At 42.5% G+C, this 72,089-nt stretch overlaps 1 protein-coding gene across 1 annotated transcript; it reads left to right on the top strand.

Annotated features, from left to right (window-relative positions):
• The first annotated feature begins 50,627 nt into the window (after positions 1-50,627).
• LOC126108338 (uncharacterized) lies at positions 50,628-64,704 on the top strand. Its single transcript, XM_049913554.1, has 2 exons — positions 50,628-51,190; positions 64,674-64,704. The coding sequence occupies exons 1-2, from the start codon at positions 50,628-50,630 to the stop codon at positions 64,702-64,704; spliced, it is 594 nt and encodes a 197-aa protein (XP_049769511.1).
• Positions 64,705-72,089: the final 7,385 nt, after the last annotated feature.

Raw genomic sequence — 72,089 nt, 5'->3', positions numbered from 1 at the left:
GAGCCCTGATTGCCTTGCTGTTAATGGCTGAAGCTGCTTCCTTTTCCGTGGTGAAACGCGTGTGGGATACAGTTAAAAAGAGATGAGAAATTGGCTGTTCTCCATGATCTTCATAAATTTACAGAAACAATCGGCTTCTAAGTTTTCCAAGGGACTCTATTAGATACATACAGTTCAGTTTCAAAGTCACACTCCTTGTCCATGTCTGTCGGCATGGTAGCTCAGTGTGTTGCCGGCACGGTAACTCTGCGTGTTCAGTCAAAGGGTTAGTTGCCCCCTGTAATAAAAAAACTGAGTCAATGGATCAACGACAAACTGAAACGGGTGTCTTGCGACGTACGCCCCGAGCAGATACGACGGACAAAATGAGATTAAAAAAAAAAGTGTCTTCGGTCAGCGTTGTTTCTGCCGTCTGTAATAAAATTAACTGAGTGAGTGGACAAACGATGAACTTGAACAAGAGCCGTGGAACGTCCGCCACCAACGAATACAACAATCAAAATGAGATAAAAAATATCAGTAATCTAGCAGATTAGCAATATGAGCTGCTCGGGGGAACAAAATGGTAAGCGCCAAAATCACAGTTTCTAGATACAGCGCATCGAAAGTTTCAATTGATCTGCAAATCTGAATAATTTTTTTTGAACAGTCCTTCTATTCTGTAGTGATTCTAACATCTATCTTCTACTATACAGACATAAATGAAATTCAGAACTGACCAAAACAAATGAAATATACCAAAATTATTACATTACCATACACCATTAACAACACATAGTCATAGAACATTACAAATTAAATTTTACAGTAAGTCTTCAACACTTTACGGAAACTGCAAAATCATGCATCACTCTCATTACTAATGTCTTTTTTATTCGAAACTGTTAGCTTTAGTGACAGGATAAATCCATGGTGGACAGGAGGTATGTAATTTAGGAGCGACAGGACGTCAGCAACTTTCTTCTTTTCAATAACCCTTTGCCCATTGTATTTAAGTCGAAGCATAGGAACTGATCCTTGTCTTCCACGTTTCCTGAAGCTTATTTCATGCCAAATGACATGACAAAATGTCTCGCTGATGAATAAAGATGATGGATATTCGGAGGTCAGCTTCCACCAACATACTTTTCTTAGGTTGACATCTCGACTATCAACAGTCTTCTTTCTGAAGACAAACGCTTCTTTAGAGTATCGTATTTGATAGAGATCCTCTCTTTTCATATTATATACAAGCAATGGATTCTTCTTAGCCGACTTCTTGATGATCTCGCACCACTGATCTGGACTGTACACATCTCGTACTGGTCGGCGAACGTAATTTTCAATTCTCGCTAAATCAGTATCGGACGGCAACATTGTGTGCCCACTCACGGGCAAGTGGTGTTCAATCACACGAAATCTAGCAGTTGAAATCAGATATTTCCAAAACAGTACCATGTTCGAGTTCTTATTTTGGCCACAGCAGCACCTTTTCCGAGACGAGGTCTTTGTCTGTTCCTGAATGGTTTCTGCAGGAGCGATACACTCCTCGTTGTTTTGGGAAATATGATCTGATTCGCTATTAACCTTTATAACGACGAAAACTACTATTACCGTTACCATTATTATTATTGTTATTATTATTATTATTATTACACTCCTGGAAATTGAAATAAGAACACTGTGAATTCATTGTCCCAGGAAGGGGAAACTTTATTGACACATTCCTGGGGTCAGATACATCACATGGTCACACCGACAGAACCACAGGCACATAGACACAGGCAACAGAGCATGCACAATGTCGGCACTAGTACAGTGTATATCCACCTTTCGCAGCAATGCAGGCTGCTATTCTCCCATGGAGATGATCGTAGAGATGCTGGATGTAGTTCTGTGGAACGGCTTGCCATGCCATTTCCACCTGGCGCCTCAGTTGGACCAGCGTTCGTGCTGGACGTGCGGACCGCGTGAGACGACGCTTCATCCAGTCCCAAACATGCTCAATGGGGGACAGATCCGGAGATCTTGCTGGCCAGGGTAGTTGACTTACACCTTCTAGAGCACGTTGGGTGGCACGGGATACATGCGGACGTGCATTGCCCTGTTGGAACAGCAAGTTCCCTTGCCGGTCTAGGAATGGTAGAACGATGGGTTCGATGACGGTTTGGATGTACCGTGCACTATTCAGTGTCCCCTCGACGATCACCAGTGGTGTACGGCCAGTGTAGGAGATCGCTCCCCACACCATGATGCCGGGTGTTGGCCCTGTGAGCCTCGGTCGTATGCAGTCCTGATTGTGGCGCTCACCTGCACGGCGCCAAACACGCATACGACCATCATTGGCACCGAGGCAGAAGCGACTCTCATCGCTGAAGATGACACGTCTCCATTCGTCCCTCCATTCACGCCTGTCGCGACACCACTGGAGGCGGGCTGCACGATGTTGGGGCGTGAGCGGAAGACGGCCTATCGGTGTGCGGGACCGTAGCCCAGCTTCCTGGAGACGGTTGCGAATGGTCCTCGCCGATACCCCAGGAGCAACAGTGTCCCTAATTTGCTGGGAAGTGGCGGTGCGGTCCCCTACGGCACTGCGTAGGATCCTACGGTCTTGGCGTGCATCCGTGCGTCGCTGCGGTCCGGTCCCAGGTTGACGGGCACGTGCACCTTCCGCCGACCACTGGCGACAACATCGATGTACTGTGGAGACCTCACGCCCCACGTGTTGAGCAATTCGGCGGTACGTCCACCCGGCCTCCCGCATGCCCACTATACGCCCTCGCTCAAAGTCCGTCAACTGCACATACGGTTCACGTCCACGCTGTCGCGGCATGCTACCAGTGTTAAAGACTGCGATGGAGCACCGTATGCCACGGCAAACTGGCTGACACTGACGGCGGCGGTGCACAAATGCTGCGCAGCTAGCGCCATTCGACGGCCAACACCGCGGTTCCTGGTGTGTCCGCTGTGCCGTGCGTGTGATCATTGCTTGTACAGCCCTCTCGCAGTGTCCGGAGCAAGTATGGTGGGTCTGACACACCGGTGTCAATGTGTTCTTTTTTCCATTTCCAGGAGTGTATTACACGTAGCAATATAAATGAAAAATGCGCATTTACACACCACTTGGCGAAAAAAATGTAGCCATTCTAAAATAACCTCAAAATTAACGTACTTCAGGAACATAATGGTATGTACATGCACTACCCATTATAGTCGTGAAATGTACTAAAGACAGTATATTTACAAAATAACATACCTCTGAGTCATCTGAATCGTTAGGAATGTATTCTGGATCCCTCTCAAAGATATTAGTATAATTCGAAGTATATTTCTCGTATTCTGCCATGTTCACTGTTGCCATAATCTCGGAGATGTTTTTACTTACCGCCATTCTCTCCGTCACTTACCATTATGTTTCCGCAACAGACGGACAGTGGCGCTTACCATTAAGCTCGGGCCTGACATCAGTTGAGTGAATTTGGAACTACTAGTTAAGTTTACTGCATTGTGCATCCCACAGGTGGTGTCATTAGCCATCTACCGCAAAATACACAGCGATGGCGCTTGCCACTGTGTTCCCCCGAGCAGCTCATTCTCTGTATATCATGGTCCACGGGTTCATGCGTTCATGCCTCGTCCAAGTTACTTTTTTTTCTCGTTCAATCTGAAATAGCTACATCTCGTAATTGTAAAATTCATCATCATTTTTTCTGAATAATTCACGCCTTATTCTTTCTAATTACATTATTACACACGAAATTCCTGCTTTCATTTCAAAAACAAATTATTAATTATCGATATTCTATGAAACATTGTTAATAAATGTTAATAACTCACAACAATGTAATTTTTAAGGCAAAAATGAAATGCCAAATACTCTTTATTTGGACTATCCGCATTGTTTTATACCACAGATGTAGATAAGTATCGTAGGAACAAGGAAAACAATCATTTTCACAGCATCGAGCACACCATACAAATGCTGCCTTTTAACATTTTCCACTGTGCCATTACAGTATGAACCCAACAGAACTGATCTGGAGCCAAGTTAAGGGATTTGTCCCGAGAAATAACAAAACACTGTTAAGCTGCCACACGTACTGGAACTAACAAATGCAGCTTTTTCACATGTCAGTGCCGAACGCTGGAGGGATCCAGGACGGCAGAAAAGAAGAGGAGAAATGCGGCGCCTGGTTGGCTTCGTGGATATCAGGGTGTATACGACCCGGGACAACCGGGAAATCTGGGAAAAACCCGGGAATTTTTTCATCCGGGAGAAAACCGGGAAAAACCCGGGAATTTTTCGGAATTCGGGGAATTTTTCATTGTTTTAGCTTTCAGTTAAATTTTTGTAATTTTGACTGCAGAATTGATTCTCTAGCAAAGAATGTTATTGTATCCTGCTACTGGAGAATGATACTGCAGCAATAAAATATAAACGAGAGGGAAAAAAATAAAACTTATGTGGCAAAGGAAATGTGCAATTTACAACAACAAACAACCGTGCACGCACAAGCGTCTGCAAATAGCAAAAATATGTCAAAGGACGTAGGGCAAAGACTGTAATTCTTCGTAACAATAAACTGCTTGCCATGAGCATGACGTCACAACAGTTCACATTAGGTTCGTTTGACCAATTGCAAGCGATCTGTTGCGCATGCGCATTTGACTCGCGTATAAGCAGTGCCTTCTCCCGCTACTTGAAGTTTGGCTGTTAGCTGTATCGGTAGTAGCAGCAAGCAGCCAGATGAAAACGAGAAAAATTTTTCTCGCGCGCCCTAGCTGCCAGATTCACGCTTGCACAGAGTTGTCTGAGTTGTAGTGGGGAGGGGGTTAACCTCCACATGACCCGTGTTTACGTAAAGAGAATTCGCTGCTTCTCTTCGTGTACTGCTCCCACGTCAAATGAAAACAAAACAGATTTCTGTGGCTGGGAGCTATCAAGTGAATTAAAATACATTCACATAATTACGGAGGGCAAAAATATATTATTAATTTCAGTTTTCTGATTTTATTTTATTTCCAAGTTAGTAGCGGTCAAGCATTAATCGCCTTGCAGAACAGTGAAGTTATTTTTGCAAGTTTGCTAAAGAAATTTGGCTTTATTAATCTTTCAGCCGAGGCAATCAGTTTACAGTATTGGCTACTTCCAACTGTTCGCTGAATTTCAAGTGCACGTTATCATCTTCTGCCATATATGGCATTATGCCATAATAAAGAACCAGAAATGAGATCGTAGAGTACTGGCACTCCAAGAAAATTTACATCCCTAAAACCACACTGGAAAGCTTAGAATCAGATGGGACCTACTTCATTGTGAATCTGGAAAAAGCCAATTTGCACATCAAGCCGAATTATGCATTTTAGTATGGTTTACGAAATTCCGATGCTCTTGGAGTATCCTCTGATGGACTGTTTCTTTTATGGTGTAATGTAAGCTCTCTTAGTGCTTTATACACACGAACATACGGGCTTCCTACACCACTGCAGTTGCACACGCACAATTATGCCTGTTTTCTGGTGCTCACTGGCAACTGGTAAATCGAACCTATTTCTAACAGTCTCCGAACAGTATTGCGAATGGTGGTTAGAAAAGCGTTACTTTCAAAGTAAATTTCTTTTTACGCAAGATGAATTATGTTACGTGTGAGAAAGTGGGATGGGTATCTAAATCACAGAGCGTTCGAAACAGAACAGTTTGACGACCAGCCACTTACAAGAATTTCGAGCTGAGACATTTATGTCATAATTTTAAATTTACTGGCACATTTGTGTGATGTATTAAAGTATAACACACTCATAAAAATATCAACATTACATGTGAAAGCTTAGCTTCTGTTGTAGCGTGTTAATCTTAGACTAACATTATTTGTGAAAGCTTAGCTTTTCTAGTAGATATACGGTGCGGCATACATCAATGTAAACCGTTAACATTTCCTCTTGCGTGTTCGCGCTATGTGACCAGTGATCTTGCTATTGGCTGACTATAACACGTGTCCTATGTTCTGAATAACCGCTGTCATCGGCTGACGAGATCTCGTGGCTTGAGATATGACTCGCTTACAAAAGGACAGACATCGCAACCTCGGTTTCAACGCTCCGCAAACTAACGCGCTGTGTTTGGTGCAATTCGAATTTATACTTTTGTAATACGAAAATATGCAGCGTATATGTTGCTGCAAATCAAAGGTCTTTCCAAAATTTCTCTCCCTTGTTTTTTTAGTTAAAGGTCTCTCCGAAACCTTCTTTGCCCCGTCTTTTCTTTTTTTCCGGGAAGTTCTATGCGATTGTATAAAACGTTAACCATTCAAAGGATTCATACGTTTTACAGTTCCGAGGGAAAATCTACGGAAAACCTACTGTCACTTAGCACATAAAAAGTGAATTTTCGCCCGGGAAAAATCATATTTTTTAAACGGGGGTATCCGGGAGAAATCCGGGAATAAGCGGGAATTTTTTTTCCTTGTCCCCGTATACACCCTGTGGATTCTGTTGTTGATCGACTCGTTGTCAAAGTAGTGAATTTCTCGGATACGGGTGAAGAAGGAGCTAAGAGTTTACCTGACGACTGACTGCAATCAAAATGGCTCTGAGCACTATGGGACTTAACAGCTGTGGTCATCAGTCCCATAAACTGCAATCGATACCTTCATTAGCTTCAGTATTCAACATTACGGTGAAATCCCTGCAGTGCGCTTTTCCATCACACACAGAAGTGGGATATTTCCTGCCTCTAGCATAGCCATGGGGTCGCTCTCTTGCTGACTGCACTCATTTTGTTTTTACCATTGACGACACGACTGCTGTTTTACGTTTGTTAGCCTTTTCCCTTTTATCGTTTTGACTTTCATGAGATGTCAACCTGTCTGAATGGACCACATTTGAAACAAGGGACTGATGACCTTGCTGTTTGGTCCCTTCAACCCTAATCAACCAATAACCATCCAGTCAGATATCCAGTACAGATGATGATGTGAGTGGAGACAGTAATTCAGTCAGCACAGTACTGTGCTCACACACAATGCTGGGTCTTACAATAACATTCTTGTCTCTGTTCGGCCATCACCCAGATTATGTGCCATGGTTTCCTTTCTACAAAACACACAGGTATGGTGTGCTCCGGTTACCTCACTGTACTGGATGCTGGAGGGGCAGGTGTCAAATGTCTACCCTTCTGCCACGGCTGTAATTCTCTCCGGCCACTCCAGTGAATCGCACCAGTTTCCTTGCACTAGGGTGTGGCAGATTACATTTCCTATCTGTCTAATTTTGTCTCTAGCATGTTCCACACTGTCAGTATTGGTGTGACGCTTAGAGCCAAGTATTATTTGTTACCCTCTGTCTCTCAGATTCAAGTGCTTCATATTAAAACTTCCTTTTCTTTTTAGAGTTTATTGAATGTGTTAACTGGTAACTCAACAATTTATTAACATTGTTTGTGAAACAATATTGCCTATCCTGTGTAATCCATTTCTTCTTCTATCGGTAGCCTGTACTGGAATCTTCTGTCTGTTTTGTCCAGCTTAATTTAACATGAAAATTGATGTTTGAGGAAGAAGAACATCACCTCTGCTATCAAGAGACATTACATACATATATGGTTCTGTCTGCTTTAGTCAGAAGCAAATTTTGAAACAACTCTTCGTAAGTTTTACAGTATAGCTGTTGTAATTCCTGGCCATCTCCTTCATTCTCTCAGGCATCAAAAAATACTGCATGTTAGTTATCCACTGTTAATCTAAATGGCAGTTTATCAAACAACTCCTGTGTGTCTGTGACAAGCTTCATGTGTTTTTCATTGTTCGAGGGTCGTTCAATAAGTAATGCCTTAAATTTTAAAAAATGCCGTTAATATACATAGACAGAAGTCCTTGTTGGTGCCTCCTATTTCATGTTTTTTGTGTGCCATTGCAGTTTCAAACTGTTTTGGCAGATGGCAGATCAGTAGTACAGCGTCAAAATGGCATCTACATATGAGTTCCATTACAAGCAGCATGCTGTTATTGAGTTTTTGTGCACAAGAAGAGAAACCTTGGTGAACATCCATAAACGTTTGTGTGCAGTGCGTGGCAATGCTGCAGTTGATAGCACAGTTGGGCAACGGGTGAAGAAAGTTGCACTCCCAGGAAATGCAGAAACAAGCTCCACGATCAGCCACACTTAGAATGTCCTGCCGCAGCCACTGCTCCAGACATGCTGAATCGTGTGGATGCCATTATTCGTGCTGACCGGTGCATCAAAAATTGACAATTGGCTCTACAGTTGTCGGTCAGCATTGGAAGTGCGTCTGCAATGATCAGGGATCTCGGCTATTCAGATAGCGGTGCTCCCGATGGCTTCAATTAACGCTCACAGCGGGCTACACGATTCAAAGAAGCGCCATTTCATCTGAACTATTAGAGTGTTTTGAGACAGACGGAGACGCCTTTCTCTCACAGATTGTTACGGGGGACGAAAGCTGGGAGCACCACTTTGTGGCAGAAACAAAAAGGCAGTCCATGCAGTGGCGTTGCCCTCATTCGTGACAAAAGAAGACATTAGAGACGAACCCCTCTGCCGGAAAAGTCACGGTGAAAGTCTTCTGGGATTGTGATGGCATCATTTCTGTGGCTTTGATGTCAACAGGGTCAACCATCAGTTGAGGGCCATATGAGAAGACTCGAACACGAGAACCGTTACCGACGTGTTCAATCGGACAAGAATCCAGCAGAAATCTTGCTCTATTACGATAATGCATGGCCACACACAAGTCCGAGAGCCTGGGAACGCATTGCCTCATCCACGCTACAGTCTAGACCTGGCACCCTCGGACTTCCATCTCTTTGGGCCGCTTAAAGAGTTTCTACGGGAACACAACGTTGAAGAGGACGAGTGTGTCAGTCTTACAGTGGACACGAGCAAGACGTGACGATGTATGTCACCAAATTCTGACTCTTTACAATAAATACATTAAGAGGAAAAAAGTGGGGCATTACTTAATGAACAACCCTCGTAAGTTGATAACTGAACTTGACCGATTGTTTTCACTATGTCTCCCCCCTCCCCTCCTCTCTGTTAGTGGTATTCAGCTTCCATACATTATGTTCCAAATAACCTCACAAGCGAGTCACAGCTAGCTGACTTCAACTGCTTCCAAAACTCTGCCCGGCAGTTGTGCTGTCAGTGCAGCACAGTCGCTGTCCCCTACGTTCGGGCTGTGGTTTGCGCCCCACTCTGAACAGTCGCCCCCTGTTTGCAGCGCGGGCCGTGGCTCCAGCAGTCCCAGCACCGCCACTCGGCCGCTCGGCGACCCCGGACGCTCTCCTGCCGCAGCTGCCCGCCACACTCCGCCGCCACCAGACGACGCGGCCGTCTCTCGCCTGCGGTGAGTGCTGCCGACTTGTACACTCAGTGCCGCGTCAACCAAATGTTACACTAAAAACATCTAATTTAAGCTTTTTTGAAATTTTCGATGTAGCTTAGCTTACAGTTGTCAGGAAAAATTATTTCTTCGTTTTTTATGTGTATTTAATGTAACTGCTGCTCTTGATGGTGTTTTTGTATCTTAGAAATTAGTTCCGAAGGAAGTGGGTTCGGAGCCACAGTGTCAGTGCATTGCTATTTAACGAAACCTACATGTCACGTGAATGAGTATACAACTGTGTGGAAGTTCTCACAGGGAACCTCTTGAGTGCGAGATCACAAATTCAGTCCTCAGTGAGGCTCATCAGATAGTATGAATAGTTGTGATGGGGAAAAATATTAGCTGCTAATGTTTCACCATCCGAAGGTGAACACTGTCGTGGACCTTAAACCGTGAAACTGGTCTTCCTTCGAGGTGCACGTGCAGATAATGCGATAATACGTTTTATAGGCATGGAGCAAACAAAACATTTAGAGGCTGAATCTTCCAATGATACAAATCACAATGTCGCACTCCTTTCAGGAGGGATAGTTTGCTCTGAGGGAGTATGATTTTTTATATGCAGACCAAGAACGATCAAAAGAAACTTGCTTTAACCAGCAATTGGTGAGAAGCAGTGCTCATACTACAGCTGTAGTTCTCTTACGCCTATTTTCCTGCTCTCGTTTGCTTTGAGGTAACTACTGTCTACTGCCCTTTGAACATGGCGCACACGAGAAAGAATCGTAGGGGGCAGAGCACCTCCAACTTGTTGCAGCACAATAAATAGATTTCCAACCAATTTTCCGACCAGATTAACACTCGACATAATTGTCTACTGCTGCGTTAAGGCACTGATATTACCAGAGTGAGATTTTCACTCTGCAGAAGAGTGTGGTGAATTTGGAAGGTAGGAGACGAGGTCGAGGTACTGGCGGAAGTAAAGCTGTGAGGACGGGGTGCGAGTCGTGTTTGGGTAGCTCATGGTAGAGCACTTCTCAGTGAAACGAAAAGTTCCCAACCTAGTCTCGGTCCGGCACGCAGTTTTAATCTGCACTGGTAGTAGTTAATCTTGATATACATCTCGTGGAACTTACAATTCCCTCTTAACCCCTCTTTTATCCACTTTATCTTCAGATCACGGGTGGTTGATGTTAAAAACAAATTCCTTACTGACTGATGGGACGAGTTTGTCTCACCTACAAACCTGCAGTTCACTGTGCATTGTCGAGTCAATGCTTTATTTGAAATTTCGTTGCCTGATTTCTTTCAGTTTCATAGCACTGTTTCCAACTATGCCAGTAGTATAGGTGTTGGTATGGGACACCACATGTTTTTGACTAGAAAATATTTAAAGTTTTTTTCTGAAAAAATGTTTCCACGAAGGTTTTTTCTGGACAGTGTTTCCACGAAGGTTTTTTCTGGACAGTGTTTCCACGAAGGTTTTTTCTGGACAGTGTTTCCACGAAGGTTTTTTCTGGAAAAGTGTTTCCACGAAGGTTTTTTCTGGAAAAGTGTTTCCACGAAGGTTTTTTCTGGAAAAGTGTTTCCACGAAGGTTTTTTCTGGAAAAGTGTTTCCACGAAGGTTTTTTCTGGAAAAGTGTTTCCACGAAGGTTTTTTCTGGAAAAGTGTTTCCACGAAGGTTTTTTCTGGAAAAGTGTTTCCACGAAGGTTTTTTCTGGAAAAGTGTTTCCACGAAGGTTTTTTCTGGAAAAGTGTTTCCACGAAGGTTTTTTCTGGAAAAGTGTTTCCACGAAGGTTTTTTCTGGAAATGTGTTTCCACGAAGGTTTTTTCTGAAAGTGTTTCCACGAACGTTTTTTCTGAAAGTGTTTCCACGAAGGTTTTTTCTGAAAGTGTTTCCACGAAGGTTTTTTCTGAAAAAGTGTTTCCACGAAGGTTTTTTCTGAAAAAGTGTTTCCACGAAGGTTTTTTCTGAAAAAGTGTTTCCACGAAGGTTTTTACTGAAAAAGTGTTTCCACGAAGGTTTTTACTGAAAGTGTTTCCACGAAGGTTTTTTCTGAAAGTGTTTCCACGAAGGTTTTTTCTGAAAGTGTTTCCACGAAGGTTTTTTCTGAAAGTGTTTCCACGAAGGTTTTTTCTGAAAAAGTGTTTCCACGAAGGTTTTTTCTGAAAGTGTTTCCACGAAGGTTTTTTCTGAAAAAGTGTTTCCACGAAGGTTTTTTCTGAAGTTGTTTCCACGAAGGTTTTTTTCTGAAGAAATATTTCCACGAAGGTTTTTTTCTGAAGAAATATTTCCACGAAGGTTTTTTTCTGAAGAAATATTTCCACGAAGGTTTTTTTCTGAAGAAATATTTCCACGAAGGTTTTTTTCTGAAGAAATATTTCCACGAAGGTTTTTTCTGAAGAAATATTTCCACGAAGGTTTTTTTCTGAAGAAATATTTCCACATATATTTTGTAAAAATATTTTTGTCTTATAAAATTTCCACTTTAATTATCTGTTAAATATTTCCAATTTCCTTTTTAAAAAGTCGCTATTTGTCTTAAAGAAAACTATCGAAAAGACTATTTTCATCATTTCCACATGTTTTCCACGTAAAAATATTAACATAGTTTCCGCATAAAAATTTTCCGCATTTAGACGAAAAGACGGCAGTCACCTGTCTGCAACGACATTTTGCATCCACCTTTTTGTGGCCACTTTCTTGAGATTTCCAGGCAGCGCTCAGTCGTCGCTCGGCATGCACTTTTTCGTGGTCGCTGTTTAGCTACCACTTTCTTGCGAGCGCATTTTTGCAATGACTTTCTGCAACGACGCGAAAATTTTAGAGGGTGTCCACCCTTTAAAATCGGACAGTTGTGATGTGCTTACAAGTCGCCTCAATTATTTACTGGTTGAGAGGTGTCTCTTCAGTTATCTCTATTTTATCATCCAGCAACAATCCGTAGCAACAATCTGTACCAACAATCAGTATCATCAATGCATTCTGTAATCTCGCGGAAAGCATAGCTGTATTCTATTTATACAAGTGGATTTTATTTCATTATTAATTGATAACACCCAGGGAAGTGTATCGATTATTCTGTATTCTCTTCTAAAGGCATAAGCTTATCGTAGTGACAGTTAAATTCCTTATCTATAGCTGTACGTACAAAGTTCTTTGTTTTCTTGTGTGTGGTTATCATATCGTTGGTTATTATGACTTTGTCTTGTGAACCATGTACCAGCTCGGCAATGTTTCCATATTCAAAACCTTTAGCACTGCAGCAGTTAAGAGTGAAGCCTTGTAATTTTGGTAGTCTGTTTACCTCTGTACGTTTGTATGCACAACTTTTTGGTCCTGTTCCTGTCCATTTAATACTGTAATCATCTTTACCAAACTCGTCAGTCGATTCACAAAGTGTGCAACCTGTTTCTACAGTATCTCGTACCATCGTCTATATAAACAAGTGTCGGTATCGTAGGACACAATTTTATCACCTAATCTATCGAGCATATCGTACGGCCTCATTCTAGTGTCGGAAGTGGTGAAGGTGGACATAAATAGTTTGGTACTTGTACGATCTTAGACATTGTACTGGTATATAACTTGGATTACACAGGTCTGATTTCAGGAAAATTAGTGAAAAAATTCCATCAGGTACCGTTGTTTCAGAAACAGCTTCTCTAGTTTTAGCTTTTTTCGATATTTCAGCACTCTAGTGAGTTTGAATTTTGGTTTTTAGGGTCTCCGTAAACTGTTATTTAGCCATTTTTATACTAGATGTATGCAAAATAAAAGAGTAATCAGGAGAAACCAGCAGTATTTTCATGTCAGTGCCTGTCTGCTTCGCTGCCCCTTCCCCCGCCATCACCGAGCAGTGAGCTTCTGCTGTTGTCCTCCAGTTCACAGTACCTCTTCACTCTGTGCTGTTCACCTTATGTTGTTCTTGTTGCTTTAAACTAGTGACTGTTTCCTTGTGTCGTGAAGTTGTTCTATGGACAGTGGCTACCAGAGGATATATAAATTCGCCACATTGCTTGTGCTACATTTGTGGCAACTATACCGTTAAAAAGCAACAAAGAAACATTTCCGATTATGTTAAAGTGGTATATTTCGCCTATTTTGGTATAAAGTTAGGTGATCAAGATAAGCCTTTGGCCCCACACACAGTTCGTTCAGTGTGTGTTGAAGAACTGAGGCAATGGTTTCAATGTAAAAAGCAGTCCGTACATTGTGGAATACCAATGGTTTGGAGGAGCCCAAAAATCATAGTGAAGACTGCTATTTTTGTTCTTGCAGTGCAAGAAGACAGAGATTGCTACGATTCTGGCACAACCGATCCCATTCCGTTCTCACAAACTGAACTGAACGATTTAGACCTAGGCCTTTCTAAAGAATCGGCAGACGTTTTAGGATCTAGATTGAAAGAATAAACATCTATTGGCACCAGGTAGATCCTTTTCTTGGTATCGATTGAGGAAAAGGAGTTTGTATCTTTCTTCCCTCAAGGTGACATGGTGTTTTGCAGTGATGTTCCCCCCTGGACTTATGGCACGTTTCAAAATAGAATATGCTCCTGATGAGTGGAGACTTTTTATTGATTCTTCAAAACAAAAAAAGCCTTAAAGCAGTACTTCAACAACACAACGGCAATAAGTACGCTTCTATACCAGTTGGACACTCGGTTTACTTAAAACAATGTTACGCAGGCCTTGAACTGGCCTTAAGCAAACACTGCTATTCAGACCACAAATGGACTTTACGTGCTGATTTAAAAGTGATTTCAATGCCGTTTGGTCAACAAAGGGCTACACAAAATTCCCTTGCTTTCTCTGTGAATGGGAAAGTAGAGATAGAAAGCAACACTACATCAAAAAATGTTGGCCCTTCAGAAAAACCTTACAGGTAAGGGTTAAGAACGCTGATAGGAAAAGCGTTGTGGATCCCAAAAAGGTGTTACTTCCACCACTTCACATTAAGTTGGGACTGATGAAACAATTTAAGGCATTGCCAAAAGAAGGGGAATGCTTCAGATAGCTTTGTGGAGTGTTTCCTGGTTCATCCGAGGCAAAGCTAAAGGAAGGAATATGTCGGACCAGACATTAGGAAACTAATGACAGATCCCAAGTTTGTGGACAAAATGGAAACATAAGAAAAGACGGCATGGACATCTTTTAAATTAGGTGTTACAGGTTTCCTAGGAAACATGAGAGATCCAAACTACAAGACAATTGTCGCAGACATGCTTGACAACTTCAAGAAGCTGGGCTGTAACGTGAGCATTAAAGTTCATTTCCTCCACTCGCGTCTTGACTACTTCCCTGTAAACCTTGGTGATGTAAGCGAAGAGCTGGGTGAAAGATTCCACCAAGACATCCAAGAAATGGAAAAAATAGATCAAGGAAGATTGAACGTCAACATGATAGCGGACTACTACTGGATGATAAGTGGTGATCCTCAACGAGCCGACAGCTGGAGAAGCAGTAAGAGGAACTTTGACAGAAAGCGAAAGCGTTATTATAATGACTTGTGAGATGAAAGAGAAGTGGAAGTGTGCGGGAAATCTAGTTTAAAACTTACTTATAAATAAAATAAAATTTTATTGTTACTATACCCAAAAATACTCCTTTTTACCTAGCGAGGTGGCGCAGTGGTTAGACACTGGACTCGCATTCGGGAGGACGACGGTTCAATCCCACGTCCGGCCATCCTGATTTAGGTTTTCCGTGATTTCAATAAATCGCTCCAGGCAAATGCCGGGATGGTTCCTTTCAAAGGGCAAGGCCGACTTCCTTCCCCGTCCTTCCCTAATTCGATGAGACCGATGACCTCGCTGTCTGGTCTCCTTCCCCAAAAACGAACCAACTGCTTTTTCTGGGAAAACCTGACGTTACAGGAAAAAATTGGATTGTATTTTTGAAATTGGTGTTGAAAAGTACATAAGTCAGTTATCAAATTTCAAGCAACTTCCAAAAAAATATTTTTTTGCAGACCTGTGTTATTTCTTCCTTGATCTGTATGACATTAGTTCTCTCTCTTTTATTTTTGTAAGAGCTCGTACAATTGCTCAATGTTGTGTATAAATTCTGTTTGTGACACGTTCTGTCACTGGCCGAATTTTCCCCAGAGGGAACTGCATAGTTTGGCCACAGCCCACTTGCCAGCATTCGGTTCAGTATTGTTAATGTCGTGCGTGATGTCTTGCTTTCCCTCGATAATCCGACCGTATTCTTCGTTAGACTTCTAATTACCTTCCCAAGGACTAGTTTGACCTTCATGAAGGTTTTAACGTAGTTTGTGAACAGTCAGTTACTTTCCCATTCAAAGTGCCACACCTCGTAAATTTCCTGTATTGTGTAGCCTTCTCGATGGCTTTGTTGAGCTCTATAGTTGTCAAAGTTCGTACAAATGCTCACTAATCGTCACTATGGTTGCAACTACTATTAGGCTTTTCTTCTACACTTTTCGAACGTAGAGCAAACAAAAGCTTTTCCTGCTTAACTGGAAGCACAGAGTGGTACAAGCCATGCAGCACATGCACTTTGCATTTAAAAAAACGAAATCATTCGTCGTCATATTTTTCTGGCCTCAGTATCTGTACCGGATGACCAACAGATAATCGTCGTAAAACATCACTGTCGGATATAGCCTGCCCATGTCTATATATTGCAGGTTCTTGCCTGAAACCTTGAATTTAGCAGCGTTTGTTCTTGCGCCAAAAAAGACATCTCTACGATTCAGGGGTTCTATGACATTTATGTTCTCTTAAGAATTATTCCACTTAAAAGCTCCATATTTTGACACAGTTACAACCAGCGTTCCTCAACTCTTGCGTGAGGTCTAACAGATCCATGGTTTCATTGTATAGTATCGGGAGAATAACACACTGGACAGCCGTGCCAGAAGCAATTTTGATACTGGTAAAGTGTTTTTGTGTTTGCGTTCTAGCTGTCAACATTCCGTTCAATGCATTTTGTACATTAGGAAACGAATTTAACCACACAATTTACTCTTTGCCGAACATTTCCTTCTTTTGATGTATGACTACAGCAATTAGGTTGAATGTATTCTGACCTGTAAATAGCCATACAAACACTAGAAATTATTATGTACTGGAAAGGATCAATGTTTCTAATATCCAGGAAATATCTCCTAAATTCAAGGCAGCTGCGGCGCAATATGTCGTCAGAATGGAAATACTCGTAAAATTCCTTCTGGAAGTCAAACCCGTAATTTTCACCCACTCCCTGAGTGTGCCATTATAAGAATGCTTTTCTAGCCTTACATATCACACCGTAGTACTTGTTTGCTGGAACTGGCCCTACGTAATTTTGATTTGCTTATTGAAGAAGTGTGGAAAGTGACCTTTTTTCAGCTCTTTCAAACTGAATGTGTTGGGAAACGTCGCGAGATCTCCTTGGATACCGTATTTACTCAGCTCTAAGCCGCACTTTTTTTCTGGTTTTTGTAATTCAAAAAACGGCCTGCGGCCTAGAATAGAGTGCAAAGTAAGCAGAAGTTCTGAAAAATATTGGTAGGTGCCGCCACAACTAACTTCTGCTGTCAAATATATGTAGCGCTACTGAGGCATGCTTTGCAGGCACAAAGATAAATAATGGCGCTGAAACCTCTGCGTCCATAAATAAATTAAAAGAAAAGGTAGAGGAATGTAAACATTATACGATGTATTCTTTTGTGTTTGCTGCTGTCTCACTGAAATTCTGTCTGCCTAATAAACTACGAAACTTGAGTGAGACAACAGCAAATGCGGAAGAATATATATATCATGTTATGTTTATATTTGTATTATTCTTATGTTGAATAGTGATAGTGAGAAATGAAGCACAGCAACTGACTAGATTTTTAAATCCAAGATGACTTTAATTTCCGTGCAGAATGTGATGCACTAAAGAGGCGTGTGCAAAGATTTTGAAACTGAGAAATTTTTTTGCTAAACTCTAGTTCAGAACATTTGTCATACGCTGTCTATTATTTGGTTCTTGTTGGTCATTACCAAACAAAGCAGCAGTGTAAGTAACAACCAATAGCAGTCACTTGCCAGTGTTTCCGTTGTGAGACAATTCCTCCTTTTTTTTTTTAATTGTAAGCCACGGTAGCGTGCACAAAAGCAAGCCATTCCGCAGGTGGGGACAGGTTGTAAACACTCATTGTCAGTATGCGACAAACAATGCATGACAAAGTACAGTAATGCTATTTCAGCCTAGTGACTTAAACACCTATAACAAAGAGAACAGCACTCATCAGATCAAAGCAAAATAAGCAATCTGTTCAAACCAGACGAAGCACCTGAAAAAGGAAGGGTACCCGTATAATGACTGACACACAGCAATGAATGTTTAGAGAACATAGTTGCGTGGAGATAGCAGCGATTGCTTGTACATGATTACTTACTGATATAACTTTACAGTGTAAATTGCCCTGAAGATGACCCCGTTGCGGGTTGAAACCGGTTGGCGACAAAATAATGTGACTGTGACTGTCACTTCGATTAATTGTCATTGAAATGGCTGCTTGGTAAAGCTTAACTGTTAAGCCTACGACTCGGACCACACTACTGTAGCTGTATCTTCATTCATTCGACCTCATTGTGTCTCACGTTAGAGTGGTCTAAAACTTTTCTCTCCCCTTGAATTTAGAACCTCAAATTTCAGGTGCAGCTTAGATTCGGAAATTTATTTTTCGTTGATTTAGTCTCATTTTTCGAGTGTGGCTTAGATTAGATTCGAGTGAACACGGTAAGGTTTATGCTGTCAGTTACTTTGAGCCTTAGGGAATGTATTTTTAGCACTATAATATTCGTTCCTTGGTAAATGGTTTTGATCTTAATTCCATTATTTATACAATACTGTAAAATAAAGTACGTATCATAAGTCTGTGTATTGTGTGCTATACACGTATAGCCCCTGTTACTCTGTGACAGCAACCATTCACAAAATTCATTGTTTCTAAATTCGTATGTGTTTCCTTTGAAGTCGTGCACAGCCACAAAATTTGGCGTGTGTATGCCTGTATCTTGTTCTGCTTTGAAATCGGAAAAATAGTACTTCTCTTTGTAAGTGCGTTTTTAAATTTTTTAGTGCCACTCCCGTTGCAAGTATATTTATTATTGCAGTAACCACCACGTCTTTTTCTCCTTTGCATGTAGCATTTGTTTTCACTTACCTTCACATGCTCATCGCCACAATTTTGGCAATCAGAGAAGCCAGAGTTGTCTGCCGAGGCTGCTTCTGCGTTATTTTTTACACTTTTCGCACTTGAAAATCTTTTCACACGCTCACTCCATGCATTCTTTACCAAAACAGTACTGTAGTCTCGATAGTCCGAGTTCCCAATAATCTGAGCCCCTTATAATAAAAAAGAAAAAAACAGAGGTTGCAATGATCTACTTCCTTTTTTTAAACAGACATGATAAAAAATGAAAGGGAGAGTACAGCTCAGTGACAAAGCAGACAACAATTCAGTCAACACCGACGGTTAGCTCGCTGCCCTGTTGCACGAACATCTATCGTTAGTATGGCACGAAATACCCCGACTGCTGCCGGCTGCTACCGATCAAAACTGGGGAGTTCATATGCTGCTGTAGTTCCCAGCACCTGTACTGTACAGTGCTGTGTGTCGTTTTGTTTGTTGACTGTGTGTTCTGTTATTGTAGAGATTAAAAAAATCATAAGTGACGAAAATTTGTCTAATGAACAAATATATAACTGTGACGAAACTGGGCTAAATTTTAAAATGTTACCAGCGAGAACACTTGCTTCTTGTGAAGAAAAAAGTGCTCCTGGGCACAAAAATAGCAAGATTGGGAAGTCTGTCAAGCCAAGAGCATTCAAGAATGTATCCATCTCAGCTCTTCCAGTTGTCTATACACAACAGAATAATGCCTGGATGAATCAGGATATCTTCAAGAACTGGTTTTTTAACTCATTTGTACCTGACTGCACGAATTTTTGAAAAGGAAGGGGACTGCCATGCAAAGCAATTTTGCTCACAGATAATGCGTTCTCATATCCGAGTGCAGGAGAACTGCAGTGCGACGATATCCGCGCCTTGTTTTTCCCACCAAACGTCTCCTGTCTCATTCAGCCCACGGATCAGGGCGTTCTGGAATGTCTAAAAAAAGTGTCGACTGCGATTGCTACACTCAATGCTGCATTCCGAAGACAACAAAAGCATTGTAGGAGCTTTGAAGAAAGTGACTTTGAAGGACGTCGTGTACTGGATTAGTGAATCTTGGAGCGAAATAGTCAGAAACAATTTGTAAGTCATGGAGGAAAATTCTACAGGAAAGTATGCCAGACACACAAACTGAAGATCTAGCAGATGAGGACGATCAACCACTGTGTAATTTAATCAGTGGATTGCCAGGCTGTGAAGAGGTGGAAGGAGGCGAGTGGTTAAATCCGGACCAACAGTTGGAAGTGACAGACTCTTCTGTAATTGACACGGCTAACATTCGACGGCAGTGCGAGGGTGACGAGGCAGCGGCTGCACCGGTGGTGAGTCACACAGATGGCTGCGCTGCCCTCGAGGCCGCCATGTGCTCCGTGGAACAGCAGCCTGAGGCGACACCGGTGGCGTCACACTGCCGCGAGCAAACGTCGCACACACTTCACTACTACTTGGCGAAATAAATAATTATTGTTATTCTGCCAATGCAAATGCATGTGTAAATACTTTTATTTTAATAACGTTCAAATTTGAGTTGTATTATTTACAATATTATAATATTTCTTTTTCCCATTTAAATTTCGATCGTCCGAGTTTTTGACTGTTCGAGGTGGTTCCGGTCCCGTTTACCTCGAACTATCGAGACTCTACTGTGTGTTTGCACTTTCTGCATTAAATCCTTGGCTGTTTACCTTCATGCTTTGGTCTTAAACGCAAGTTGCACACATTTCCTTTGTCTTTTTTGCAGAAGTATTTGTCCTTGTGATTGCAGGATTTGTCACACGTCTTGCTATAGACATGCTGCCTAAAAATCTATTCATATTGTTGATGCCGTTGTGACGGTCATTATTTAAGCACAAATAGTGTTGTGCCCTTTTCGCTGCCAGAGGAATGGAAAACCCTGTTAAAATTAACAGCGGAAACAACTTTAATCTGAACATTCAAAAGAAGCTGCTGCATTGTCGATATCGTCCAGACTGAAACCTTCTTCACAGTTCTGTGAGTCTCGCTCACAACTCTCTTGCTAATCCTTCCTGCAGAACTCTCCCTTTCCTAGTGTAGAGAATGTCATTATCTGTCAGTTCCTCGCACAAATATGTTTCTGGTGATTATTGCTCGAGGACCACACAGGCTATGTTAGTTAGTTTGTTTGTACTTCTCTTGCCAATTATGTCTATAGCAATATTTACTGTTTTTGTTTCCCTTTGTACCTTCACCTCTAGGTATTTCGTAGACCTCAAAGTAAAATTTGGTGGTGTTTGTGTTAACATTTTCATTATATCATTGGATGTTACTATTCTTTCAACCTGATCAAGTAGGTGTGAATCATTGAATTTAAATTCCTTTTCAATGAAATTGATTGATTAAAATAGTTTTCAGCAACTATTTTCATTTCGTCTCCTTGCTTGAAATCTGGCAATTTTCTTATGCATGTATAGCTGCTTGTATAGCCTTTCTGACAGCTTTCATTAGTTACAAGTTGATTGTAATGATACTAGCTGTCTGCCAAACGTTATTTCTTTAACAATACTGTACAATCACAGAATTGAATCTGGTGCGGTAGCTTCTTTTCTTTCACTGAAGTGAACAGTTTTTTTTTTTTTTTAGCAGAAAGATTTGGCTTAGTTTTCCTGTTTTTGTGGAGCCGCGCCATTGCTATTTTTCTTCGAAAACCTCTGTAGAGAATTGAATGTGCCGAATTGTTTCCAAACGTTCCTTTTCTGAGTTCACCAAATCCAATAGGCCTTTCTTTGTATGTACTACAGAGTAACCTTTGACCCTACTTTCCCTTGCTATTTTTTTTTTTTCAGTTCACGAGTAGCTTTCTGAGACAAGTCTCCATAGTTAAACAAACCACTATCATTTGCTGGTGAGTAAATTCATTCTATAGCTTCAACAAACGCTGCTTTCTTCATTTTGTACAAACCTTTGATTCTGAAGTTTTATGCAAGGGCTCTTAATTCCTTAAGTTTTATTTTCTTTAACCTTCAAGCTTTTTTCTTCATTTGGCTCATCTAAGGACCACGCACCAATTTCAGTGCCTCCTTCTTTGTTCTTCTTTCTTTTTCCTTTAGTATGCTTTAGGCTTTTCACTACGTATCCTTTTTCTCTTTTGGGACCATTTTGACACTGTCTTTTTCTCCCTCTTGCCTTGGAATCATTCAATTTTTTACGCTTCTCTCTTGAAAATCTCTTTCTGTTTCATCTTTCTCACTCATGTTGTTTCTTTCCATATCTTTCCTAACTTCTTGAGTCCAGGCTATTGTTGACTTCTTGTCCCAAAGATATCTAAAAATCTGTTTGGTTAACCTGTTGCTGTTCATTCTGTGTAAGTGTCCAAAAAATAGCAATTGCCTCTTTTGTAGTGTTCCATTTATGTTTTCAATGCTATGATAAACTTCTTCATTGCTTCTGTATTTTTTGGTGCCCAAATATTTTTCGAATTTCTTTTTAGGACTTCAGTTTTGTGTAATTCGTAGTTCAGTACTAAACATTCATTTCCATAAAGAAACTCTGGTTTTACTACAGTGTTGTAGTGCTGTATTTTCAAATATTTTGACAGGCACCTTTTGTTGCAGATATTCCTTGTTATTTCACAAGTACTCTCCATTTTATGTACTCCGTTCTAAAACAAATTTTTCTAAGCCATTTTCTTCAATAATTTCTCGCAAATATTTAAATTTATTTACCATCTTTATCTGGCCAATATCTGTTGCTAGGGATTCCAGAGCATTTTTTATATTTGTCATAAATTTTATTTTTCTAAGATATTCAACCTGCTTTGTTGGATATTTCTTCTAAGAGACTGATTTGTATTCCAGCATTTGTTAGATTTTCAGAGAGAATGGCAATATCATTCGCAAATGCTAAACAGTGTATTTCAATACCTTTGTTTTTAGTTCCCAGTCTGACTGGTGATAGCTTCTGTTCTTTCAGTTTTTGTTTCCACACTTACTATTTTCTCAAGTGCACAGTTAAGAGGAGTGTAAACAAGCCATTACCTTGCCTTCCACTTGTTTTTATGTCGAATGCCTTCGATATATCATCCCGAAACTTTACTTTTGATGTGGTGTTTGTGAGAGCTTCAACGGGTAAGGTTTGCTAATTTAGGTTTGATGCCAAATTCTCTGTTCATTTATCAAGTGTTTCCCTATAAACCGAGTCAAATGCATTTTTAAAATACATAAATGTTACAACTATATCTTTGGACTTTGTAAATCTGTGAATTACGAACTGTAGGTTGAAAATCTGTTCCGAGCAAAATCTGCCATTTATAAAACCACTGTCATACTCTCCCAAATGGTTACAGAGTGTTGCTCCTTCCATGTTTAATAGTATTGTTGAAAATTTTGTTACACATTATATATATTTTTTTAATCCGTGCTTCTGCTAATTCAGTTTTCGTGACACTGTTTGTGCGCACGAACCGCTGCGAAGCATTCCCTGTTGTAATCTGTGGCACACTAAGAGAAGCAGGATGTGGCGGCATTGTCAGCAGCTGCTCTCTTCCGTCAACAGATGTCGCCGAGGTTTGCGCCGTGTAAATTACTGCAGTACGTGTTTTGCTTTATTCGTTACAGAAATGCAGATGGGACGGTCATCCCAGCTGAAAATTAGAGAGAAGTGAAGTTTGTGTTTCGTCTCTTCAGACGGGCTGCAACTATCTGGCAAAAACCACACATTTCGTGCGAGAAATAAGGTGACTGTAGGTGCTTTCAGAAAGTACTGCATTGCCGCACCAACCGTATGTACAAGCTGCAAATGCTTGACCTCGCTCCCTGGTCTGACTCAGGCTAGCGAGTCGCCACTGTTCCTGTGTTCTGCCCCCTCAGTTAAAGACGGGCGACAGATGCAAGAAGGAGCAGCTCCCATCACGTCGCGGATCGTCGAGAGAGAAAGAAAACCCTGGAAGGTGGAAGATGAGAGACGACTTGAAAGAAAAAATCCCTCCCGGGTTTCCTTCAGGTGACACCGAAGGTTTCGCCCTTTTTGCATCAACAATTTTAATGGCTCTCGACCCATTAAAAAATTATACTAACAAGTCAGCCCCACGGAGATATTTGATATCGTTAACCAGTTCGTCTCTGGTGTAGTCATCATCCTCTATATTGAAATAGTTAATGTGGTAGTCGATGCTAAGGTTTTCCTTCATTCTTTGGTACAAATTTATCGAATTTGTATTGTACTCGAGCCTCGGCATTTCTTCACAATTTGGGTGTCTGACCATGGTGCTTTTGCAAATTTCTTCTCTGCACTCTGATGACACGGTAAGTGTAATCGCAGTCATCGTCAAATAATTTCGAGAGTATGAACATGTTTCAAGTTTTCGTTTTTAGGGACAAGGTGAGGTAGTAATTGATGTAAATTTTTAAATGTGCTCCTCACTAATACTGTTCAAACTTTTGAAGTGAATTAATTCACCTCGAGACGTCTGTTTAATTCTGTACTCGCCGTGTTTTCTAAGGGCAGGCGTACACGGAAGACTTACCATTCCGTCTTTGTTGCTTTATTGTTGCTTCTGCTTTTGAGAGCTCGCACACAATGAGCAACTGTTTCCAGACAGCGGACCCGTTTTCAGGGGTTTCTGTAGTGCAGTCGAGCAGTGCTCAGGGAGGGATTGTTTTGGGACTGCAGTGGTTTGTGCTGTTATGATTTGACAAAGGACAAAACGGAAAAGGAATTACTGGATTCACCCATTTACGTCTGAAAGACGAAATATTAAAGTGAATTTCCCTTTATTTAAACAGCTAAGATGTTACCCAGAGAAATCCTTCAGTTCCGCACGAGTGTAACGTCACGTGACGAGCTAGTCCCAATTCTGGGGCCTGCCATCACCTACCGAAATACAAATGCGCGCCTCATACCAAAATACAAATATGCGACACATTTTTATTTAGCTTGATATTTATTAATTCCAGCAATCCAGTTAGTAACAGTAATCATTACATTTTGTATAAAACAGGGATCCCCAAACTATTTTGGACAAGTGACCCCTTTTCCAAAATGAACTGTTACCTCAGACCCCCATGGCCAAATTACCTACTTTTAAGATCAACCCCCTAATTCATAGTGGTCAGCTAACTTAAAACAGCTGCTACAGAGTGTTATTTTTCATTCTGACTTAGGCCAATAGAAGAAGACAGAGTGAGAATTAGCAATGCTTTAAGTTAGCAGAGTATTATGAATAAGGGGGCCTATATTTGGTTGATACAAAATACCTAGGTTCTAAGATACCAGTTGGAAAACTTTGCACTTGGGTAAGTGAGTAAAGTTGACTTCATTTTCTCATCAAAATTTAACGAAATAAAGAGACATACAATTCAGTAAATATCAAGTTTAATTTATAATGATTATTACAAATGAAGTACTTCAAGAATCTTAAGTAGGTAGGAAATTATATTTAAAAAAGTATTAATTCGCAAATGAACTGGCCGCGGTGGTCTCGCGGTTCTAGGCGCGCAGTCAGGAACCGTGCGACTGCTACGGTCGCAGATTCGAATCCTGCCTCGGTCTTGGATGTGTGTGATGTCCCTAGGTTAGTTAGGTTTAAGTAGTTCTAGGGGACTGATGACCACCGCAGTTGAGTCCCATAGTGCTCAGAGCCATTTGAACCATTTTTTGAATTCGCAAACGGAAAATAAAACATTCAGTGTGATAGATGAACCTGGGTGACTATCTACCAATCTAACCACATCCGGTTCAATATTGGTGAGTTGCAACCTTAAATCTCCATGTTCGTTGATTTTCAAACGGTTTCTTTGTTTCGTCAAAATGTCTGTTACCACACTGAAGCTTTCTTCCACTAGGTATGATGATGGAAAAGCGATAAGGTATCATTCAGCATCGTTCCACAATGTTGCAACCAGAACTTCTGATAGCCTTGGTTGAACTTCTGCTTAAGCTCTTTGTCTTTGCTGATGAACTTGTCAATTTAATAGGGGTCGATTTTTAGACCTCGTCGACCCCCAAAATCAGTTTTCATTTATGTCGACCCCTAGGAAACCGATATCGACCCCAAGGGGTCGATATGGACCACTTTGGGAATCCCTGGTATAAAAGATGTCCAAAGCAACTGATGGAAATGGCAGAAAATGAGTGCAGGTATAAACTTTAAACACTGTTGGTGTGGTGACATCGTACACAGTTCCTCATCCATGTGGAGGCACAGAAAAATTTGTCGGGTATGAGTTTACACTGTCTCAATCATGAGGAGAAGTAAGGATGTTTTAGGAGCTGTTTCCAACAGTAGGTTAATTGTCAATGTTCCAGTAAACACTCGTGCAGGGGTGGAGAAGCTAGAACACCGAACGCCACGACTGAAACCGACACGTGTCATTTGGTACACACGTGTTCTGGAATAGTCTCATTACCTGAAGAACCTCAATTTGTGCATCAATCATTTGGTGTGTGGGTATTGGTTTCAGCGTAGCTACGAGAGACAATGCAAATCGTGTTGCAGGGTCATCCATTGATGAAGCAGCTTCTTTCTTCTCTCGAAGTATAGCGAGTAACGTTTCTTCGTAAGTTTTCTTCTTTGGATTGTAGGAGGTATGTGGAGATAGAACAATGGGTGGTCTTTGAAGGTTCGTGTCCTTTGAAGGTTCTGTTTCCTCAGGTTCCTTATTGCTGTCTCAACATTTCCACTTGCATCACGTACTTCTACGGTTGGTAGAAGAAAAAAGTTAATTTGTACTTTCACGCTTTCCGTGGCTGGTTGTCCCGACTTGGCCAATTTTTACTCACGCAGTTCTCTTGCTGAGCATGTCCTTCAACTTTCTCGTCATTGTTGTACCAGTGTTCCTAGGAAACGGACAATAAATTGAAATGCTTGACATTGTTGTAGAAGTCAATTTATTTTCGTGAAATAAAACTGAAAACTACTATTATTCAGTTACATAACTTTTGAGGTGTCCAGCGACTGGATCAAGTTTAAACGATCTTCCATACAACTACTTCATTTGTGATAGCACAGTCTGCAAAATAGTGAAAGCAACATGCACGGAAATATGGAATGTTTTGCAATGTGTGGTTATGCCAGAGAAATGTGAGGAAGAGTTGTTGGCTCAACAGTTCTATAAAAACACCTATTTCTGCAACACGATACAGATGGAAAACGTATTCGAATAATACAACTTCAAAGTTCTGGCTCAGAATTTTTTTAATTATAAAAGAATCTTTCCTGTGGTATTGATGGCACGGGTCGATGCTGAATACCAATTTGTCTTCATAAATGTCGGTGCAAATGGAGCAGCAGGTGATGTTGCAGTTTTTAATAATTCGAATATGGGTGAAAAGCTATGACGTAACCTTCTGAACATACTGAACAACCTAACATTGCCTTTAACGATCCAGAAGGCAAACCAATGCATTTTTGTTTTCTGAAGCTTTTGGTTTATTGAGGCACATTTTGCGCCCATTTGCTACTAAAATGCTAACCTCATTGAAGAAAATTTTCAACTGTAGGTGTACAACTACTCGTCATACGGTTGAATGCACATTTGGCATACTGGTGAACAAATGGCACATTTTCCGTAGACCTTACGATGTTACCGCCGATTTCTGTCGTACAATAATTAAAGCATGTTGTGTGCTCTACAATTTTGTACGCAGAAGAGATGAAACAGACTTTACAGATATTGCTTACGAATGTCCACAGCAGCCTATAGACCATGCTGGAGCAATATACGCAGCCATTTTAAAACCTATTAAACGTCCCCTGGAGGATCTGTTCCATGGCAGTACAATGGACTCTGATTTCACTACGATTCAACAATATTGAAAAACTAACTTGTTCTATCCACAAAACATTATTAAGAAGTGTAAGATAATAATGTTGAAAGTATGTCAATAAAAGCAACTCTGTAAAGTAAAAACTTGTCTGCTTGGCGTTCTTTTGTGGAGGACGTCCCCAGATCGTACTACACACAGTTCTTCCCACACTTTGCTTTTCAAATTAGCATCAGAATAATCTTTCAAAGTTCTATATTGAACAGTGCAGGCCTGTTTTCTACTTCATTTACGATCAGTTCACTATCGGTGTCTTCGTCCCTCACAACAGGCAGTGTACGAACTCGCAAGTTTCCAACTGCAGGCAGCAGAGGTGGCAACTGCATTGTCTACCGGGCACACGTGCTCGTGTATGCTGTGTGTAGAGGGGGGGGGGCAGGACGGAGGCAGTTGGTTCGCCCTTCTGTCGGCGGCCGGAGCTACTGAAAAGTTGTCTCTGGGGAGTCGCTGTGTGTGTGGTCTTACATACGATGGTACAGACTCTGTGCTAAAGACAAGACAGTTGCACGACAAAAGTTCTCCCTTGTATGCCCGCCCTACTGGAAGGCAAGACTTCGTCAAACACCCAATCACTAAATTTAACAGTGAGAGGCATTGTTGACTTTAGCACTAACATGTGGAGTCCGGTTTCATTGACAAAATTTGCCGCTTAGAGCTACACTACAATTTTTTTATTGTGAGGTATCTTTTTCTCTAACATTATCTTTCAAGGCGTTTCTAGAATTTGCATACTCGAGAAATTCACATACATATTTCGCCTCGAACGAGAGATTATTCTGTCTATCTAATCCTATAATGTCGCCAGTGGATCATTAGACTTGGCGACTAGGGAGGACATTTGTACAAAATTACAAATGCTAGCTCGTAAATACAATAAATGGATATAAAACCGACCTAGAGCTCGATTGCGAGTGTAAGATTCTATCAGCAGATTGATACAACAATGTGCCGAATTACGAGGACTATGAAACGCTGAAAGGCACACTTAAGATATATAAAGGTTACAAGAATGTCAATGGCTGTGTCGTTGACAAGAATGTCAATGGCTGTGTCGTTGACAAGAATGTCAATGGCTGTGACGTTGACGATACCGAATTCTGTTTAATTCTTACGGTTTATCGACGATAAGAATCACAGGAAACGTGAGGACCTGTTTCTTTTAAAAATTTCTCCTTACATGTATTTGCAAAGTACAATTAAAAGCTTGTTAAACAAGCAAAGAACAGGACGTTTGAACAGCTGAAAAGTTAGTTTCACGAGTGGAAGACGAAGCTGGTAACAGAATACGAGGAGTATAAGAAAGGCGTCCAGCCTGTGACGGATAAACTGAATGCTTTAGAGAAAGAAGTTACTGGTGCTATAGCGAAAAGTCGAGAGGTTGAAAGAGGTAGTTCCTTAGGAAGGGAATTATGACAATGTGTGTCCTATTCCGCCTACAACTGAGGAATAACCTTCTGAAAGAAGTTTATTTGTCGATGATGATCGGATCACGCGAAAGACACGCAAGAGGCTTGAGCCCGCGTTGCATCAAATTGAGGAAGAAGAGCGGGAGGAGATGAAGGCTGTTAGAAACTAAACAACACATTATCTTGGGCTGAAAGTATCAAAATGCTTGGGCGGTCTCGTCGTACAGTATTTGGCTTAAGATTTGACAGTCGAAAGCACTACATGGGCGGTTCCGAACTAACGTTTAACAATGACACTATTTCTGTCGAAGGTAGCAGCTTTCAGTGCCAGCAATGAATTCATGAAACTGCTAACCCGAAAAACGTAGCATTCGAATACTACACGCCTAATGACCGTGAAGCATATACAACTATGGTGAAGGAAACTAATGCGATATTTCACCACTATGATCCAAATACGAATAAACCCAAGTGAAACCGCAGTGAAAAGTACATCATCATTATTCCGATATAGCAGTCTTTTGTCTTCTACATCAGTGGCCAGTCACCAGTCAATAGAAAAAGAGGAAAACACACACACACAGCAGAACCTGTTGAGTATATAGAATTGATTAAAATTGCGGGAGCTTTTTCACTGTTTTAGTTTTCAGTGAAATTTTTGTGATTTTGATTGGTAAGAACAAATATTCTAAGAAAGGATATTACTGTACCCTGCCACTGCAGAATAATACTGCAGCAACAAAACATGAACGACAGAAAATAAACGAAAATAAAACTTTAGTTGCGAAGGAAATGCGCCACATACAACAACAAAACACAGTGCTCATACAAGCCTCTGCCAACAGCAAAGTATGTCGAAGGCTTTAGGAAGACTATGCAGTGCTCGATAACAACAAATTGCCTCCGATGAGCGTGACGTGACAACTGTTTGAATTGGATTCGTTAATTGCGGGCGGGCTCTCGCGCATGCGCAGTTGAGTGGCGTGTGAGCAGTCCCTCCTCCCTGTTGTGGTTACAGAAGTGTGGCTGGGAGCCGCCATCTGACGTCGCCGCCCTTGGGAAATGCGGTGGATCCGGGGCTGGTGCACAGAGCAGGCCGAGCTGTGGTGGGCAGGTGGGTGGCCTGTGTATACGTTCAGCGGTTTTACTGTTTCCTCTTCGTACATTGCTCTCACGTTAAATTAAAGCAAAACGGATTTTTGTGACAGGGAGCTATCAACTGAATTAAAATACGTTCGCTAAAGTATGTTACTAGTTTCAGATTTTATTTCCACCTTTCTGACAGTCAAGCAGTAGTCGCTTTGCAGGAGAATAAAGTTATTTTTCATGGTTCGCTAAAGAGAAGTGGCTTTTATTAATCTTTTCCGCTCAGGCAGTCAGTTTATTTGAAACAGTGTTGAATTTCAGAGTATTGCCTAGTTTCAACTGTTCGCTGCGCATCAGGTGCACTTACGGCATTATGGCATAATAAAGAACCAAACATGATGTAATGCAGTACTGGTGCTGCAAGAAAATTTACATCGGAATCTCGACTTAGGAATGTGCACTTTAAGCCGAATTGTGCATTTTAGTGTGGTGCACGAATTCCGGAGGCTCTTGAAGTAATCCTGTGATGTCTTGTTTCTTTCGAGACATGATGTAAGATATTTCAGTGTTTTACACGTACGAACATGAGGGCCTCCTGCATCATCGTAGCTGGTCAAGCGCGGTGACTCCTTCCACCTGGCGCTCTCTGTCAACTGCTGAAACGAACCTCGTATTTCTAACAGGTCGCGGGAAAATACTGCCAATGTTGGTTTGAAAAGCGTTATATTCAAAGCAAATTACCTTTTACCCATTGTGTACTGTGTGCTACGATGTACGATGGATTTATTAAATCACAAAGCGTTTGACTCTCATTTAAAAATCAACTTTTTGATGGAGGAACGTTTGGAAGAATTTCGAGACCAGAAGATGAGACATTTGGGCCGTTATTAAAAATTTTAGTGGCACGTTACCATGACGTGTCTTAAAGTGGAACAAGGGCACAGATCATCAACATTACATGTGCAGTCTTGGCTTCTCCTGGAGCTTATTAATCTTTAAGACCAATATTGTATGTGAACGCTGTGTATATTAAGTTAAACCATCAACTTTCCTTATTTCTGTCTTGGCGGTACTTCGAGTGATGTTGCTGTTGGCTGACTACATCGCGTGTCGTGTGCTGTCATCAGCTGGCGAGATCACGTGACATGAGCGATGGCTGGCTTACGAAAGCTCACCGCAATCTCGATTTCAATGCATCGGAATGTAACATGCGGTGTTTGGGGGAATCCGAATGTATACCTCCATAATAGGAACGTATGTACGACATCAAAGGTCTTGCAAAACGTTTTTTTCCCCGCTGAGTTTCGTTTTCTTAACGGCCGGGAAATTCTATGTCGGTATAACAATCACAGAATTGATGAGTTTTACAGTGGCGAGGAAGAGTATAGTGTCACTTAACACGGAAAAAGTGTATTTTGACGCGGGAGAAAGTTCATTTTTACCCGAGAAGTCGAGGAAAATGCGTGAATTTTTTTCCTTGTCCCCGTAGACGCCCTGTTAGCTTGTTGATCTACAGAACATGTAGTAATAAATCGATACATTGATATTTACAATGTGCAGCCGGTATTTTTATATGCAGGAGTGTCCCGATATTATGTCCGCCGATGCAAGGTTTTTTCGAGATGTTGAGAGTCGGTATCGACATTTTAGTAAATATCGATGTATTGGATGCTCCACGTTATTAAAAATACCCTGGTCTAGCGCCGACTGCCGTTCCGCAGCCGAAGTGTGTCAATTGCGGCCGTGCGGCCATCGGAGAAGGCGGCGGCAGCCCTTGCAGGCGAGCCAGCCGAGTACAGGGGGCAGCCCGGCCGACGCTCGGCCCTCCCTGCAGCTCGCGTGCGCCACGCCGCAGCCGCCTGCGTGTGCAGACACGGCTGTCGCACGTCTAACATTCGACCTGGTCTCTGCTGGAAGGCACGCGGTTGCTTCCTGACGGTGAAACACCTGGTCTCAGGTCGAAATTAGAAACTAGTCGCAATTGTACGTAGACGGAATAGACTTTATTCGAATACTTTGAGCACACACTGAAATGTGTTGGACAGTCGCTGGCAGGCGGTAGGGGGCGTCGCTTGCGGGGGCCGCCTGCAGACGGCGCAGCCTGCCCTGGCCGCCCTCTGCCCTGGACGCGGTACAGTGTGTCCGTCAAGTCGTGCGCCCTCTCCGCTCCACAGTGCTGTCCCGGCGACACAGCCTGGCGGCGCTCACTCCCAGCTCAGCGACTGCCCTGTCCAGAAAAACACGGCATTGCGGAGTAAATTGCACCAACACGGGAACAGGAATCTAATGTCACCGTTCCAGTATCTGTTAGAAATTTAAAAGCGGATGCCTGTTCGTGTGAATGCGTGTTCGTGTACAACTTCGTCCACAATTGGCGCATACATTCCGTCCGACACGGTTTTTAAACAAAACATAGTGCAGCTGTACTGGAAAAATTTAAGCCTTTCCTTCGATGGGGTGCTCTGAAACGCGACAACTCTTGCGACACGAGTAGTGCTCAGAAGTAACGGGGAATTCGCCATTTTGCGTTTTTTATAACTGAGATTCGCAAGACTTTTTTGTCGTTGTGTAGGTAAACATGTCTGAAAAGTATGTGTACAGCAGGCAAATGGGATATTTAGTCTGATGTCACATCTTGGAAAGGTTATTGGTGTGTTCGTAGAATTGGCGATTATTTGTTTAATGTAAAACCAGATTATCGCGTTTGTATTAAATTTGGCTATGCGAACTGAGTTGAATTCATCAACCTTTTAGACACATTAGATTTTGCTTTTGTCAAATCTACTATCAGTATGGGAACTGTTTACGACTGATGTAAATATTTCTTAGATTTCAACAGTTTGGTGCACCACGAATTCCTGTCACAAGGTGAAACGGTCAGCAAGCAGTAAAACCTACAAACTCAACGCCAGCGGCATGACGCAATCCGGAAAAAAAAACATCCAGATGTGTGGCGGAACAGTTGATGATTTCTGGACTGCGATAACGCATCTGCTTAGAATTCGTTGCGTGCTCGTGATTGTTGGCTACAAACCATACTGTGGTGACGCCCTAGGCTGGACCATCACCCGATGTGAAATTTTGTTCCTAAAAATTACGACGAAACGTAAAGGGCTGTCTCTTTCATAGACAGATGAGATTTAAAATGCATCGCTGAGAGAACTACAGGGTATGACAACAAAAGTTCGAGAATTGTTTGAAACAGCGGAACAAACACTGGAAGAATTCTATTCACATGTAATAAAGAATGTTTGGATGAAGACAACATTTATGTAGAGTAATACATAAACCCAGTAGTGGATCAAATAATCACCACTCTCGCTTTCACTAATATTGTCCGTGTTGCGACCTACGTTTTGTTAACAGACGAGGAAGTTGTATTTCTGTACTTAGAGATGCCATTAGTTACCTGTTTTCTTCCCGAGTGTCGGAAGGGATTGCTCCACACACAAGTAACCGTTAGAGTTGTGTTTCTCTGAAGCTCAAAGATCGTTTACCAACAGGATGCTGAGGTCACAGGAGGTGACTCCTCGGAGTGAATTAGGAGAAAAAGTTGAAACAGCTGGTAATGAGATGCAGTGCACCAATTTTTAATGGGAAGTGGATGCAGATTTCGATGATGGGATACTGGTATGTATGTTCTGCGATACGCTGGTTGATCTGTATCGTAGAGGGAAGGTTTCTAGATTTGTAACTCGTGGCTGGGCAGAAGTGTATGAAAGGCTGCTCGCAGTGTGACGTCTGTGACGGTTTCTTTCATTTGGTGTGTGTGTCTGTGTAATAGAGTGAGAGAGTGTCGATGTTTTGTGCAGGAGCCTCTCTCAACAGGAGAGAGGGAGGAGGCTGATAGAGGCGGCCGAGCAGGGCGCGGTGGAGCAGGTGCGCGAGTTGCTGGCAGCGGGGGCGGACGTTGGGGCGAGGGAGGAGTGTGGGGGCGGCTATACCGTCCTGCACTGGGCAGCAGAGAGCGGTCACGTGGCGGCGGCCAGCTGCCTCGTCGGCGCCGGCGCGGAGGTCGACGCCAGGACCAGCCTGGAGCAGAGCACGCCCCTGCACTTGGCTGCATACAATGGCCACGCTGGTGTGGTGCGGCTGCTGGTCGGCGCCTCTGCTGACCCCAACGCCAGGGATCTGCTGGGGCGGACGCCGCTGCACTGGGCAGCAGAGTGGGGCCACGCAGAGGCGGCGGCTGAGCTCCTCCTGGCGGGGGCGGACAGGGGGGCCCGGGATGAGCATTGGAGGACCCCCCTGGAGCGCGCCAGGGAGAGGGGAAAGCGGGAGCTGGTGCGTATGCTGAGACAACGCTGACATACGGCATTCAGGAAGCACAATCAGTTACATCATATCTGTTGGTCTTTCAAATAAAGAATACAAAAGATCAATCCTTTGTTCATTTATTTGTACATACCATTTTGTGCTGTGTATGACAACTCCGGTAACACCGTGACAACGACGAGAGATACCTGTAAACTAACGTGAGGAGCCCTTCTTTTGACGATTTAGTCTGTAAAATACTACACGATCAGTTTTTTCAAAAGTTCAACAACTCAAAAACACTCCAGTATTAACAAACACTACATGTCTCTTTCAAGATTGTCTTCCTCATGGTGTACAACATATGCAAGCAACTTACAAGAACAGAGCCGACATCTATCACGACCGCCTGCATTTCAAAACGTCACCAATCAAACTCTTTTAAAGACACGAATGGCGCAATATTGTTGGTTGTCTACCACATCACGCAGCTGCATTAACGTTCCTTGTTCGAACCAGTCCACTACATTACCCCATTACTGGAAACTATATGCTGCTAGCACGTGTGGTGCTATGTTACACCAGCATAAACTGCACCATATTCAGATTACTGGCACACAAGTCGTTCAGTCAGAATGTGTCTACAGTTGCGATCTCACGCACAGTGTACCTGTGTATCTGCAGTACGCAAATACTTGCCGTCTTTAATTGCAGCCTCACGTTGGTAGCAAGAGTTACACCACATACTTGGCAACACTGCACACGGAACGAGTCACACATCAGGCAGATTCGAAGATGTATGCTATCACGAAAAGTAAAATAGATAAAATTCTCTACTTTGGCCCACGAATCGAGCAAGTGCTTCCAACTGTTGGTGAGATTGTAATGAGCGACTTGCTGTTACGTTATTTTAAATGTAGATGTGACTGTCGATGTAAATTACACAGTTTACCATACTGTAGCCATCTGTATATGAGAGAGTCGTTATTTCGTAACTTTCGTCACCGGAGTCTTTGACGTACGGAATGAGGAGCGGGGATGTCAAAAACAAAACACACAACTAACTTTTAAAAGATGGTTCCTCTGACAATAGTGCTACACTGAAGCGAATCGCTGGTGGCTACACAGAGGGAAGAGAGACTTCTGCAGTGTGCGCAGATAGGTTCTTATAGTGTCAAGCCATGTGAAAGACTCATAAAATGTTGACGTCGAAAGGGAACTGGCCGGATTGAGCGTGGAAGGTTCCATTCCCTATCGACAGGAACTTATTTTTCCAGATTTTAGGTTTCAATGTGACGCTGCAGCTAAGGGAACAGTGCAGAATACAGCAGCGCCGGCGGCGAGTGAGAATGCGTTCCCCGCGCATGCGCCGGCAGCGGATTCGCCGCGCGGCGTGACGGTGAGTGGCTGGGGTGAGGCTCGCGAGCCAGCTGTGGGGCCGCCAGAGAGACTCGCGCCCGCCAGCCTCCAGCACTCGGCTGCGAGGCGGACCTGCAGCTTCCCCTCAGCCAGCGTCGGCCGCCAGGGCCCGCCTGTGGCGCGGCAGGCGGTCACGTGTGGAACCGCTACACGGCGAAACAAACTACTTACACCCACACATTCACACCAGGTTACGAACGGAAACATAAAACACTAAATTTTCTGAATATCGCAGTTTAAAAAAGGAACAGCACCCATGGCTTCACAATATTCGGGAAACCGACAGCCAGGAAGCATCGCCGTTCACAAACTGCCGAATCACCCGGTGGCGCACGGGCTTCAGATTCGGACTCCACAGATTGAACAGAACATCCGTAAGCAAACACCATCACACAAAGCAGCTACACATAATAACACATATACCAGAGGAAAATAGTGGCAAGTCCGATATGATCGGGAAATTAAACCAGCAAATTAGTAATAAAAGGAACACACACACACACACACACACACACACACACACACACACACACACACACACACAGAGAGAGAGAGAGAGAGAGAGAGAGAGAGAGAGAGAGAGAGAGAAAACAAAATTCAAATCCGTCGCCAAATACTCTCGACAGCAAGTGAACGCAAATGGCGTTTGCAAACACAATAATGTGTGTGTGTGTGTGTGTGTGTGTGTGTGTGTGTGTGTGTGTGTGCGCGCGCGCGCAGAACGCAAAAGAAGAATGTCGCAACAAAACCTGACTAATAACAAATGTGTAAGCAAAATATTTTGATACACCAAAATCATGTCGATTAATAATCAAGAGATGTGTTGGCTTGCTGATAAATTTCACATTTCCAGCGTTTGCAGATGACAAGCAATCATTCCACAACACCATACAGATAGTCTTGCAAAACTGCGTAATGTAAAAATTACGGTAAGAAGAGAAACGAACCAAAATTTTCTTTACGCCTCACTTTGTTAGATCAGTTAAAACATAAAATACGTTGACTTACAATAACCAGATCCCACTCAGGATGGCACAGAGGTGCCGAAACATGTTTAGGTAACAAGTGAAATTACTCTTTCTGCATTAAAGGGAACCTGTTTTCAATGATATATGTATATATTGGCCATTTACTGTAAGAGTTACTTTGACAACTGCAATGTCGCCTTTGGGCTCTGAACAAGATTTCATCTCGGCACATGTCAGACTTAAACTCCTCTGACACACACACACGTCTCGATTTTTATTAACTTCATGTGGTGAGCCGTTTCACCTATTTAAATGCTAACTGTTTTACTGCACTCTTTATTAAATGTACTGTGATGGCGTCTTGGAATTTACTTCAAATGGGTTAACTACTCTCACCACCAAATTACACACGCAGATCGCCTGCTTGCATCTAAATAGCTGTCCGTTCTGCTGCAAGAACTGCCCAAGTGGCCATATCAGCGAGAGACGTACGGAGAACAAGCAGGAGGGATTGCGGTGCGTCGGCTCACTAACACCGTACAGGAAATAGTCAACTGTAGCAGTCTCGGGTGGCAAGTTACGGCGTGTTTATTGCCTTCTTCGGAGTCGTGGCTACATTCAGAAACATGTACGGAGATTTGGTACCAAATGCGGGTCTTGCGCGTAAAAGAACGTTGGGAGATAAGTAACGAGTAAATATTTGTACAAAGAACGGGTGTTGAAAAATTACAGGGTGTATACGACCCAGGACAACCGGAAATCTTGGAAGAACCCGGGAATTTTTTCATCGTTTTAGTTTGCAGATAAATTTTTGTAATTTTGGTTGGTAGGAACTGATTCTGTGGCTAAGAATGCTACTGTATTCCGCTACTGGAGAATAATACTGTAGCAATGAAACATTAACGGGAAGGGAAAAAAAATAAATCTTTAGTTGCTGAGGAAATGCACCATTTACAACAAGACAATACAGCTAAAAATATGTCAAAGGCCTTAGGGCGAAGACGACGTGATACTTCGTATCAATGAACTCCTTTCTGTGGTCGTGACGTCACAGCTGCTTACGTCAGGTTCATCTGAGCAGTCGCCAGCGGGCTGTTGCGCATGCGCAGTTGACTCGCCTGCGAGCAGTACCTTCCCCCGCTCCCCGCTGCTCGGACTGCTCCGGCTGTTAGCTGCCCAGATCACATAAGAAACAGATTGCCCGATCGCATGGTCTAGCAGGCAACCCTTGTCAGGGAACGGCCACCAGGCCGCAAAAGCGTCACACCCTTACTTGTGGCACCAACCACTAGATGGCACTCCGTTCTGTGAAATATGTGGCAACATGGTCCGAACGCGTGCAGCTTTCCACCTGTGAAGGACAGCTGTTTCTGACATACCAGTGGTAGTGGATCGAGTCGTCATGCCGAGGGCCTGCGAGTATATCAACTGTGGAAGGAGTAGACGGACAAATCTTGAACTAAAAATGTTCAGATTTCCCGTCAAAGATAAAGAAAGGTTACGGGAGTGGATTTTAAATTCAGGTAAATCAATAAATTAGTTACGAGTAAGAATTAATAAAGAGTCCTAAGCATTCGATCCTATCTAAATTTTGTCGATCTTCTATTCTGATATAACGTGGCAGCCCTTCCTGTACAAGAATCATATCGTATAATTTTTAAATGAAATCTTTCCTGCGATTTGGACTTTTTAAAACTGTTTATTCACTTCACTATTGTAATTTTGGCTGTAGAGGCATTTTTGCGTGCGATGTGAAAACTGAAACCAATATAAGATATGGATAACATAATGGAAAGCATAGTGTGGCAACATTTGTTAAACAATTTAAGAAGCATTACCTTACAAGACCTTTCGCTTGGTACTTTAAAATGGCTCTAGAGCTGAAATCGCAACAGTGAAATAAACGAATAATAGCCATCATCTAACTGCTAGGTCATCGGTCCCTCTAAATCCTGGTATATACTAGAGCGAACGAAGTGGACGAGTGTAAAATCTCGTTTACACTGCTGCAAACGAGTATTCATAGATAATTCGCCAATGTTCACTGCCATTCGTTTATACATGTGAACAGGTGTTTATACTGTAATGAAGGGAAGAGAACGAGCATAGCACGCAAACTATAGACGCTGCCTATTTTGATTTTTATTTATCTCTGCGCTAATAATCCTCACACAGCTTTCACTCGAAAACAACACTACTTATAGTAACAGGTCTGCGCGAGTGCAGATATCCCTAGTAGTAACTGTGTTGCAGATAAAAGGGTACGTCTGTTGCGAATATTTGCGGGTATCTTTAAACAGTACAAAGTAAATTTTTAACATAATTATGGTTTGCCGTCTGTGGCTCTTCAAAGTTGACACCGCCAAAATATGCTCGAAAAACACGCTTTCATTTGTATATTACAGCGTTTCCAGCCCCCTTTCAACAACAATCCAAAATTCGTTGTTTTGTGCCACTCTTGTATCATTTACGATAAGTTACATGCAAAGTAAAAGAATTAAAATTTGAAATGACTGTCACTGAAATATGTCCAAGCCATAATTTGCATCACAACCGAATGCGGACATCAGCAGACAAAAATTCAGGCCAGGCACAAGTCTCTTTCCAGAGCGGTGGTGGGTTAAACTGCTTTACAAAACGTTAATGTCTCAGAATGCGGATAAGCAACTTGGCAGATGTGGATAATGATCTTGTGGATGCGGTGCTCATACGGACGGCGGCATTTGTCCTGTCCGCGCAGGCTTCTAGTTACAGCTACGATGTAAATCTTTGATATTGAGATAAGATTATTTTGCCCGCTGGTTTTGACAGAGCAAACAAAGTGGCGTAGGAAAATAATTATGTCGGTAGTGTTAGGACGCGAAACCCACTGCTCAGTGCAATATTTGTCAGTAAATTAACGGATTATATTTCAAAGACGTTGAGAAGATTTTGAAAATTTTCTAGTGTTAACCTGCACGTGGAGATCTTTTTTATCACCATAATCCGGATCAGAAGAGCTGTATAACAAAGAGGAAATACACGGCATGGGAGGCGAGTGTAAAAGCTATGCGACTGCAATACAGTCTGCATTTAAACTAACTCACGAGAAATATTTGTGTTACTTTCCATTTATTTCATTTCGCATATGTTTGTGATAAGTATCCCTACAGCAGAAATAAACTTGGTTTGTAGAATTACAGGAGCTTATCTACAATCTTCGATTGAAAACTCGGGTAAAACCATAGCCGATCATGGTCTACAGTCAGCCGTGTGACGAATGCAATTCGCGCGCAGCGCTCTAGCCAAACACAAATCAGCGTCATTCACGTCACCGAAGATTCAGCGTTGCCAATTCCGCGACATGTACAGGTCAGTTAGCATTGTAGCGTCGCCTGCGACATCTGTTGACCGACGGGAAAACTATTTTTACGGTTGCCTGTTCCGCCGTAAGGACGATCAATCTGTTTCTTATGATCTGGGGTTAGCTGTATCGCGCGCCCCGGCTGCCGCATTCGCGCATGCGTAGAGTTATCTGTGTTGTAGAGAAAGGGGGGAATGCTGTCCACGTGACCCGTGTTTGCGTTCAGTGATTTCCCTGCTTCCTCTTCATATACAGCTCCCACGTCTAATGAACACAAAACGTATTTCTGTGGCCGGGAGCTATCAAGCGAATTAAAATGCATTCACACATTTAGTGAAGCCGAAAATATACTATTAGTTTCAGTTTTCTGGATTTTATTTCAAAGTTTTCGGCAGTGAAGCATTAATTGCTTTGCAGAACTATGAAGTTATTGTTGTCAGTTTGCTAAAGGAATCTGGCGTTACTATTCTCGCTGAGGAAGTTAATTTATTTGAAACGAAGTGTTTCATTCCACAGCTGTTCATTGAATGTAAATTGCACGTTTTCATGTTCTGCCATGTATGGCATTATGTCATAATGAAGAGAAAAAAAACATGAGATGCTACAGTACTGCTGCTCAAAGAAAACTTACGTCCAAAAAACCACACTGACAAGCTTAATGTCAGGTGGGACCTACTTAATTGCGTATCTGGACAGTGTGCACTTCAGACCGAAGTATTCACGTTAGTATAGTTTACGAAATTCTGATGCACTCGGAGTATCCTCTGACGTCCTGTTTCTTTTGTGGCGTAATGTAACACCTCTTTATGCTTTATACACACAAACATGCTGCCTTCCTACGTCACTGCAGCTGCGCACGCGCAGTAATGCCTGTTTTCTGGCGCTCTCTGGCTACTGCTGAGCTGAAGGTATTTGTGACAAAGGTTCAAATGGCTCTGAGCACTATGGGACTCAACTTCTGTGGTCATTAGTCCCCTAGAACTTAGAACTAGTTAAACCTAACTAACCTAAGGACATCACAAACATCCATGCCCGAGGCAGGATTCGAACCTGCGACCGTAGCGGTCTTGCGGCTCCAGACTGCAGCGCCTTTAACCGCACGGCCACTTCGGCCGGCCATTTGTGACAGTCTGGGGATAGTTTTGCCAATGGTGGTTTGAAAAGTGTTACTTTCAAAGTAAATATGCTTCTACGCAGGATGAATTAAGTTACGTGTGACAAAGTGTGCTGAATTCCTTAAAATCTCAGAGCGTCTGACTCGTTTAAAACTGAACACTTTCAGGATCAACCACGTAGAAGAATTTCGAGCCCTAAGACCAGACATTTACGTCAGTATTTTAAATTTACTGGCAAATTTGTGCGACGTACCTTAAAGTATAACACACGCAATAAACGTCGATATTGTATGTGAAAGCTTGGCTTTTCTTGTTGCTACACTACATATTTTAATGTTAACCCCTAACTTTTCGTATTTGTGTGTTCGCCCTACGTAAGTGACTGCTATTGGCTTACCACATAACGTGTCCTATGCTCTGAATGTCTGCTGTCATCGGCTGGCCAAGTCACGTGCCATGACATCGCAATTTCGATTTCAAAGCTCCGGAAACTAGCGTGCCGTCTTTGGTGCAATTTGAATTTATAGTTTCGTAATACGAAAATATGCAGCGTAGGCCTATATGTTGCTGCAAATTAAAGGCCGTTCAAAAACTTGTCTCCCCGTTCTATTTTTTCCAGGAAGTTCCCCGCCAGTGTATAAACCGTAAACCATTCAAAGGATTGATAAGTTTTACAGTTCCGAGGGAAAATTTACTGGAAACCTACCGTCACTTAGCACGGAAAAAGTGTATTTTCACCCGGGGAAAAGCATATTTTTACACCCTGAATTACCAGTAAAAGAATCAACCAAAGAACAGGTGAGAATCCTGGAGGGCAAAGAAAATGCGTGACCTTTAAGAAGCAGCAAATACACTTTCCCACAACGTAAGTAAGACATCGGGTAAAAATTATTCTGTGTATCAGGAACCTGACTTGGGCACGCTCTGCCCCTAAAATCTCGGGTAAATTACTCTAAAAGCTGACTGATATTGTCGTGTTGGTTGCACTAGCGATGGGAACGACAGGAATTACCGAGAATAAGTACCATTCATTTCGTTTACCACTATTATTCATGTCCAACAGGTGTATTTACCGGTTTCCGCTACTTGCAGAAGACTCCAAAGCTTGGAAGGCTTCGCCGTAGAACACGTAACGTGGTAATTGATGTACTCGATGTCCCCGGTCTGCGACTCGTATTTGTTACATTAGAGGGTGCTGTGGCATGGCTGGGAGATTGGATATCTTTCATTTCGATAACTGTGCTCAGATGCTGGCAGACGAACCCGTTAAATACTTCGGAGCAGACTGCGAATAACGTAAACTATAAACATAGGTGACTGGACGATTAGTCGGGAAACAGACTGCGCGCTCCTAAACAGAAAGGTGGCAGCTGAAGGGCGTGTTGCACGATGCCTCGGAAGTAGCGACAAGCGCGTGGTAACATTCTTTCTGAGAGAGTGGCTCATTTCCAGTCTAAGGGGGGCCGTGCAGATCCATATCCGCTCATTCGAAATCTACATCTACATGATTACTCTGAAATTCACACTTAGGTGCCTGGCGGAGGGTTGATCGAACCACCTTTAACCTACTCCCCTACCGTTCCACTCTCGAACAGTTGCGGGAGAAACAAACACTTACATCTCCCCGTGTGAGCTCTGACTTGTCTTAATTCATTACGAAGATCATTTCTACCTGTGTAGGTGGGCGCCAAAAAAATATTATCGTACTCTGAGGAGAAAGCTGGCGATTGAAATTGCATGGGAAGGTCCTGCCGTAGCAAGAAACGGTTTTGCTTTGACGACTGTCACGTTAATTCCCGTATCATATCCGTAGCGCTGTCTCACCGATTTCGCGGTAATACAAGACGACCTGCCCTTCTTTGAACTTTTTCGATCGCTTCCGTTAATCCTGTCTGAGGCGGGTCCCACATTGCACAACAGTACTCGAGAAGAAGGCGTACAATTGTAGTGTAGGCGGTCTCTTTAGTATACCCGTCACGTCCTCTACTTCTTCTGTCAGTAAATCGCTTGCTTTGTGCACAACATTATCCATGTCATCGTTGCAATTTAAGGTATTAACAACTCTTATCCCTAAGTATTTAGCTGAATTTATATCCCTCAGATTTTTGTGATTTATCATCTTAGTGGTTTCTTTGTCGTGCTCATGTCGACGAATTCACACTTTCCATGATTCATAGTCAATTGCCACTTCTTGCACCATTCGGATATCTTGTCCAAATCATTTTTCAATTCGTTTGGGTCATCTGATGACATTACATGACGGTAAGTGGCTGCACCAGCTAGACACTGTCTAAGAGCACTGCTCAGATTGTCTTGTAAGTGGTGTACGGAGACCAGCAACAGCTAGGGCCTCTTAAACACATACTTTGGGAAACGCCAGGCGCAACTTCTGTTTTACTCGATGACCTTCCGTCGGTTACTACCAACTGTGACTTTACTAACGAGAAATCACGAATCCAGTCACACAACTCCACAGGTGCGCAATTTAACCAGAAGGGACGGTGTCAAAAGCGATATGGAAACCTAAAAACTACGTAATCAAATTGACGTCCCTTGTCAATAACACACATTAGTTCGTGGGAATAAAGAGCTAGTTTTGTTTCACAAGAGCGTTGTTTTCTGATTCCGGGCTGGCTATTTACAATAAATCTTATTCTTCGAGGCGGTTCATGGTATTCGAGCGCAGTATATGTTCCAAAACACTACAGCAAACCGAGGTTAGCGATGTGGGGCTGTTATTCAGTGGATTACTCTTATCCCGCTCCTTGGCTATTGGTGTGACTTGCGCAACTTTGCATTCTGCTGGGTACGGAGGGCTTTCTGCCAGCGAGCGGTTGTATGTGGTTGCTAGGTGTGGAGCTGTTGTATCAGCATACTGTGGGAGTAACAGACTGGTATACAATCTGGACGGCAGGCTTTGCCTTCCTTGTGGTTTAAGCTGTTTTGCTGCACCAAGGATTGCTCCTTCTGAATTACTCATATTGGCAGTTGTCCTCGGTTCGAGTTCAGGAATGTTTACTTCGTCCTGTCCTGTGAAAGAAATTCGGAAAACGGTTTGGTAACTCTGCCTTCGTGGCGCTGTCATCAAAAAGATCACCATTGTTACCGCGCAGTGGAGGTATCGATTGCGTCTTCACGGTGTATGCGATCCATGACAACTGGGAAATCCGGGAGAAACCCCAGAATTTTTTCATCCGGAAGAAAACTAGGAAAAACGTGGAATATTTAAAATGCCGCGAATTTTTCATTGTTTTAGTCTGCAGTCAAACTTTCTTAATTTTGACTGGTAAGAACTGATAAACGGCAAAATGTGTCAAAGGCTTTAGGACGAAGACTGTAGAGTACCTCATAACAATAAACTGCTGCCGAAGAGTGTGACGTCACACCTGTTTGCATTAAGTTAAAGAAATGGCTGTGAGCTCTATGGGACTAAACATCTGATGTCATCAGTTCCGTAGAGTGGTTAACCCTAACTAACCTAAGGACATCACATACATCCATGGCCGATGCAGGAATCGAATCTGCGACCACAGAAGTCGCGCGGCTCCGAACTAGAGCGCCTAGAACCGCTCGGCCACAACGGCCGGCTAAATAATACACCGACGCATCCTTTTATGCGCAAAACAGCTTAGGCTCTGAAAAGATAAACCGTTTCACGCGTCCCTTGTCTTCCTAGTACTTTCTATTCACGAAATGTCCTATACTGACTGCGTGGTTTGAAGGAACCCGTTTTAAAAAATCAATTGCCTCGCCAATGCAACTTTTTCACACGTCATTCGCCTTCCTACCGTCTTCCCCAAATGCCTCAAATTTGCTACTTGGCAGTCAGATACCTCATCAGTGTGGCTTTTTATGCACAAAACAGCTGGGTGTGAGGCGGTGAGCTTGTAACACTTCGTTTCATTACACCAGTTTCCGCTGTCAGTTTGGTTGTGTGCTAGTGTGCATTCCAACCTCCTTGTTCACTTACGTAGCTCGCAATACCTGTTGCGGAAATTTTTCATTTTCCCCTCAGATCAGAAAATAAGTTTTGTTTGAGGACCCCGCCTTGTGCGTTGTGCGCTTCTGATGCGTTCCTCTCGTCGTCATTTCGCTACACGGGACCAGCCGTAGTGCTTCTGGAATCTCGACACGCCGTTTTAGATCACTGTGTAGTTTACCTCCCATCTCTTGCGATCCTACTGACATATTCTTGTGTAACCGTGCGGCAGGGACATTGTAAACGTTGTAATAACCAACTGCAGACTGTATCGAGCAACAACTGGTCATTTTCAGAGTTCTTCTTCACTATCGCGAAATTAGTGGGGGGGGGGGGGGAGTGTCACGGATACGATACCGCAGATGGGGTGGCAGGGATTAAAACAATGGCGCTTTTCCGTGCGACAAGATGTGATCGAAATTTCAGTCACCTTCTTTAAGATCGCAATACGAAAATGTTTTGCTGCCGTGCACCACGTACAGAAAACTCTTTTGAAAGCCTTACTGTGTATTTCTGCAGGTTTTTTTGCGACGTTGCACCAGTAAGTACGGATAGCGGAAGTGCTCTCTCCATGACAGACGTTGATGACGTCACGACAACCATGAAGAATTTATCTCGAGCGATTTCGCAGTGTGACGTATACTGTAGTGAGCTTGTCCTCCAATTCTTCTCTCCTATATAATACATTTAGTACCCTGAAAGATTCACCCTTTTATGACGAAAGCAAGACTTTTTGATTCTATTGTGTCTACCTTTTCTTATAATATAGTTGAAGACAAACAATTGACGCACATCTGTCAGACCGTTTCTTACGCTCCGGGTTAGAAGCGCCAAACGTGTACTTTTTTTCCCGCTCTATTCTTGCCTCGACAAGCCGGTCACGTGACCTGTGCTGGCTGCAGGTCACCACTGCTGTAACGTCTTCCGTCTCGAAATTCTGCTGCAGTCTGCTCCGTGTTCAGGGTGTATATTAAAACTGTCACATACAACGGAACAGTCCAGTAAGTCATGTCGAAATCTACTCTGAAAGTTTTTACAGAGGAAGAAAACAACGAAAGAAATGGATTGCCAAACTTTTAGCTGCTAAGGAGCACTGCAAGTATTTTGTAAATAAATGTTGGAGTTACGGTACACACATTTTTGCCGCGCCGAGAGCGGCTTACGACAGCGGTTTGTACAGCCCTGCCCGGCTAGCGCGCAACTCGCGGAATCAGACACGCAGCGCCGCGCAGCGGGATTGTCCGGAGTTAACAGACACCAATTGTGAGCACCTGAAGCCTGGCTTACGTTGTGTCTAGGAATCCTACATACTCGGTTCCCTAGACAAACAGTCAAACAACTCGTAGGAATGAGTTTCGTTGCAAAACACAATTACTATTACTCAACGTAGGTATGTGTCGCATGCAACAGGCGGCATTCAAATAATCAGCCTCCTTCATAAGAGACAGACAAGTCTGTAAGTCTGTGCTACGCAGGGGCAGCCGCCGCCGAAGCTGTGGTCCGCCTCCAGTCGGGGGCGGCGCCGACGCCGCCTCCACGCGGGGGCCGCTGCTGGCGCGTTGTCGTCCTGGAGGGAGGCCGTTCTCTCGTGTGCGGCTGGAACCGTCTGTACGGAGGAGAACTGCCTGTGAACGCTGCTTTACTGGTTTCTACTCTCTGGAGCTAATACTCGGCACACAGGATACAGCTCCGCCCTGCTACAGCCGCAACGCGAAACTTTGCAATTCAGTGAGGATTATTTTGCGTGTCAAGCGCACTGTTCTTGATGGAGTATCCAAAATGGCGCAGGGAAGCAGGAATTTAAGTGTCTCAATTTGTACGGAAGCGTGACATGCGCTGAGATCGTGGACTTTGCAATGGAATTGCATCTTCATCTCTCGTTAGCACTGGTCCAAAATTTTCCTCGTATGTCGGCTGCCGTCTTTCCCTGGCTTCTCACTACCACTGAGGGGGAATTTACAAAAACAACGCCAATTACCGACATCCGAAGAGCAGGCGTTTCCACTAGGTTTGTAAGGTCTAATGGTCATATTCCTTTTCGTTTCTTTTCTTTTCTCTAAAACATAAATACTGCAGTGGCAAAGCGCCCGCTTTGTGATCCAGAGAGAGCGGGATCAAATCCCGTTCAGAGCACAACTTCGTCAGACGTTGGATTGGCCACGAAAGACACGTGGTTGGGACTCCACGTCAAACCGCAGGTGTCCACTTTGCGATCAGGTGACAGGGGAGGGCCAGGGAAGCGCCAGCAGCTGCAGTGCGGCCACCAGAGAGACCTGCAAGAGGCCTGCCGGGCGGGTTCTCTCCCGCTCGTGCTCGTCAGCCCGTCTGCCGCGCTGTGGAAACCTGCCCTGAACTGTGCAGACAACTGTCTGAATAACTTCATACCGACTGTTGCATTCCTGGACGTGTATCAGTGGCTAGCAGAGACAATAAAGTCATGGCAGTGTCTGATGTGGCAGACGACTTCCATCAATGAGGACTTGTAACTTGTTGCACTGAAGTGTGTGTTGCAGTACCACATTTTATAACATTTCCTGTAGGCCATTCCTTGCAATGATGATCGAATGTTGTACGTTTGACTATCAGCGAAACAGTTCTTTGTTTATTCTCTGTAGTCGTCACAAAATGCAAAGTGTCCCTTGAATGTCAAAAACAAACTGTTCAAAGGAAACATTGATGCAGCGACCACTAGTTTTATTTAGACAGGACTGGGATGCAGTCAGAAGTGGTCCTGGGCATTGTTCTGCATATTGCGCTTTATTCCAGCCATGACTGATCTAATTCGTAAAGTGTGGCCAAGACAACTAGCGATGGACAAATGACGGTAGCTTAAGAATACTCTTCCGCTGATAAACTTGAAATGACAGAGAGGATTCGCAAATGATGTGGTCTGGTAATTTCCTGAAAAAATGCTTTCCACTGTCGAAAACGTCCTTTATCGAGAGGTCGAATCGCACTACTACTTCCAGGCGGAATCCACATCACATCCACAGATTTTTCGTCGCTCTCCACAAAAACAGAGGCGTCGTTGTGTCCACACCATGAATCCAGCAAAATCAATGAATTGGTTTCTGCAGCTGGTAGGAATACTTCTCGAACGAAATGTTGGAAATTATTCTTTCTCATTTTTGCACGTTTTGATACGTTGATCACAAGATGTTTGCACTTAGACAGTCCATTTTCTATTTTTGGTCCCTAATTTGTGTTGCGGTTCTCGCAGACTGATGTACAGCTGCAGAAACAGTGAACCGCCCGCACTTACCACCGGCATTATCGCACGAGAATGTGTCACTGCATTCACTGGGTGGGCAGCCGACTCCGTCTCTTTGCCACCCCGACACGATAAAGAGCGGGGCGCACGCAGTTCTCTCACCAAACCCGGCTGATCGGCGCTGTAAACGCCAGTTGCGGCGACGGCGGCAGGTTTCGCCTCCGAGTCAGCCGCGAATTCCCGTGCAGCACTGCCCGCCCCTGGCAGCTGCTCCACACGGTCACGTGACGTAAACTCGGCGGCTCTGCGGCCTCCTGCTGTGTGCGACTTCTGGAAGCTGCGCAGCCGGCCGGACAGAGGCCCAGAGCCGGCCGCAGCCCCGCACACCTCCGCCGCTGACGGCGCACAGCCTCCCACGGCCAGTCCTCCATCTTCCCCCGACAGTTTCTCCACTCATCTGGTTTCGGGCCTCCGTTTGGCGCACATTCCTCGCTTCCTGTAATTCATTCTTCCACTTCTACAGTTCACGCTCCGATTGTACGAAACGGAAACGCCTTCGCACACTGCGTAACTTTGAGCGTTTTCCCGTCCTTCGCTGCCTTCTCTTTGTCGCTGAAAGCTGTTGCAGTACGTGTGTTGTTTTCAGACTTGGGAGGTATTCTCCTTCACAACTGTTACTGGCACTGCAGATGTCGTCCCAACCACAGTTCACGGAATCGTCACCGTTATTTCGTATTTCTTCTGACGTATCCACAGTTTCAAACGAAATGTCGACCTCATTCGAATGTCAAGGAAATCAACTAACAAATATGTACGTCCTCAGCAGAAGAAGTACGTGATTTCGGCTGGAAGCCACGTTGTTCATATTTCATCATTGCTAAATTGAGAACGTTAATTCGAATCCACATTATTGTGAAACAGGAAGACAAAAACGTTCTGTTGGTAGGCGTGTCTTACGAAAGCGCACTAAATATTAACTAACTCAGCTTTATCTGTATTGTCAATAGTTGCCGATACTGCAAAATGGAACTGATGATCTGTAACAGATGTATGTTGAGTGGCTAATTCGAGGGAATAGTAACAGTGTACTGTAGTGCCCGAGAAACTGTCAGGGAACGGTAACCTGAGACGTCCTTTAGAGTTTACAATCGGGTTGTGTCGTGTTTCCTGTTTACAAATGTACCGCCAATCTCAGCTGTGTTGCGCATGCGCAGCTGCTGCAGCACTAGTAGGGGTATACATTTCTATAGCCGCCTCGTGCGCAACGCATTTCGCAATTTTCAACTTTTTTTTTGTATTTGCAGTGCCTCTTAGCAGCTAATATTTTGACAGTGCATTTCTTTCGCTGCCTTCTTCCTGTGTAAAAAATTTGAGGGCTATGTTTCGACTTGTCTTATTGGATTATTACCTTGTTACTTTTCTTGATGACTATGTGAAACGAATAAAAAGTCGTCTTCTTTATCTCCTCTTGTAAACTGTGCCATCCGTCTTATTTCAGTAGTAGACATCATGAAGTTGTTCCACAAATCATCGCGATTCGCATGTCTATGGCTTCTTCCAAAATCATTGCCCACTATGGGACAAAAGCATCGGCTTTTCATCCAAAATTTTTCTTGACTTAGGAAAGGCATTCCATACACTTTCGCTAGGCCGCCCAATCAACAAATTAACGAGCGTTCGGAATACGAGACCAGCTGTGAGACTGGACAGAAGAGCGCCCAGCAAACGGAACGCAGCGTATCATCCTGAACGGAGACAAGTCTTCGGACGTACGAGTAACTTAAAGCGGGCATTACACGACGATTCGCCGCGATCGATACCGGTCTAGCACGACAGCCATCTAGCGGTAGAACGGGTGAAACTAAAAGAAACAACAGACATATTATACGCGCGCCAGAATAGAGAGCAGTTCTGAACTGCCGTCAACCGCTCATTTCCGTTAGCAGCAATAGCTCGCGCATGCGCAGAAGGGCGTACCACAGTGCTTTCTGCTTGTTGTTAGGTTATTGCCAGGTGTCTAGCGGCTAATTTCAGATTTTCGTGTTGGGGATTTTTCGCATTCAGGACCTTCCGCATTATATTTTTCAGTAAGCAGGTTTCATAAATGCACAAAAAAAAACTTTTTGTTTTGCAGTAGATCTTTTATATCAGCTGTAGGATGTTTTCTATTGATAGCTTCGTATTCTAGAAATGAAATGGAGCAAAGAGGTGTGAAGCGTCTTAAATCGGGCATACAGCGAAGAAAGGTGATTTATGACCCACTGTATCATATTAAGCTACATCGGAAATAGTTTCTTTCTGAGTAATACGCATATAAAGTTATAAGGCGATTTTCAATTTGTATCATAATGAAAGGAGCAAAGTATAAAAATGCAGTAAATGAAGCAGGCACAAAAGGTATACAATCGTCTCAAAAATGAGATCGACAGCAAGTGCAAAATGGCTAAGCAGGGATGGTTAGAGGACTAATGTAAGGATGTAGAGGCGCATATCACTACGGGTAAGATAGATACTGTCTACAGGAAAATTAAAGACAGCTTCGGAGAAAGGAGAGCCACTTGCATGAATATCAAGAGCTCAGATGGAAACCCAGTTCCAAGCAAAGAAGGGAAAGCAGAAAGGTGGAAGGAGTATATAGAGGGTCTATACAAGGGCGATGTTCTTGAGGACAATTTTATAGAACTGGAAGAGTATGTAGATGAAGATGAAATAGGAGATACGATACTGCGTGAAGAGTTTGACAGAGCACTGAAAGACCTGAGTCGAAACAAGGCCCCCGGAGTAGACAACATTCCATTAGAACTACTGATGGCCTTGGCAGAGCCAGTCCTGACAAAACTCTACCATCTGGTGAGCAAGATGTATGAGACAGGCGAAATTCCCTCAGACTTCAAGAAGAATATAATAATTCCAATCCCAAAGAAAGCAGGTGTTGACAGATGTGAAAATTACCAAACTATCAGTTTAATAAGTCACAGCTGCAAAATACTAACGCGAATTCTTTACAGACGAATGGAAAAACTGATAGAAGCCGACCTCGGGAAAGATCAGTTTGCATTCCGTAGAAATGTTGGAACACGTGAGGCAATACTGACGCTACGACTTATCTTAGAAGAAAGATTAAGGTTAGGCAAACCTACATTTCTAGCATTTGTAGACTTAGAGAAAGCTTTTGAGAATATTGACTGGAATACTCTCTTTCAAATTCTAAAGGTGGCAGGGGTAAAATACAGGGACCAAAAGGCTATTTACAGTTTGTACAGAAATCAGATGGCAATTACAAGAGTCGAGGGGCATGAAAGGGAAGCAGTAGTTGGGAAGGGAGTGAGGGTTGTAGCTTCTCCCCAATGTTATTCAATCTGTGTATAGAGCATGCAGTAAAGGAAACAAAAGAAAAATTCGGAATAGGAATTAAAACCTGTTGTGTGCGTACTGTAAGACCTTCGGTACACACACCATCAGATTATTTGACTTGTCGCTCTAACGAAGTAGGAGAGTGTCAGCAATATGTCTCGTGGTCTTATCGTGGTGTTTTATCTTCTGCCGTTAGGTCACACGATAGAAATGCCACTTGCACACTTAGAGTAGCAGATTGACGGCGACCAACTTTAAACAGAACTTGATTACTATTCACACACATTTATTAAAATAATAACAATTATAAACCTTACTTAACTTTATTCTGGATGCTATTTGCAATTGACAATCTGAAGTTCCTTTGGTCTTGGTACGTTAATCTTATTCTCACATATATCTCTGATACTTGACAAAAGTGTCTATACATTTATGTTCATGGCTATGTACAGGAATACGATAAAACTTATTACGCGCAGACTGAAACTTGACTATAGACTGGTACAGACTGGCTAATCGGAGGTCTGTACACTCGTTATAATACCTTGAGCGTTCAGGTTTATGCTCATAAATACTCCATTTGGATTGTACAGATACAAGCGCTTACCATTTGGTATCGCAAGTGCACCAAGCATCTTTCAACATTACTTGGAACAATTAATTAGAAACTGTCCTAACGCAGTTAACTATCTCGATGGCATAATCGTCTTGGGATCCGTGAGGAGAAAAGGTCCTACGTTAGCAGCAATCTCATTGGCTGTGTGACATATTAATAGGCGGATCAGCGGAAGCAGAATTTGGTCTGTCTATAAGCCAGCGCCATCTCGTATTGCGGAGACGGACGAGCACTGCGCCTGCGCTGTTGTGCTCTAGTGGGAAACTTGTGTACGCGCTGACTACGCGGAACTATGTACACAACAAAACCCATGGAGAAGAAATAACACTTTGAGGTTCGCCGATGGCATTGGAATTCTGTCAGAGACAGCAAAGGACCTGGTAGAGCAGCTGAACGGATAGGACATTGTCTTGAAAGGAGGATATAAGATGAACATCAACAAAAGTAAAACGAGGATAATGGAATGTAGTCGAATGAAATCGGGTGATGCTGAGGGAATTAGATTACGAAATGACACGTTTAAAGAAGTAAAGGAGTTTTGCTAATTGGGGAGCAAAATAACTGATGATGCTCGAAGAAGGGAGAATATAAAATGTAGACTGGCAATGGTACGGAAAGCGTTTCTGAAGAAGAGGAATTGTTAACATCGAGTATAGATTTAAGTGCCAGAAAGTCGTTTCTGAAAGTATTTGTATGGAGTGTAGCAATGTGTGGAAGTGAAACATGGACGATAAATAGTTTGGACAAGAAGAGAGTAGAAGCTTTCGAAATGTGGTGCTACAGAAGAATGCTGAAGATTAGATGGGTAGATCACATAACTAATGAGGAGGTATTGAACAGAATTGGGGAGAAGAGGAGTTTGTGGCACAACTTGACTAGAAGAAAGGATCGGTTGGTAGGGCATATTCTCAGGCATCAAGGGATCACCAATTTAGCATTGGAGGGCAGCGTGGAGGGTAAAAATCGTAGAGGGCGACCAACAGATGAATGCACTAAGCAGATTCAGAAGGACGTAGGTTGCAGTAGGTACTGGTAAGTGAAGAATCTTGCACAGCATAGAGTAGCATGGAGAGCTGCATCAAACCAGTCTCTGGACTGTGAAGACAATAACAACAACAACAATCGTAATGTCTTAGCTTACGTAAGTTCATGTTTGTTTTGATTGCATCTCTTGTTTATTTCAGCATGCCAGAGAAGAGATACCGGCAGTGACTGGCGGTAAAATCCGTGCAGTTTCACCCAGTGCAGTAGGGGAAAACTCTGAGTATCCCATATATATAAAGTCCAAACATGGAAAATAGCACAAGTACAGCTTTAAGTAGTGGTTGAAAGTTGCAGTGCATATAGCGACACCTAGTTTTGAAATGATGGGCTGCCCTATTATGCGGCTAAAAGCCATACTCTTAAAAAATTCCCCAGTCACCAGGAAACGTAGTGTTACATCCAGCCTGCAACATAACAGGGCGTTTACCGCTATTTTATCAGTGATCTAGGCTGGTATAATCATCAAACTTTTAAACACATGATTTTATTCTTACTTTCGAGAATGACTGTGTCACACTTGCTAATCCCATTATCTATCAGTTTCTCGAAACAGGCCATTTCTATCCTCCCTAAGCTCCGAAATTCACGCGAATCTTCGAGCCTCAGTTCTTTCATAAGCAGTGAATTTAATCCCCTGACTTTGTCCCTTCTTGTCAGCCAGGATCGAACCCACCAACACCTGGCTTTTTGTTTCCGTCGCCGTTCTGCCCCAGTCCGAAGATTTACTGTCACTGCCAGTACAATAGCTGCAAAAACAAGTGGGTCCTCCATGTGCAGAATGCTGTACGAACACATATAGCTGTGTAACCGAGTGTCGTAATGTAAAACTAAGTGTAGAGTCTGTAATTCAGAACAGTAGTAACCTACACAAGAAATTAACAACTACTTAATATATAATGATAACCAGTTTCTTATGAAAGAGGACCCTTGAGTCACATGAATAATTCGAACGGATGGCGTTCCAATATGTGACACGGTCCCCCTCGTGTTTCGCGCGGAAGAACGAAGACTCCACAACAGAGATCAGACAGTTCTGTTTGCGTTTCGCGCGTTATCACTGTCTACTGCGCATGCGCGGCAGGTATGTCCCGCGTGGATGGTGTATCAGGTCTACGTGAACCAGCCTGTAGTTACGGATATGCACGCTTGGGGCGCTGGTGCGTAGGAGTACAGTTTAGGCGCTTCGTGTAACTCGGCTTTAGGGTGTGTCCTAGGGGAGTATTACAGGACCGTTACTTTACACAGGACATATACAAGGTGGTGCATTGATAGATACCGGGAAATATGTCACACGAAAGAAGCATCAAATGAAAAAACTACAAAGAAGGAAACTCGTCTAGCTTGAAGGGGGAAACCAGATGGCGCTATGGTTGGCCTGCTAGATGGCGCTGCCATATGTCAAACGGATATCAACTGCTTTTTTTAAAAATAAGAGCTCCCATTTTTTATTACATATTCGTGTAGTACGTAAAGAAATATGAACGTTTTAGTTGGACCACTTTTATCGCTTTGTGGTAGATGGCGCTGTAATAGTCACAAACGCATGGCTCAGAGAACGCATGCTTTTACAGCGTGATTACCTGTAAATACCACATTAATGCAATAAATGATCAAAATGATGTCCGTCAACCTCAGTGCACCTGGCAATACGTGTAACGACATTCCTCTCAACAGCGAGTAGTTCGCCTTCCGTAATGTTCGCACATGCATTGACAATGCGCTGACGCATGTTGTCGGGCGTTGTCGGTGGATCACGATAGGAAATATCCTTCAACTTTCCCCACAGAAAGAAATCCGGGGACGTCAGATCCGGTGAACGTGCGGGCCGCGGTATGCTGCTTCGACGACCAATCCACCTGTCATGAAATACGCTATTCATTACCGCTTCAACCGCACGCGAGCTATGTGCCGGACATCCATCATGTTGGAAGTATATCTCCATTCTGTCATGCAGTGAAACATCTTGTAGTAACATCGGTAGAACATTACATAGGAAATCAGCATACACTGCACCATTTAGATTGCCATCGATAAAATGGGGGCCAATTATCTTCCTCCCGTAATGCCGCACCATACATAACCTGCCAAGGTCACTGATGTTCCACTTGTCGCAGCCATCGTGGATTTTCCGTTGCCCAATAGTGCGTATTATGCCGATTTACGTTACCGCTGTTGGTGAATGACACCGTAACTAAATACCACTACCAACACAAGCTGTGCATGGCTCGTGTTCGCGCCATATCTCACTTGACGACCTGTTTTTCCTGTACTACCGCCTCGTTATGTTAATTTCAGTTAGTGGCGTGACTGAGTTGCCCCCTTGCCTGCCCGCGAGCGGCAGCAGCGGCGCTTACCGACACAAGCCGTGGCGTATTACCTCGGCTGGCCGCCGTTACTTGCCGGGGCTAGTTGGGGTCTGCCGGCGAGTTGGGGGGCGCCAGCAGCGCAGTCGGGAGCTGGCAGTCTGCGACTCGGGAGCTGCAGACTGTGGGGGCGCGCCAGCAGGCAGGTGCGGCCAGCCGTGACCCCGTGACCCGAGTGCGGACCGCCCGGGCCGGCCGTCGGTCGGTCGGTCGGTCGGTCGGTCGCCTCGTCGGACGACGTGTCCGACGACCGGCGGTCGGTTACGGGTTGGCTGTGTGTGCCGACCCGTGATTGGTCCTCGTCCTTGCACTGCCACTGCTGGTAGCACTGTCTAGTTCTGTGATTCTAGCCGATTTTTAAATTAACGTTGTTGGCACATAACCCCTTCGGCATTTTCAAACTTTTAATGCTGTTGAATGTTAGGTGTTGGGCCTTCAGCCGATTTTTAGTTTGAGTTGTTTTGCTTTTAAGGCATTCAGCCTAGTTCAAAAATCTACTTCACATAAGGCTTTGGAAAAAAAAATTTAAAGTTTTATCGAATTTCAAGTGTTGTGCCTCCAGCTATTTGAATTTAACTTGTTTGGTCTTGAAGTCTCTTGATTCCTTGGGCCTTCGGCCTAACTAAAGAGCCTTTACTATTACTCTTGCCCTTTAAATTTCTCTTTCAGTTGAGTTGCCCAATTCAGATATTAAAAAACAATTCCTTAGCCTCAAGTGTTGGGCTTTCAGCCCATTTGAATTCAACTTGTTTCATCTGAAAATCTCAAATTCGTCGGGCCTTCAGCCTGAATGAACTATTGTAAGGTGAGGCTTGCCTTTTAAATTTATGATCGTGTTAGCGTTTTAAGTTATTGGCCTTCAGCCGTTTTTGAAATTAAAGTGGCTTTCAGCCGGTACTTGACTCCCAAAATTTATAGCTGTGTGTGTTAAGAAAATTTTTTGTTGTGCTCTTGTAATGTTTGATCAAACAACAATAAAGTTGCATGTTCGAGTGTAACTGACAGCCGCTTATTTTGGCCCCTTTCCACAACTTGTACCACCTGTCCTGTGCTGCGGGTTAAGCAGGGTGTTGCACAGCCTGTCTCACTCACCTCTATTCCTCGTACATTACAATTAGAAGAGCATGCCACCCTTCACCTCAAAAAACTATCCAATCTCCTGGTTTCCCACCTCCGGAAAGGCAACTCACTCACCCTTCACAACTTTTCCAGCAAAAATCAACCACCTCTCATTGCACACAAACCCAGTCTCTCCCATCTACTCAATCTCCCACTTCCAGCTCCACTCCCTCCAAAACCTCAAAATTCCGATCAACACAATCGGGCACCACAACACCCTAATTCAGTAGTTAACCTTTCCTCCAAACCTCTCTCCCAATCTGAAACCTCTGTCCTATCCAAAGGCCTCACCTTCAGCCCCACTCCCAGATTCAACCAAACAGCCCTCGTCAAAGATTTACTGTCCTACACTCGTACTCTCTGCTGGAAGTATCACTTTGCCACGAAGAAAAATGATCCTAATCCTACCCCTAATGATCCAACTCCCCAAGACACTATCCAAATTGAACCCTGCCTGGAACAGTTCCGTCCTCCGTCACAGCGGGACCCACCCCCTCTTCCTCAAAATCACCCTCTCCAAACCTTCCAGGAATTTCTGACTTCCAGCCTTGCCTCTCAATCCTTCTTAAAAAACCTTAATCCTACTCCCAACATCACCACTGCTGAAGCCCAGGCTATCCGTGATCTGAAGGCTGACCGGTCCATCGTCATTCTTCCGGCGGACAAGGGTTCCACGACCGTGGTACTTGATCGTCGGGAGTATGTGGCTGAGGGACTGCGTCAGCTTTCAGACAACACCACATACAAAGTTTGCCAAGGTAATCCCATTCCTGATGTCCAGGCAGAGCTTCAAGGAATCCTCAGAACCTTAGGCCCCCTACAAAACCTTTCACCTGACTCCATCAACCTCCTGACCCCACCGACACCCCGCACCCCTACCTTCTACCTTCTTCCTAAAATTCACAAACCCAATCATCCCGGCCGCCCCATTGTAGCTGGTTACCAAGCCCCCACAGAACGTATCTCTGCCTACGTAGACCAACACCTTCAACCCATTACATGCAGTCTCCCATCCTTCATCAAAGACACCAACCACTTTCTGGAACGCCTGGAATCCTTACCCAATCCGTTACCCCCAGAAACCATCCTTGTAACCATTGATGCCACTTCCTTATACACAAATATCCCGCACGTCCAGGGCCTCGCTGCGATGGAGCACTTCCTTTCACGCCGAGCACCTGCCACCCTACCTAAAACCTCTTTCCTCATTACCTTAGCCAGCTTCATCCTGACCCACAACTTCTTCACTTTTGAAAACCAGACATACCAACAATTAAAGGGAACAGCCATGGGTACCAGGATGGCCCCCTCGTATGCCAACCTATTCATGGGTCGCTTAGAGGAAGCCTTCTTGGTTACCCAAGCCTGCCAACCCAAAGTTTGGTACAGATTTATTGATGACATCTTCATGATCTGGACTCACAGTGAAGAAGAACTCCAGAATTTCCTCTCCAACCTCAACTCCTTTGGTTCCATCAGATTCACCTGGTCCTACTCCAAATCCCATGCCACTTTCCTTGATGTTGACCTTCACCTGTCCAATGGCCAGCTTCACACGTCCGTCCACATCAAACCCACCAACAAGCAACAGTACCTCCATTACGACAGCTGCCACCCATTCCACATCAAACGGTCCCTTCCCTACAGCCTAGGTCTTCGTGGCAAACGAATCTGCTCCAGTCCGGAATCCCTGAAGCATTACACCAACAACCTGACAACAGCTTTCGCATCCCGCAACTACCCTCCCGACCTGGTACAGAAGCAAATAACCAGAGCCACTTCCTCATCCTCTCAAACCCAGAACCTCCCACAGAAGAACCACAAAAGTGCCCCACTTGTGACAGGATACTTTCCGGGACTGGATCAGATTCTGAATGTGGCTCTCCAGCAGGGATACGACTTCCTCAAATCCTGCCCTGAAATGAGATCCATCCTTCATGAAATCCTCCCCACTCCACCAAGAGTGTCTTTCCGCCGTCCTCCTAACCTTCGTAACCTCTTAGTTCATCCCTATGAAATCCCCAAACCACCTTCCCTACCCTCTGGCTCCTACCCTTGTAACCGCCCCCGGTGTAAAACCTGTCCCATGCACCCTCCCACCACCACCTACTCCAGTCCTGTAACCCGGAGGGTGTACACAATCAAAGGCAGAGCCACGTGTGAAAGCACCCACGTGATCTACCAACTGACCTGCCTGCACTGTGATGCGTTCTATGTGGGAATGACCAGCAACAAACTGTCCATTCGCATGAATGGACACAGGCAGACAGTGTTTGTTGGTAATGAGGATCACCCTGTGGCTAAACATGCCTTGGTGCACGACCAGCACATCTTGGCGCAGTGTTACACCGTCCGGGTTATCTGGATACTTCCTACTAACACCAACCTATCCGAACTCCGGAGATGGGAACTTGCTCTTCAATATATCCTCTCTTCCCGTTATCCACCAGGCCTCAATCTCCGCTAATTTCAAGTTTCCGCCACTCATACCTTACCTGTCATTCAACAACGTCTTTGCCTCAGCACTTCTGCCTCGACTGACATCTCTGCCCAAACTCTTTGTCTTTAAATATGTCTGCTTGTGTCTGTATATGTGTGGATGGATATGTGTGTGTGTGCGAGTATACCCGTCCTTTTTTCCCCCTAAGGTAAGTCTTTCCGCTCCCGGGACTGGAATGACTCCTTACCCTCTCCCTTAAAACCCACATCCTTCCGTCTTTCCCTCTCCTTCCCTCTTTCCTGATGAGGCAACAGTTTGTTGCGAAAGCTTGAATTTTGTGTGTATGTTTGTGTTCGTATGTGTGTCTGTCGACCTGCCAGCACTTTCATTTGGTAAGTCACATCTACTTTGTTTTTAGATATATATATATATATATATATATATATATACACACACTCCTGGAAATGGAAAAAAGAACACATTGACACCGGTGTGTCAGACCCACCATACTTGCTCCGGACACTGCGAGACGGCTGTACAAGCAATGATCACACGCACGGCACAGCGGACACACCAGGAACCGCGGTGTTGGCCGTCGAATGGCGCTAGCTGCGCAGCATTTGTGCACCGCCACCGTCAGTGTCAGCCAGTTTGCCGTGGCATACGGAGCTCCATCGTAGTCTTTAACACTGGTAGCATGCCGCGACAGCGTGGACGTGAACCGTATGTGCAGTTGACGGACTTTGAGCGAGGGCGTATAGTGGGCATGCGGGAGGCCGGGTGGACGTACCGCCGAATTGCTCAACACATGGGGCGTGAGGTCTCCACAGTACATCGATGTTGTCGCCAGTGGTCGGCGGAAGGTGCACGTGCCCGTCGACCTGGGACCGGACCGCAGCGACGCACGGATGCACGCCAAGACCGTAGGATCCTACGCAGTGCAGTAGGGGACCGCACCTCCACTTCCCAGCAAATTAGGGACACTGCTAAGTCTGGGTAATTTCCATTTCCTATTTGGGTTTCATAATGTAAGTTTTTGTACTCATGCAGGTGCCACATGCTGCTAACAGAAACTATAAGAGCGAGGTGGGACCATCTTACCATTTTTATGGCACTTTTGACAACAATTTAATTTTTCCTTTTCTGATTTTGTCAATAACACATACACAATATTTACACAATAACTGTGGAGCCAACAGTGCTTTTCCCATTTGGAGACTATATTCAATTTGCAAATCTACAAGGTTTTGGAAGACCAAACATGGTTAAAACTTTAGCTGCAAAATATGCTGTGTGAAACATTTCTTGTACTTTTAAAAAATTTCTTTCTGCTGTTCAGCTACAAGGTCCTTTACAGCATTCTTTTTTCTTTGTCTTCATGCAGTTAAATGGACTTTGGAATTCCTATGTTTATGTATTTAATCAGTGGTGTCAACTGAGCTTGTTTACTTCCACAGATTGGACCAACCAAAATACACTACTCTTTAAAGATGGACACTTCCTAAGATTTACTCGTTCTTACAGTCTGCATCTCTTTCCACACTGAACACTCCAGCTTGACTTCTTTGCACACCCACTCACATTTTGTCAGAAATTATGTGTGTACTGTTGTTCAAACGAATGGGATATGCAGATATTCTGAGACTCTAAATATCAAGGAATTACTTCATATGATTATCTTGTATCTTCAACATTACCTGTTTGGGTGGTACAGTTTGTATATGGTGCAAGTGTACTGTTACCAGTTTCACATTCTTTGAACTGTGTCATCAGTTTTCTGCAGCTGAGACTAATTCCCTGACATCATATGCTACACTGTTTCATACTGAAAAATGATACCTTTCAATCATGAGGACATTTTATACATTTATCACTTAAAAAGTAATACATCAGGACTGAAAACAGGGAAGTTACACACAGAATCACAGAAGTAAACAGATCTGTTTGCTTCAGAAACTACCTCTTTACTGACAAGAAAATTGAAACAATACTCATCCCATTCTTCCATGCCATGACTAATGATTAAAGCTGTTAATCAGACTGTAAATACGCAAATGGAAGACACAATGACTAAAAATAAATAGCTCAACTACTTACTGCAAAATATCATTAATCAATATCAAAATATCATTAATCATAAATATCATTTAATGTTCCGTAGTTAAGGATGTAATATCAGCGTACAGAAGCAGGAAATGTTTTTATTTTACTGATGTCTTCTTATAGCTTAAATATCAGATAAGAGTGAAGTTAGATTACAGTATTAGAGAATGCAACATCAGTGTCAGGAAGCACTAAGAAGTGAGTTGTCATGAATTTTCATTGATCATATTACTTACTGGAGCTTGTGCAGTATTTGTTCCATTCATTTGCTTGAACACTGTTCCATAAATCCCATCATAAAACAGAGGCTTATATTTTCCAACTCTTTCATATTAAGACGTTTTGGTTTTAATGTAAAATGTGGTCAGGATTGTTGGGGAAAAAGTAAAGGATATTTATTACAATGTTGTCATCACATACATTCTGCATGCTCACAAATATGGTTTACATTTATGCTTGAAAATTATCAATATTTAAAGTATTTATAATGTTAATTTGAGGGTGAATCCAATATTTAATACCTAATTAAATATTTTGCAATGGCTGCTTGTGCACCATTACAACAAAAGAAAGCCAGATGGGCGATCTTCTACAGACTTCACTTTAAATTACTTTTCACTTAAATATTTCCACAGAGAGGGAGAGGTTTTGAATAGGAACAGAAGAAATTCACTTTTGACCATACATTAAAAAAGCAAATTTGTACGTCAAATACCTAGCATGTCACAACAGCTAAGTGACTTAATTCTTAAACAGCGGGGCCAAAAGTAGTAGTCTGTCTTTGAACCAATTCCTTTTCTAATTTTAATGAAATTTGATAATAAAATACATTTTGTTTACATTTTTAACACAAATAGCATTGAGTTGCAGGTTTTATAGTTACTTGTTGTATCAACTATGGTTTTCATCACAGAAGTGCAGTTTTGTGCTTTCTTTATACTGGACATTTACACATGTGGTATATGTTTAGTTTCATTTTTATGGGGCTTTCCAGAAGTTGCAGCATTCAGCAAGTGTGCAAAGTGTAGTAGCCACTAACAGGCAAAAGCCATGAGCCCAGGCAGTCTTTTTAAATACATTAAACACAAAGTGATGATTCTACGGATAACTTTAAAAATTAACGGTGGACTTTGATATAACAACTTGGTTGAGACTTTTAGCAAATATTTGAATGCATTTATGACACTACACAAGACACTATCATCTGTCTGCATACTGGAAAAGTGGAAACTACTCTGTGTTGAATATTACATGCATAAGTTTCAGTGTTCTGGAAAATTATACAAAAAGATCCTAGTAAGATAATTTCTTAAAATTCATGGATACTTTTTCACATTTTGTAGTTCTTGTTGTTAGTCTTGAAAAGATGTTTGTTCACCATCCAGTGGCGTATCACAAGTTCACTTTCATTCATCAGTTAGTTAGTTAGTTAGGTTAGTGTTTTTTTTTAACGTCCCGTCGACAACGGGGTCATTAGAGACGGAGTGCAAGCTCGGGTTAGGGACAGATGGGGAAGGAAATCGGCCGTGCCCTTTCAAAGGAACCATCCCGGCATTCATCAGTGCTCTAACCCTAAGATTGGATTGTGTAGAGTACTTTCCAGTTAAAATACCACAGGTCAACACTTCACAGTTTTTAAAGTGTTAACACTGGCATTATAAGGCTTAGATAGATTGCGTAGTGAATACCAGCTTCACGCTCTTTGAAAACTACATGTTTACAATTTCATTCTGGGGCACTGACGAGTTACATGAAGAAACAGATTGTGCATAAGTTCATTGATAGGCCCCAACTCTGATAGATTTGTTTATCAACAACTGTGTGATGACTTATGTTTTGTGCATGATCCCTATTTATAGGTGCGAGAATTACAAAAACTATACGTACACAAAATACTCATCTACTACATTTTAACTATTAATTAGAAGATAGCGAACTTAGAGGGTCCAAAAATACTGTAGGTAAAGAAGTTCAGCTCTGAACTGTACAACTAATAAATGGAAAAATTTGTAGGTACTGTTTTATGTGTGCACGATTCTGAAAATCGACCAGAATGCTTAGAGAAAGTACACTTTAAACTTGGATATTTAAATAGAAGTATGCATTTAATAAACAGAAAAACGAAGCCTCCTAACCTATTTTAATGGATTGTGAAAATAACTCCATTTTAGTATTTGAACACTGTAGATAAAAATTATGACTATATATTTTTTGGGAAAAGTGATTATTGGCCATAGGAAAATGATTGCTTTTCAATGCACTATAAGAATCTGAAAACAAGAAATCTAGCAACATGAAAAATTCTTCATGTATTGCTTGTAAAGTAAATCAAAAATAATTTAGATTCAAATGTAGCATTATCAGTAGTTTGAAAACATCACTGTGAATAAATTTTAACAGATGTTCAAATGAGATGAGTAAAAATGAAGCATGAGGGAAGAGTCCAACAGCGTGCAGGAAACACTATGAAGTGCCATGTTTCTGTCCAGCAATGCACTGCTTTCTGGTGTTTTTTTGGAGATTAGTATTTTCTCAGTACCTCTGAAAAGACATTCCTGTATTCCATAATATAGGCCAATTATGAGATCAATAGAAGCCATTGAACAATTTAAGGAAATGCCAGGTACTCAAATGAAGGAAGCAGAGAAAGTTATTTCAGAAGAGCATTTCAAAAACATTCCACTGGTTTCTAGAAGATTATCAAGCAAAATGACTTCCTAAATTAACAGGAAACAATAAAGGCTAATTTCAAATGAAAAAATTCAAATCCTACATGAAAGATATCAATATTTTGTACATTAAGAAATGGCCCTGTGACATTGCAAGCCCACTGCTAGAAGGGCAAGAACATTAGGGAATTTTGAGAAGTTTCAAATGTAACCAAAGTCCAAGTGATATACTCCCTGTAGTACATCAGAGAAAGAGTCTTCCATACAGTTTGGACAGAGCTGCTTAATTAACTTTTTTGCGATCTACTTTGATGTTTATCTCAGTTGTGGGACCTCTGCTACCTATATGGAACCCCATAAATTACATCAAAGTAGGGATGAAAACAGGCATGCCAAGGATAGGCAATATTAAAAGGCTAATCCACATATGCAGCTGTGAGTGATACTTCAAGTAACAGGATCTTTAGGCAAGTCCTATTTTTGTTAGGAATACAGCACTGCAGATAAGGTACTAAGTTAACATTAGTAAATGGTGCAGGTCTGAGCCAGCTTTTTGTGTATGAAGGGTCCAAGTTCCCTGGTATCAGAAAGCTTGTGCTCACTGAATGTAGGCCTTTGAGAAGTCTTAAGACAGATGAACCACAGTCCCAGAGCCTGATACTACTGGTACTTTACTGCATCCGTCCACCTGTTGTCACGTGGAAAGTGCACTCAAACCTTCCCAGCCACTGCAACATACAGGACTAACATGACATCAATTTAAGCATACCTTAAGTCCCTGTCCACTACTGACATTTTACAAATGTGCAAGTAAATAGTTCTTTCACAGGTATACCCACACTGAAGTCTAGGAGAAACATTTTTGGCTTTATTGCAATGTGACTTATTTCTCTGTTTCAGTTATGATCCCAACACATTTACACTGGGCTGATACAGTAACATTCTTTAGGAATGCCATGAATGTGAGTGCTTGAGTTCCTACAGAAAGGGCAACTGAGAGATGCTTATTGATACTCCTTTAGCAGTACCTCATGAAAAAACCCCTACTCCATTTGGATAAACCTGCTTTTGTTTCAGGCAGTGTCAAACAACTCATGTGGCAGACATGGGAGAGCAAACAACTGCTCAGTTGCTTGAGCAGTGATAGCAGTTGTCAATGAAATGTATTTGTAATATGTCAGCTGAACCAGTACTGAGGTTAACAATGCAAGTGACATTAAATATTTGAAAGTTTAACACTAGTGAAATGTGTTTTAATTACCTGAGAGCCGCAAGTTTCAGACTGCAGTGCTTTGTTGGCATAATGTACAAAATCTGTGCATTGCTCCATAGTGTTATTTTCTGACAAATGTGTGACATATTGCAGTTCGCATAGAAGGAATGATGTTTCCATACCCAAGAACAACCTTCATTATGTGCAAGGGTCAGAAAGGAACTCACCTCATATTATATGGACCAGTATGTCACCATACTTTGACTTTTTAAGTCTACATTAAGAAAACATTTTTTCAGATATGGTGGAAACATTGTTGACACCTCAGGTCAAAGACAAGTGAGCCATGGGTCACGATTAAAACAGCACACCTCACTATTCAGGTACAAGAGTTTCTGCATGCAACCATTTTAAGGCCAATGGATTGTCTCTCTGTCTGCATTAAAATGAACACCATATGCCCAGACATAGACATATCAAACATCTCATTATGAGGAACAGTTAAGTTCAACTCAGTCCAACATTAAGGCAAGACTAAGAATCGCATCACAGTGTATGACATTCAGAGTAACAGATTTTCTCCAACCTTGTGAAGCATAACAATGAGAGACACAGGTATCTAAAGCACTGGATATACAGCATTTTTATCTAACCATTGCAGTATACAATATACGTTTTTGTTGGACGTGGAATAGTATTAACACACACTGCTTTCCCTGTATCTTGCAACTGGCCCTGTCCCTTAAATGACTGGTTATGAATACTTGAGAAACATTCTACGATATTGCTCAAATGTGTGGAGCCCATACTTAAGAGCACTAGCAGGATATTAACATAACACAAAGAAGGGCAGCAGGAACAGTTACACATTTACTTTTATCACCCAAGAGCATCTCAATGATGCTTAAAAACTGTCAGAACCTTGAGAAACCAGCTATCCCACAAACCCTGCTTAAGAAATTTCAAGAATGGGTGCTGACAAAGAATGCCTCACAGTCCTCTCTGTATTTCTCCAATGATGGCCACAAGAACTGGATTATTTATTACAATATGTGCAGAGGTGCTTACATAATCATCCATCCAAACACTGCATCAAAATGCTACAGGAAGTAGTTAAAGTTGTACAGTGGGGCATATTTACTACCCTGCATTTTTTAGCAGTGGTTTTCAGACTATGGACATAAATGTGACTGAAGTTCAGTCACAAAAACACCTAAAAATTATTAAAACCATGTAGCCTCACTGCACAAAATTACAGTGAAGATATGCTCAGTTTTACACAGTAGAAGAAAGGGAGAAAACAGTCTTGGCTGTGATGCTGAAATTACTGTTTCTTTATTCATCAGTGACTCATGGATTGCATAATTCCAGGCATTTTCAGATTGGCTGATGTTGATAAGCAAATTGAAGGTATCTATGATACAAAATCAAACAAAAATTAATTTTCTTCATGGGCACGTTTCATTGATATCTATAACTTAACACGTATCAAAAAACCTGAAGATGCTTTGAATTAGGCAAAACACACATCACTTATGAATAAATTACCAGTAATTTCAATATTGCAACCACAACTCTTCTCATTCTAGACACTGGTTGCTGTATCTGAATGCCAGAGAGAGTGGAAAACCTTTCACACCTGCAGAATACTTTTGTCAGTAATACATGCGGCTAAAATAACAGTTTAGCTATTATTACCATCAGAGGCAAGACTTCCTATGGTACTCATCCCCATATGTGCCACAAAGACTCTGTCCAGGATGCTGTCTTACCACAGAGACACGTAGGGCCCCGACACTTCCTTCAGCACGTGGACCTGCTGTCCAGAACTGTCCATCAGGATCTTGACCATGTCCACATATGAAGACAAACGAAATACCACGAACATGTACCTGAAGCAGAACAACAGACAGTCTATGTTATTAGAGTCAGTTTCTTATTTTATAGTATGTACAGCATTTTCACCAAAGCTAGTGAGCTTTACAGCACATTAAAACCTACAAATCATTTAAGGTAGTCTCCTTCCAATTTTTCAATCATTGCCTGCAAAATCATTTGCCTTCTACAATATTTCAAAATCCACAAAAACAGACAGCTGAATAATAATACAATACAAAAACAAGTACCGAGTAATAATGTGGCTTACATATTATTGGATTCTACTACGTTAGTGCAAACAAAAATGCTGGGAAAGGAATCACTGAACCAACCAATACTGTGTCCTCTTTGATCCACTGCAAAATGACGGACATTAACTTCTCATAAAATTCCAATATGCACAAAATAGGCACTATAAGAATTTAATTATGCTCATGACCTAACAGTTTGCTTCATAAAGTTCTAACCAATTTGTCTCCTATTAATATGAAGGAGACCTTGGCACATGCCACAGATTTGTCACCACCACCTCCATTCCACAAAATACAGGAGGCAAATTATCATTAGGAATCTGTCGAATTTCTTGTTGTGTAGATGAAACCACATAGCCCAAATCAGGTAAAGGGTTAGAGGTGAAGTTTAGTATCATGTTCAATCTACACAAGAACACTTCTGCAACCCCATGTTCACAAAATAGGTAGTTACTTGCAACATTTACTGCCTAACCCAATCAAAGTGCAAAGATAATTCCTTACGCTACATCCTTACAGACTTTCAGCACTTTATATTTTCCTTTAATGCAGAGCACTACATGAGTTGTTCTACTTGGTGTACAACAGTTATGACTTTTCTACAAGGTCTGTTCAACAAAGACCTTCTTTCGTGTTGCTTCTGTGACACTTTGCTGCCTCTACCATGAATTAGAAACAGCAGATTTTTTGTATAGGTGGCAGCACACACTCAAGAGTAAGTTGGTAGTAATGCTCTATTTTGTGGACACTTTGCATTTCATACCTCAAACCATGGAGGTAATGGAAGAGGAGGAGTATGGGGCAATAAAATTCTGTGTTTGTTTAAACTGTACAGCCACCAACAGACATGCAAAGCTGCAGTAAGCTTACAGTGAAGATGCATTACTTTGTGGAACAATTTTTAAGTAGTTCAAGGACTTAAAGAAGGCCACCTTGTCTGTGTTAAACAAGGTGAGCTTTGTGTTTTGGCTTCTACTATGACTGAAGTCAACATCACCAGTGTGCTCCAACTGTTCATAAGGATCAGCAGGTAACGTTTGTAACCTCAAAGCAATATTAAAAATTTCATATGGCAGTGTCTTCACAATTATGCAGGATCATATCCCTATGACCCATGCTTGTACCTGTTGGGTGTCATGTCTTGAAACAAAATGCTATGTCAGTAGAGGCAAGCCGAGGGGTGCTGCACCTCTTTGCTGATGGAGGGGATCTGTGTTTGGAATCTAATATCACTGGTGACGAGTCACAGTTCAGATGCATTATTACGATCTTTAAGGGAAATGAGCCAGCACAGTGAGAGAAACCACTCAGTTTTCCAGCTCTGAAAGGTAGCTGAAAGTTATTCCATCAGCAGGGAAGTCCTGGAATGATTTACCAGCATGCAGGTCCAGCACACTACTGTTATAGCAACATACTGCACATCAGTACTGGCTAAAGTGATGAAGCACACTGCAAGGAAAGACCAGAAGTTTCTCAGAATGGATGACAACTTCATAACAATGTGCAGTCTCACATCAAAAAACAAGTCTTGCAGTTTCTGGTTCAGTTCAGCATTACCTGTGTGCTGTATCCACGTCTTAGCCCCAGTCTTGCTCTCTGTGATTTTCTTTTTAATTCCTTTCACTAAAGGCAAAACTTTGAGGCTTTTTATTTGAGAAATGTAAGCAGTGCTGAAGAAGTGAGCAGTGCTTAAGAAGTGAGGATTCTCAAGGACCAGATAAAAAAATGTCTGCACTGTGTGTTTGAACACTGGCAGAGATGCTACAGAAGGTGCATTTCAGTAGATGGGAAGTACTTTGGAAAAGATGCTACCATTGGAATGGAGTGATAAACATCTCTGAACAAAATTAGTCTGTCTGTTAATCAGCCATCTTAAATCATGTGATGTGGAGTGATTCATGGTACAATGCAAAGAAGTAGATACTGGCTGACATGCCACTTGGACACACACACTTCAGAAGTAAGGACATTCGTGAATGAGTAGTGCTAGTGTGTTGGGCTTCAACAGTGTACTGCTAACGTAAGTTCATAGCTTTGAGTCAGGTCAGGACTGTACACAGAATTTTACATATCTTACTTTAAAGTGGCAGAAGTCATCGAATTATTTATACTTGAACTGCCAGAGGAGAGCATAACATCCCTACACCTTCAGCAATGTGTTAGGTTTCATTTTCAGGTCTTGTACACAAGCAAACAATAGCATTGTTATTTTAGTGTGTACAACACACCAAGTGCCACATATTTCTGTGCAGTAGGAGGGCAAACTCGCATAGTAAAGCCACAGTCACAGTATTTAAAAATTACACAAACCCAAGAGGTAAGAATACAGCCAATGAAAAATCCATCACACACTCCAGTGGTCAGATGCAGAACAAAGCAAGCTTGTGAGACTTTAAATTGACTGTGTCATTGTGAAGCTTATAAATTCAAATGGACATCTATAGCAGCCATTATAGGACTTATGATTGAGAGCGCTATAACATTGTCAGTGCAAGCACATAAAATACATTAACAACTTTAATGCTGTGTGTGTCCTTTCCCAAAAAGAAATGTCCTGGCAATAATACAAATCCTGTTGATTCATACCTCTGACATAACTAGTAATCAAAAGAATGCAAATCACTAATAGTGTAGCATTATTTAGGGGAAAGCTTTATAATGGTGAGTGAGCAACATCTAAGATACAAATTACATGCAGAGGACACTTTAGAAAGTATGTTGTGTAAACTGGAAAATTGACATCAGGCTGAATTAACGTCAGCTTTGAGGAACATTTGGGACCTCTAGATTAGGAGTTTCCATAGCAGCCTGCAGTAATACACTGCCATCATTAAAACTAGTCCCTGAAGCAAGTCTAAATTTATTAACTGGTAGAAAATTGAGAACATCACAAAACACCTCTGCAACTCTGAGAACATATTCTTGCATGCTCTGTAAGGAGGACAAAATGAAGGTTTTCTAGTTCTACAGTAGTAGATCCTGTTAAGTCTGAATTCAAAGTGGTAAAGTAGTATTCAACCAGCTGCCCAAGTCAGTGACAAGATCTTGCTACTGCCAGATAACAAAAGAAATTCACTCAAGATAAGGATAAAGTTATGAACTTGTGCCCAGTAACTGCTGTCAAGGAGACAAAATCAGAACTGCCCATAACCCTGTATAGAAACACATACTATCCAAGTGAAGGTTCATACTGGCCAACAGTTCATGTGTTTAGTCATTTTCACATTTACAAGCAGACAAAGCAAACTCTATCATGGACAGCTCTTTATACTGAGACTGGATTATCCTTACATCTCATACAACCCCTGATCTGGGATGTAGTCTACACTCAGTGGTGAGTCGGCCTCCATGCTTCTCAACAGCACAACCACCGTCTTTGTATTCCTGCTCATCACATTCATTGTTGTGGGTGCAGCATTGCTCTAGTACACTTTGCTACTGTATGAATCTGAAAGTGTCACTTGTTAGTCAGAAGAGAGTGCCATTTACTTACAACACCACAATGCAACAGTAGACTCTACTCACCCTATGACAAACTCATAATCATCCCAATTCCTTTCTTGAGAAGTGGTATAATTACATTAATAGACATTGCTATCTAGAACAATTTCTTCTCTTCATTCTCACTCATTGTCAGCATCTCCACAAATAGTACGTTAAGGTTAAATTTTTTACAGTCATTTTCAATATTTTTGTAGTAGGTTGACAGATAAGGTTCAGATATTTCTTGCAAGAGAAATTCAATAAGGAACCTGTTTTGGCACCTGCTTACTTGAATTGAATTAGGGTACACACATCACATGTTACAAAATGGGTCCAATAATCAACAGAGCTGACAAGGCACACTAACAATCAACATGTATACTTCACTTTCAGAACACTTAACTTTTTGTTGCTTTATCAGGCTAAATGTGGGACCTACTAGTCACGTCTAAGGTTTGAAAACTAGAAGCATGAATCATGACACTGATTTGAGGAACATTATAGTAAACCCTGTTACCACATGACAAAATGTTAGTATGGTAATCTTGATTTTGTGTCAAAGAAAGAGACATTAGTGACGTCTGAATTCTTGCATTTGTACCGTGTTTACATCTCATGTAAGAGGAAACTTGTCAAATTTTGGGAACTGCTTCAGAATGCCAATCTTACATTCGTGTTTTTCAATGTTATTTCGTTAATCATTATTTACTGAAAGTTGATAAGCAGGGATCTTGCAATAGCCTCTCCAGGGACCTTTACAGTCTTACACATAAATGCCAAAACATACTTTGTAATGGTATATAGTTAACAGTGGAGTAGGAATGAATTTAACAATTCACAACCACAGTATCATAGTTTAAGGGTACAGAATTGTAATTTTGGAATGGATACGTAGAGTGCCTGTACTCATGGCATTTTAAATAACTGAGCAATCATACGCAGTGACGTATAAGGTTCGTTAGAAATAACTAGTTATGTATTTAATGCTATCCTGCATTTGGTTTATGTTCTTTTGTGTTGAACATTCATCAGGGGCATTATGGAGCACCACATGACTGCTACCGGATGTGCTTACATCATCGTAAGTGTCTTCAGGTATGTGTTGCCATGAAGTTCCTCCTGTGTGAAGTTCCATGTTATTGGGCTTCCCACGAATAAAGAGATTCTGAGATGCTAGGCACAGAACCAGCAAGAGGTGTTAATCAGGCTTGTCCTTTTGCATGCCTGCACTTCATTTTGAAAAGGCTGTGTTAATTCTTGCTATCAAATTAATAAATTGGTAGTGAGAAATATATTCCTCCTCACTTATTCAAATGTTAACTTCTGACAGATTTCAGTCCCATGGTCAAGCCAGTTAATTTGAAACCTTATAAGAGGTAGAAGGAATTCCCACTCCAAACCACAGTAGGGAGTGGACTTTTCTAATTCAGAGCATAAGAGTAGAATATTTCCAGAAGATATCAGCCAAAAGTACCATATATCTAGAAGAAT

The sequence above is a fragment of the Schistocerca cancellata genome, chromosome 11 (assembly GCF_023864275.1).
Source record: "Schistocerca cancellata isolate TAMUIC-IGC-003103 chromosome 11, iqSchCanc2.1, whole genome shotgun sequence".
Taxonomy (NCBI): domain Eukaryota; kingdom Metazoa; phylum Arthropoda; class Insecta; order Orthoptera; family Acrididae; genus Schistocerca; species Schistocerca cancellata.
This window is presented reverse-complemented; position numbering and strand designations above follow the sequence as displayed.

Coding starts and splice junctions, on each gene's coding strand:
- LOC126108338 (XM_049913554.1), top strand. CDS start 50,628: ATGAATATCAAGAGCTCAGATGGAAACCCAGTTCCAAGCAAAGAAGGG. Junction 51,191..64,673: donor ATCTTAGAAGAAAGATTAAG/GTTAGGCAAACC, acceptor TCTCTGTTTCAG/TTATGATCCCAACACATTTA.